The sequence below is a fragment of the Sinohyriopsis cumingii genome, unplaced genomic scaffold (assembly GCF_028554795.1).
Source record: "Sinohyriopsis cumingii isolate HCF-2022 unplaced genomic scaffold, ASM2855479v2 utg001505l, whole genome shotgun sequence".
Lineage (NCBI taxonomy): Eukaryota > Metazoa > Mollusca > Bivalvia > Unionida > Unionidae > Sinohyriopsis > Sinohyriopsis cumingii.
In genome coordinates, this window is record NW_028316006.1 from 368,582 (window position 1) to 429,529 (window position 60,948).

General features: G+C 36.0%; 1 protein-coding gene across 1 annotated transcript; it reads right to left on the reverse strand.

Annotated features, from left to right (window-relative positions):
* Positions 1-27,091: 27,091 nt before the first annotated feature.
* On the reverse strand, positions 27,092-51,995 carry LOC149772434 (uncharacterized). Its single transcript, XM_089947809.1, has 6 exons — positions 51,750-51,995; positions 50,688-50,943; positions 47,934-48,112; positions 33,259-33,336; positions 29,413-29,526; positions 27,092-27,315 (listed from the first exon to the last, which is right to left on the reverse strand). Exons 1-6 carry the CDS (start codon positions 51,893-51,895, stop codon positions 27,186-27,188), a joined length of 903 nt encoding a protein of 300 aa, XP_089803935.1. The 5' UTR covers positions 51,896-51,995; the 3' UTR covers positions 27,092-27,185.
* Positions 51,996-60,948: the final 8,953 nt, after the last annotated feature.

Below are 60,948 nucleotides of genomic sequence, written 5' to 3' on the forward strand. Positions count from 1 at the left end.
TCTTTTGAAAGTAAGTCCGGGTTCCCTTGGGCGGTCTCCGCTGCTGGTGCACCCCATTGGATCGTTTTCTGAGTTTCCGTCATGTTGAATCACTGTCGCATAGATTGACTGCACACAAGCGCTAGCAAATCTATATTGACTACGTGACGTCACAGACTGCTCTCTTCGGATTGGATGCGGCTTGCTGAATTTTGTAACGCGTGTTTGGATTGGTCAATGAACTCAATCCGTTTCAATCCTACCTCTGCCTATAAATAAGCGCAGTTCACTGCATTGATTCACCTGATCTCGGAGCCTCAAGATGTGGACCGACGTTCAATCTTCAACCCTTGTGTCAACAATGATGTTCAGGACGGACATGCTCATGTATGTCCGGTCCAAGTGGACTGTTGTTGATAGGACAGATACAAGTCTATGGATGAGGAGAGTTTATATAGAAAGACAAGGATGTCTCAAGAGGGTACTTGTGTATGGACCGGCAGTTAGAAGGAGTTTAAGAAGAAGAAGAAGATGTAACAGATGCCATCTATGTTAATATTAATATTAACATAAACCCAAAGGCCCTTTTCAGGGCCAGCCATATTTCTCGAAAAGAGATAGCCTTTCAATTGCCTACCCCTTTTTTATTTTGTTTTTTATTTTAAAAAAATAGAGACCCTCCCTGTTTCAATTTTACATAGACCCTATACAGTCCCAGGGGTTTTTGTCCATGTTAAATTTACATAGACCCTATATTGTCCCATGGGTTTTTGGCCATGTTAATTCCCATAGACCCTATATTGTCCCACGATTTTTGTCCATGTTAAATTTACATAGACCCTATATTGTCCCAGGGGTGTTTTTAATGATAAGTCCCATAGACCCTATACTATCCCTATTCACTACTCACGACACTACAACTCTTGCATTGGAATGACACTAAAATACACAAATAAATTTCAACGAAGTGGGAAAACGAACTCAATTACGTGGACATCATTTATCGTTCTCTAATGAATCACACTTACTCTCGCGAGGTCAGCCATATCTATTTTAGACTTAGCTTCTTTTTCCAAATAGAAATCACACAATGACAAACTTTCTGTTATTACATAAAGTCAGAAATGAAGTACTCTAAAAAGGGCAATGGCGGCAGAGGGAGAGTTTTCTTAATGTAGAAGAGTATCATAATAATACCAGTTTTGTATTATTTTACTGGTCTACGTTAAAACCTTTTACCACCCCACCCACCCCGATTTTGTCCTCACACCAGCGAACGTTATGAACAGGGAGCCATTGCAAGCAGAAAGTCATGTGGATTAGAAGATCAGTAACCAACAAGACCAACACCATCATACTACTCATTACACGGTCTACAAGGTCCACGACTACTGTCCACAAAGTCCACTGACCACTGTCCACGTCCGTTGAAGCGACGAGTAAATAGGCGGGTGCCGCTCGACTATATCCACTGTCCATGATCATGATTTGCGTCAATGCTCGCGTGGCCGCTATTATTTCAATTGTATTGTAGATACAGTGTTTGAACATCACCGCAGTTTCCATTCATCAGTGCACCCTTGTTTGCAGATCGATCAATATATACATTTAGTGTAAGCTCTGTGGTGTTTCTTAGTATAGCGGGGTTGACTCTTGTGTAAGGATGTAATAAGTTCTCTTTCCCGTTGAATTTTGAAAGAGAAAATAAACTTTATTAATAAATATAGTATGCTGCTGGAGTGCTAATCATCTCAAAGCGGAATTCTACATTCTTATATATATATATATATATATATATATATATATAGAGAGAGAGAGAGAGAGAGAGAGAGAGAGAGAGAGAGAGAGAGAAGTACCACTGCGGTTAAGATGGAAATTGTTCTCCGTCTGCAGTTGATTTAAAATCACAAATCCGAGTATTCGTAGCGATGCTCGTGTGATCCTGAACCACAAAGACATGTATATTATTAATGATAAGATCGACAAAACTTTTGCAAGGATTCTCGAGAGTTTGGAAAAATTCACAGTATGGACTGTTGATAGATGTACGGAAGATTAAGTGCACAATTCACCGTTATGGCCTATGGTTAAAGAAGCATCGGATGAGTATCAAAGTTGCCATAGATTTTCCTTGATGGAATCACTACTTAATTGTACGGACACTCGCCGATTCCAAACTAAATCTTCACGGTTGTTTTGTGTCCGACGGAACGACATGCTATTCCTCTAGTACAAATACTCTGCATGGTGGACGGGCCTCCCGTCATCCCATATTTGACCTGTGCTAAATGGCAATTTGCTGGCAGCCTCGGAGTCGCGAGATTATAAATACATCGACGGACCTACTGAGTACCACGACGTACTCCACCTTCTAAATAATCGATGTATTAAAGATAGTGCACAAATTTGTTTCCAATTGGGTCAAAAGATGTCTGCGAAATCATGTTTTATGTAACGGTGAGCCTTCTGGTGAATTGTTTAAGCGGGTTTAAAATCCAATCATGCATTTGGTTTCATTATTTAGTACATGTATGACTGATGAAAGTCATGTTACTCATTGGCATGATCGGGTCCGATGTCTCATCAGTAATTCCATCTCGTACTGATTTTTGACTAATCGTTCTGCAAGTGTGCGGTCAAATCGTTCTACACTAGCCTGGTTTGATAATATATTAATATGTGGAACACTATTCCACACCTTATGTTTGTTAGCAACTCAGCAACGGGTCAGATATATTTTTACCCGGGTCTACTTGCAATAGCGGTGGCGATGTTAGCGCTGAATTGCATAAATATGTTTTAATGCAATTGAGATACTTGCTAAATCTTTGGACGTAAACTGCTCCGCTTTGTTGTATCTGCTGCCAAAGTTTACAATAGTTAACGCTTACTCGTAATCTGCGATCATGTGAAAGATATAAAAGATCAGCCTTGTGAACTTCGTTCCGACATCAATCCATGGACAGGAAATATTCACTGGTGAGCGTAGGTGAATTCGCCAAGTCCTTGTTTAGCTAACTATTTTGGATCAACCCCTTTTCCGCGATTTGTTAATTTTCAAGTTACACTCTACCATTATGTGTCTGAACCCGCGTTTGATTTACTGTACGTGTTTTCATGCAGCATTAAAAACTATATGAAGACATGCTTGTGTCCTACAATAGTTGATAATTAACATGGAAGCACGAAAGAGAAAAACTTTTGCATTTACCGTCATTGACTTCTCTGCGCAGGCAAAGTTCAAACTTTCTAATAACGGTAAATTGTTTCCAGATTCAGTTTATATGTTGGTCATTGGTCGGGCCGAATCAGGGAAATAGTATTAAATAAAAACTTTGTGATAGTTATCTTGATATTTTGATTTTATATAAGTAAAAGATAATCTTGTCGTGTACGATTACATGGTGCTTGGACATTAAGACAATTTCAGGAGAATATTTTCCCCTGGCCGACACAAAAGAAACCAGACGTGATCTCTGTCACACGACGATGCACATGTGATTATCGAGTTATCCGTGGCAAGTGTAACATGGTAATATATTAGAGAAAACCAATGATGTATAACGTCAAAAATCCAAGACATTCCTCCCCCATTCCACGTGAGACATGGGTGGCCTATGATGCTAGATCACAGCACGAAAGAGTTTCAGTATTATTCCTTATCTGTAGGACCGCTCCGGTGGCCTAGTGGTTAGAGCGTCCGCCTCTGATGCGGGAGGTCGTGGGTTCAATTCCCGGCCGAGCCATACCAAAGACTTACAAAAATGGTACTAACAGCTGCTTCGCTTGGCGCTCAGCATTAAGAGGTTAGTATTAGGACTGATCGGCCTGGTGTCAGGATAATGTGACTGGGTGGACATCATGTTTCATGTCTGCGTCATGATGCCCCAGTGCTAGACATCACTATAAACTGTCACACTGCAAACATCTTAGCGATATGACTGAAAACTTGTTAAAGCTACGTTAAAACTCCAAATAACACACACACACACACACACACACACACACACACCTTACCTGTTAGGAACCTAAGACAATTAAAAAACAGAATTAAATGTACAGGACACGTATTACGGAGCCGATGCCAAGGTTGGATTTGCTAACAGTGGCATCAGGGCATTGTTTGACGATGCACATTATTCCATTGATGGAAAGGAAATCCAAGCAAATCTTGACAATGTTGCCATTACCATGACGATGATCCGACTCACCAGATACAGCGATGATTATGCGAGATATCTTGGCCCGTCTATAATGTTTTTATAAGGACTCATCCAATCATGCAGACCATAAACTGTATAATATTGGACGATCTCAACTACACGCCAACGCTATTTATGTACAATCTGTAGTCCAAGAACAACTTTAACTTTGGTTTCTTAAAGATTTTATCTCAGTCATATAAATGGTTATATTGGAACCAAACGCAATCATGTTAACTTGTAAAGATAGCCTGACGTTGAAATATGGCGTGCTGCTGTTGGTGTCGCTAATGGTAAAGTTGTGGTGTCAATATTAACGTTGTGGATGACTGACCACAGAATCACGTTTGTTGTCGTTTATGAGTTCTGGAACCGCTTCAACGCTCTCATGTTTCGTGCACACCACAGACTCGAAGCTAAACATTGTTCAGGGACAGTTTGCATGGTAAATAAGTATCCTTTAAGGCCTCGGTGCACCAAAACACCTGTTCGTGGAGTTTCAAAATGAAACTATGGCTGACCATGAGGAATGCCTAAAGTTTCTCTGAGGTTAAATGGTCACTAGGAAGCCACCGAAGAAGTTTCACTTAACTTCACAGACATTCAAGTCGAACGTGTAATTCACAAGCTGTTTTCTTACATGGTCAGGCATCAAAACATTGACACTTGTCTGCAGATTTCTAAGCACGCGTTGCATACGTTGTATCGAATTTATTACTTTTCATTCGAATAGCCGGAGTTGTTTAGAGAGTCCTTGGTCGACATGTACTTTCACGCACTTGTTAATGATCTGGCTTAGTTCCCGCCCCCAACTATTCGAAATTACAGATACATTGTTGTGATCCTCTTCGATAGCTTATGAAGTCTTAGGGCGCGTGTGGTCAAATGAGGGTCCTTGACGCCCTACAGACAATTCACTGAGTTTCCTCAAACTGGCAACATAATAATAAAAAATTTGCGTTTGCAGATAATAATGTTCTATGACGAAGTTAAGATTGGCCTTAGCCTAAAGCAGCTAGCGAAAATACAGAGCACAATACGAAACCATTGCGGAGTCACATTGAAACTTTCTCCGACAAAGTTAGCTGGAAATGTCCATGTGTGATTGACCTAACACAACTTAATCAGCTTAATGTGGCAAAACGAAATAACATTTCCGTTGTCCAAGTGAGAGACGATCGAATGCAAAAGACCGGTGGAATATTTTCATTCCTCTCAGCCATTCCAGTATTATTAGCGACTGAAGCTCCTACAGTGGCAAAAGCAGTTGCGTTAGTGTCTGTTGGATCTACATCTGGAATGGTTCCAACAACAAAAAAAGGTCAATGGAAAAGGTCTTCGACTATCCGGTACAACTCACAAAATGCCACGCCATTGAATAATCTTGACTTACTCACTAAGACAAAGTCAGTCAATCATTTCCGAGTTGTATGTATGCGTAATAAATTTTCATCGATAATTCCCTGCACAAGGGAAACTGGTACCGTTAATGTGGATTCATCAGCAGGACCTGAGACTCAGTGGACAGCATATGTGGGAGCGCTTAAACATTTTTTGTATTTTAACTGATACTAACTTGCACCGTCACTTAAAGTTATTGATTATTTAACTCGAGGCGGAGGATGGCCTTCATGTTTTATTCGACTCTGCAGTTGCAAATTCGGCTGGACGGGTCAGTATGGTCTTGTTGTTAAAGTGTTGCGTGCACTCGACTCGAACGTTCACCAGCACTACGCACACTTTATGATTTTACAATATCTCTGTAAAGTACACTTAATTGCATACGAAATAATTATCAATATTTATGGACGCTATCAGCCAGAAAAGGCGCTGATGTGGATCTGATTACCAGTCGGGTTGTTGTTGACGTATATCAGGGCACGTTTGTGATTTATGAAGATCGAACTGGAAAACTGTGAACAGTTAACGTAGAAATTCAAGATGCTGTTTGAAGTTGAGAGCTCCGTTGTAAAGAATCTGGCCGAAATAAATGATAGCGGGAGAATCGACTGCATTTATCAACAATTACACTGATGTAGCCGAGGATTCGGTGAAACAATATATGGATGCAAAGATCGTAGAGTTGTCACAAGCACGCGTAGTAACTTCATGGAACTAAATTCAAAGAATATTAGCCAGAGAAACAGAGGAAAAAGACCGACGCAGTAACTATAGCAATGGCCGACTTGTTTTCAGTTTTCTTGACAATGTTTTAGATAGATCGAATCCTCTAGACCTAATCATCTCATCTTAAAAGTGTATAAGTGATTAGCATTGGCTGACCCCAGATTCATCGAGCTGGCGAAATAGAAAACCACCGTCGACTCTGATTACAGATACGAAACCGGAGCATTAACGACTCTAATTTACATGCAGTTAAAATTGAGTAAAATGTTTACTTGTATGCAGCTAAATTATAGCAGACTCCATAATCATCACTCGTTTGATTTCGCAATCGATTGCTTGACAATAGTAGTATGATAATGAAGGTTTGGTTGGTTATTTCTCTAGATTGAAGTCTTCCACCCCGAATGACTTTCTTCTTGCAGGGGCACCTGTTGGTAATGATTGTGGGTTCGCATATGCAGGTGATGTGAACACAAAGTCATGGGGGGGGGGGTTAATAGGCTTTATTCTAAACCAGAAGAAAAAATGCAAAGGCGCTGTTATCATATAAATTTGGACTACAGAAGGGAAAACGGTTTGGTTTTGGTTTATTGCTATATGACACAGCATCACAAGTAGTTATTTAGTGTCAAAAATAAGTGCCTTGGCAAAATGAAAAACCACAGTAGCTGATTTGGGCTAATCCGACCATATGGTTCTAACTTTCACCCTTTCGGACGCGAGTCCGGTTTGCTGATCACTGAGCTAGTGCGATTCAAGACTGCCTCTTTACAGCATGCAGGAGTACGCATCGGGTCTATCTTACATTCCCAGACTCGTACGGGAAGGAGCGGAGAGAAAGAAACAAACAGTGGTGCAAGTAAGCCGGTATGGTTAGGTGCGCATATTGCCGGTACTAATGTACTAGAAAGACAAGGTCGGTTTGGGGGCGGTGGGCGGCTCTGCACCAGTAAGGGTTAAAATCTACCTTCTTCACTGGAAACAAACAAAAATCAACACCAAGAACATCAACATATAAAACAACAGCACATTTAAACAATAATTTCAAATTCAAACGAAAGTGTAAACTTGTACATGGTGAAATAGAATGGAAGTCGTTTGGAACTTTTGTCTCCAGCCACAAGAGGAAAGGGATGTGGAAAGGATGAGAAGGATAGTTTAGTTTTCGCTAAATGAGGAAATAGCCGGTGAAAACACTTGTACAATTTATTCCATATTATTTTATTAATCTTAAGTTAGTTATTCGATGTAATGTTTTATATTATGCTTGGTTTAATTTTTATTCGTGAGAATTTCATCTCGCAGAAAATTATCTTATGACTCTGATTACACACTCAGTACCCTCCGTCTCTCTCTCTCTCTCTCTCTCTCTCTCTCTCTCTCTCTCTCGTATTTACTTAATTCATAATGCTATGAGCTGCATTCTATGTTATTATGTGTTTTCTTTGTATGGGTAAGGGTTATTACTAAAACAGTAAACTCTTGTCGGTCGACCCATTTTGCACACTTTAGTCGACGGCGAATAGACAGAGGGATGACGAGTTGTTTGCCCTTGACTACCATTTATCTATTGTCAGCAATACACGTCTACATAAAGGTGATATAATCTCTTCTTGACACACACACATAAACGATAATGAAGGTAACGATAATAATGAAAATGGCAACGACCATGTAAACTAGCAACATCCACTGACTCATTGAAAGTATTCTACTCTTTATTTATCGTAAGTAAATTTATTCTTGGTGTGTCTTGGACGAAATATCGCAAGTAAGTTGTCTTGGACGAGATATCGCAAGTCGGCTGGAGGTCTACTCCAGATTTTTAGCATGAAACGTGATAGATGGTATTATACTAATCTTGTTTCCATTATAAGGTATTCATTCATGCCAGGAGATAGGAATTTTTATGTTGTTTTTCTTTGCTTTAATATATATTGCCTTGTCTTTCGGCATGTCTTCCGGTTCCATGATGTTTTAATATTTATCTGATCGTTAAAATGCAATAAATAGTTTATTAATGTTGTTTTGTTATTCAAATGGCATAATACCTGATGGGGTTTTCAGGAATTAGTGCCCAAAAATATCAATATCAGCAAATATGATTTTTCATGCTTTTGACGTGCAGCATATTTCGGGGATTTGTAATACTTTTCAAGCATTGCAATCATAAGAAGTGACTGCAATATCCGATTTTTAGATTGATTGTTGTAACTATATCACTAAATAAATACAGAGTAACTATGCCCTATATCACGAGGTTTGTATAATATAAAATCTTGATCATGTAAAAGTATATCTTGAAGAAAGTGCACTAAAATGTACAGAAAATCTGCAATACATTAAACGCTTGTCCATGGTGAATTTTTATAGAATCATGACGATGACAACAAATGATGATAATGACGATGACGACAATTACAAATGCGTAAAAAGGACAACAATAGATGACGAACTATGCTGCTGTACGTTACTTTAGTATTTAAGGCATCAGGCTATTCAGTGCCAAATTACATTAAAATGCCTACAATATTCTTTACTATTTTATGCTAGGCCGTGAATTACTGGATTTTCCAAGTAAAATAATTATGATAATTCACTGGAGTGAAATATGAATAATAACTTCACTGCCACGTTGATAAAAATATGGCCGAAAATTCGAATTTATTCTTAGATGCTTACGTGGCCAAGTGGCATTTGAAATGCAAAGAAATATATTTGTCCAAAATATTAGCGCTGCATTATCAGAAAAATCTAATACTATACTCACACTGATAGAATAAAATCCACTCGATACTGATTTGAATTTTCAAATGGAGAGTATTTGTAAATCATCACAGAAAATGAAAATAGATCAAAATGATATCAATAAAAGTAGTTTTTGAATTTCGATCAACAGGCAACAGTGGTATGATGCAGATTGTAAAGTAGCAAAATACCATGCACTTGATCCATTTAGAAACTTCAGAAATAATAATATGGCAGAGAGCATGGCTTGATGTAAGCAGTATAGAACTATGTACAAAAATACAATTAGACACAAAAGCAATCTATACAGAGAAAAGAAAAGGCAAATTTTGAAAAAGCACTTGCAGACAAAGACTCGAATCGCTTCTGAAACTTTGAAAATGTCCAAACATCGCGAATGAAAAAAATAAACATCATCGGATTTTAACAGTACTTTTCATAATTATTTAATATACAATACGAGATGAACTAAAATTTCAGATTAAACGAAACAACTAATATTCGGCATCAAAATCTAGGCTGTTAATTAAAAGATGTACAAGTGCACCATGCAACAAAAATATTAGGTCGGATAAATCAGATGTAGTTGATGATGTTTTGAGTGAATTTTTTTTCAAGGCAACTGGAAATACGATGGTACCTATCATAATACATTATTTGATTGTAGATACTTCCCGAAATGTTGCTGTTAAAGGGATTAGCTTTTACCAGTCCTCAGCAAAATATTTACCTCAGATTTAAACGAAAGACTAGCCAATTGGACCAAAGAAAATGATATTTTAGGCGAAGAACAATATGGTTTTAGAACTGGATAGTCCACTGTAGATAATATATTTACTCTAAGCACATTGATCTATAAATAGCTGAGGTAGGTTTTACGCCCTTTCTGTTGATAATAAAAAAAAGCCTTCGACCGTATTGACAGGAGCTTGCTTTATCATAAATTAGTAAATGAAAATATTAGTAGTAAAGTGCTAACGATACTAAAAGCCATATATTCAAATGTCAAATGCAAAATGGCTTGACAAAAATATTTAACTGCCCGACTGGAGAAAGGTAAGGTTATGTTTTGCTGCAACATCGGGAAACTAACGAAATTCCTAGAATACCCCACCCCCACCCCACCCACCCCCATTGTAGCTTTTCGAAAAGCGGGATATTTGAGAGGATATGAAAGTTGGTGTTTTGTTGATTGCATAATAGAGACAGTATTTTATTATAAATATCTTGGATGTGTATTCTTTTCTAAAAATTCATGATATATTTGTCAAAAATGTTAGCAGCAGAAGTGACAAAGGCGCTTTATAGTTTTGAGGTTTTTCTAATTTTCATGAAATTGTCACCACTTACTTGAAAAAGCAGTACCCACTAATATTTTGGCAAAGATAAACAAAATCCAGTTTTTAAAAAATAGTGACGCAACTTATGGAAGGAACATTTTCGCAAAATCCGAGAAGCAGCAGAGAGGGCGATCAGACCACTTAAGGGAGTGGTCACCCTCGTGTTTGGACCAAAAAAAACCAGTGACCCTTCATAGAGGTCAATACCACGTCTACGATTATTGTTTGTCCCAAACAGAATTGTAGACGAACCCTCTCTGCTGCTATTCATGTTGCAAAAGAAATTTTTACCACCATATCAAGTTTGATGAATATTTCTCAACGCGTTCTCCTCATCTGAATCCTGGGAATCTTCATCTGAATCCTGGGAATTTGTTCTATGTTTCAAGTAATATTCAAGTTCTGATGGTGGTTTTTCTATTTTTGGATTTATGTTCTTTCTTTTTCTGTAATATATCATCAAACTTCTGTATCGATCTCCACCGCAATTTTTGCAAATCTGATATAATCCCCTAACGCCGTTGTTACATCCAACACAACTTCGTGGACCAGCATGAGGATTTTTCTTTATAAGATAATTATGTTTTTTGCAATATTCTCCACAACATTTCTTATCACATTTGTTAGTGGTTCCTTGACGCAGCCACGCACAGTTGTTCATTATATGAATGATATCTTTTTAATTAAATTTAATTTTATCACCCAAATATTTTATCAAGACCCACACGATATCTTGTTCTTGGATCATGTAAATTTATTGTTATAAATCCGTGCGGAGTAGCTTGCGCTCGTGAAAAGAAATTTTTGAATTTAATTATATCCATGTCACCACCACACCAAGTTTGATGAATATTTCTAAGTGTGTGTGTGTGTGTCTACGCCATTAAACACAACTAAAATGTTGCAGTTGTCTCTAATCACCTTCGGAATTTGTGTGTATCGTTGAGTAACATAGATCACGTCTGTATTTTTATGTCTGCCGCGAGAAAATATTCTGGCTGGATTTGATTGTTTATCTAGCATCACATCGTCGTATAGAACTAAATTATTAATAAATCCGTCTAAAACATCTACAGATGGTGCTTCATCAATATCGGTTATAAACTCTATAACATCATTACCCTCATCCAGTAATCGCGCGTTTTCATTGAAATCTTTAAGTACGTCATAACATCGTTGATCATCAACGGATGGTGCTACTAAATACAATTTATCCCATTTCATCCATCTCATTATCAGATTAAGTAATAACTGCGTCTTACCCGATCCAGATGGTCCTATGATAATCATTCTGATGGAATTTGGTAACGCAGGGTGGTGTTTAACTGGCTCTCGTTTTCTTGTTGCTGAGAAATCAATTATATCCATATATATTATGTCATGAATTTATATTGCTTACGCTGTAGAGTTAAAACTCCAACTACTGATTTAGCTACGGTTACAACAAAAAATAAAAAATAGCGTATGGTGGAAAATGTTCTGTATGCGGTAGAAAGAAATTTTCGTTTTTACATAATAAGCGCGGTGGTGATATTGCTAATTTGATGTCAAAGTTTCCAGGTACTCCATGGGCTAAATACAGCGGAGAAAAACATCTACCGGGATATAATTATTGCGGTCCTGGTACCAGACTTGATATCAGGCTCGATAATCAAGATCAACCAAAACCAGGCGAGGAACCAATAAACGCTATTGATCGAGCTTGTCACGCTCATGATGTAGCTTATAAAAGTAAAAATCTACAAGATAGACATATTGCAGATGTGAAATTAATTCACGCGTTAAATTCCATAAAAAATAAAAATATTAGAGAATCATTAGCTAATTGGTTAGTAAAATCCGCGATGAAAGGTAAATTAGCGCTTGGGGCTGGTAATTAATAATGGAATCGATTTATTATTCACCAAGAGGATACTGGAGGGGCAAAGCAGCAATTGGTAAACTTGCTGATGCAGCAGCGGTTAAACATTCTACTGCTAAAACGTGGTTATCCAAACAAGCAATATGGCAAATTTATCTACCACCACCGAAACGAATTCAGTACGCGTATTTCGATGTCATTGTTCCTAATGAAGTTCATCAAGCTGATATTCTGTTTTTACCGCATGATACTGTGCGTAGAAAAACATACAAATACGCGTTAACCGTAGTTGATGTTGCAAGTAGATATAAGGAAGCAGAGCCGCTATCAGCGAAAACATCATCTGAAGTAGCCGATGCGTTTGAACGAATTTATCAACGAGGACCATTACGATGGCCACAGCTACTACAGGTTGATCCTGGTAAGGAATTTCTTGGTCCAGTATCATCGTTGATGAAACAACATAATACCAAAATACGACGAGGTCATACTGCAATTCACCGTGATCAGGCAATTGTTGAGCGATTTAATCGAACACTTGCTGAGCGGTTATTTGGATATCAATACGCGAGGGAATTTATTCAGGATAAAAGATCTCGTGAGTGGGTTGCAAGATTACCAAGCGTGATAGCTGCATTAAATAATGAGATTACACGAACAACCAACATGAAACCCATTAATGCAATTACAAAAAAAAATATACCAACACAACGAAAAGATGTTGAAAAACAGAAAATATTGGGTAATGTTACAGTTAGATATTTATATGAGCCTGGTGAACTTGAAGGTGGTAAAGCGAGAGCGACTGATCCTATTTGGAGTGTTACCACACACAAAATATCCACCGTGACAAGATCCTCAGGTAGACCTGCAATCTACAGATTAGATTCGGCTGCTCCTCAACGTGGATTTGTACGTGAACAACTACAAATAATCCCCGCGGATACACAACTACCACCGCGATCACTTAACTAGCACCCAAGGCGCTGGCGCCTCTACGTCGATTACACTCAAGACAGGTCAACATGGTATTTTCTCGTGTGTGACCGCGACTATTATCTTTTCTATCTACGGTAAATTGTCTTGAATCATTACTCGAATACCTCCATAGCATTATTCAATTGCAACTGGCGCAATGATTATTCTGCTGCTGTTTTAACTCAATACTAAATTCAACATCAAGATCAAAGTCACGTTTATTTTTTTTATCAGATTGTTTGTATCCGATTAATTTTTTTCTTATTATATCATCATCGATGATGTTAAATTTATCAACGATTTCAGGAATTATAATTCTCCGTAATTGAGATATTTTTCTGACCCTCGATACCGCTAAATAAGCTAAATTTGACCACTCGATGCGATCGTCTACAATCCAGACTCATTTATCTGAAATAGTTAATCCCTGAGACGAGTGGATCGTCATAGCGTATCCCAACACCCATGGAGATTTGTTAGCGCGTAATGCATCTTCGACCACACTGATATCAACGGCGACAATATCATTTAATACGAGATTCTGTTTTTCAGTCTGTCCTGGAATATCAACATTAATATTCTGTTTTCGTGTATCTGATGGTCTATAACACAATGGTATGGGTAATTCTGGGTATTTTTCTTTATGTAGTTGAAATAACTGTTGTTGTAAATCGTCTCTGATTATTTTTCTGCTTGCTACTATCAAATCGTTGGGTCTCCATAAATTTAAAAAATCACTCATTGAGGTCTCTGAGATTACTCCACGTATTATTTCACACTGAAATTTGTTTGATTGTAATCTGATTAATTTTTTAAACTCCTTTAAATTTGCATCGAGAGCTCTATGATCATCATCTATTTCTTCGTAATAATCAACGAAATTTTTTAACCAATCATGGGGAGATGGTCCAACAAAAGGCGGCGGTTGACCATGATCGCCACACATTATCATAGCGGTATTTTTCGTCAACAACCAATCAAGAAACGTTTTTAATGTATCCAATGACACCGCACATATCTCGTCCCAAATAATTATTTTAGGTATATATTTTTCTCCCATTCGTTCAGGAGTCCATGTATCCCCGCGCCACCGAAAGAAACTATGATACGTACACGATTGTACTTGCCGCTGTTTCATCTCGCGTGCAAGTCTATGTGTGGGTGTCAGCACGATCATATCTGAATTTCTAAAAACATTAATTGCTCGAGTCGTTTTGCCGCATCCACCAGGTCCATTGAGATATACTGACTTATATCTAGTTATTGGATCACTCAATGATGGCGCTTTCGACATTTCTGATATTTTATTACCCTTACGATAAAAATCTCTCATTGGAACATCTGCTGATTCTGTATAATTGTGTAATAATTCTTTTTTTATTCTCCACGAACTCCATCGTTCATCATTACTTGTAAATTTCATAACAGATTCTAAATATTTACTTGAGATATTAAACGAACCTGTTGAGACTCTGACTGCGGTCTCAGGAAATCTATTAATCATCGATAATAAATTTATGGAAACATAAGCCAACATGGAAGATCTTAGATGAGTATACTGTGGGGAGACATCATTTATGTAACTAACGATCGTACCCAATTTTGTTACGTCGGATAAATAAACACTTTCTCGATTTACAAATATATTTCTCGCTGTTGTATCAGCGATTAAAAAATCGTACTCGGCATCATCTAGAATTAATCGTGCGTGATGTCTTTTATGATCATATGCACCACCTTGAGTAAATTTACCTATAATTTTTCTACCGAGATCTTTTGCGGTTTTGAGTTTATTCTCGAGAATTTTAGGAATATCATCTTCGGAAACATCAGGATATTTTTCCTTAAACTCGCTAATAACTTCATCGAGATCGATAGAATCTGACATGGGCAACCAAACTTCGGTCTGTGCATGATATGATATAATTGCCTCACTGACCACCAACGATGTCAGTATCGCACAATCTAGTATACATCGTAATAAAACTATAGGTCCCCAACGTTTTTCACAAAAATGTCTGCCAAACCAAACATAACAAATCTTGTGAAGATTTTCGTTAAACTCGAATGATTCAATACAGGCGAATCCAGTCAGATCAAAATCAGGTAATGGTCCATTAATTGCCACTCGAGTCATCTCGTTTGTAGGGTGACCAAATCTTTTAAAGTATACAGAACAATCTCCGTATCCTAGAAAACTTCCCGGATAACATGCAACCATATCAACCGAAACAACATCATTGTAATTATATTTGGTATTCCATAATCCGCCATGTCCGTATTCGACGCAACTTGCGCGTACGTCCTCGAGTAAATCAAATCGTGTTGGTTTCCATGAATTTTTTTCTCTCGCGAAATGAGCCGCAACAGATGGAACGGTAAAACAATTAGTTAGTAATTTGTCAGTATTTTCCGCGTGCTTGCACTCTAAAAACTTCTCCGCGAGATTTTTCATCTCTTCATGGAGGGATTCTGTTCGATATATTTCACCATTTGGTCTGACAAACTGATCAAATTCACCTTCCTCATTACTTTTAAATAACCATACCGATACAGGATCGTTTTTACTTATTTCGTTAATAAAATCAAACATACTCATATCTGAGGGGTAAAATCTAATAATTCGATCACGTGGAAATATTGTTACTGCGCTAGTCCATGCATGCGCGTTATGATCAATAATATTTATTGGAGCTCCTTTCGATTTATATTTCGATTCGTACAGTACCTCTCCCGTTATTGTCGCTACGGTTATTGGAAATTTTAATAGTTTTCCTAACTCAGCAACATCTTTCATTGTAGCACCGGTATCCTTAACTGAATCAGCCCACGAGTTTATTTTTTCACGCCTTAAATCAGTTAATCCATTTCCACGCATCGCGTTTGTAAAGTGTTCTATTACTCGTTCGGCTACACAATTTAACCTTGAAAATTTCATTGGTGCCAGTTTATCAACGTTGGTTTTTTTTATTTATCTCATAGTTATTTATCTCATAGATTCCATAAATAACCGCTGTTACAGGATACGCTTGCTCATAATACGGTTTGTCAATACCCGTCAGCAGACCCGGTCTGGAATTTTTACTTAATATGACAGTTTTATTATTGCCAAGGACAGGATCATATTTGTCACGGATAATCCAACTACCTGTTTCTGTTAATACAATAAATTTTACTCTGAAGAAATATTTTTGATTGCCCTCGTATTCAGCGATGTAGTTAATGATAGTTGCCGCTCGTTTGTCATTCATTGTGGCGTCCGTGACAGTATTGCGTATAATCTTGAACGTTGACCATGTATGAGATGCACCAACCGTGTAAAATTCTTTCTTGGCGTCGTGAATTTTCGAGATCAAACTTTTATTTTTCGGATCAACCAAATCTCGCACTGGCAAGTGAGATAATCTGTCGAGGTTGAATTTATATTTAACATGCCTAGTTTGGGATAATCTCTCAAACTCATTCATATAATTAAAACAAATATTTAAATAAAGAAAATTATATATATACAATGTCTCAATGCAAATGGTTGATGATCGGCTCAGTAAATCGATGCAACAAATCCTGCAGAAAGGAATTTTGTTGGATGCACTCACAAAGCATACGACGAGGAAGTCTAGGACCAATACCATGCCTGCGGTGTGGTATTGAAGTGCGAGGAAAAACAGGATTATGTGGAAAGTGCGGTGGAAAACGGTTCAGAGACCTTAAAAGATATTATGACAAAAGAAAATAATAACGGTGAAAACGCTATAAAATCCGTGGAGGATTATATATCAAGATTTCAGACAAACAATGATTTAAACAAATAATATTATTGTATATATGGAGCAAAATAAATTTGTCCCACATCCCACAATAACAAACTATGAATCAGATATTAATGGTGTCATCAGACACTGCAGGTTGAAGAGACCAGTTGGTACTGTTGATAATAATGGCTCTCTTAGATTTACTGTTAGGAAGAAAAGATATCATTGTCATCGTTTCATCTACGAATGTTTCTTTGGAGTGATCAATGACGGTCTTGTTATTGATCATGTTGACGGGGATCCTCAAAATAATAGTTTATCCAACCTTCGAGTTGTCACACAAAGCGTGAACTCTGCATGTGGTAATACTGGAAGATGTAAGACAATCGGAAAGAGGGCGGTAAATTCTACAAACACAGAATCTGGTGAAAAAATAATATTTCGTTCAATATGTTCTGCTGCGAAATATTTTGATATTCACCCGCATTCAGTACAAAAAGTAGCAGAAAATATATTTAAAACCGCTTTCTCGAAAAGATATAAGCAGAAAATTATCTTCCGATATCAATAATTATCATTACCACCTCGAATTAATTTTTTTTAATTTATGTCACAGAATTTCCCCCATACACTACTTATTTTTGACTCATGAAAGGGAGGTAATTTTATGATCCTCGTATATGGTCATAATTATCTACGGTTTCTAACTTACAAAAATATGCAGTTCGTGTATTTTTCTGTTCTATTCGTGAAACATTTAGAACAACACAGCACATAGACAGCATATACATTACATCTAAACTACAGAAAACCGACATTTATATGCCAGCTTACTGAATGTAGAATCCAGCGTCTAGTATGTATCGATCGTGGCGGGTTAATTTTAGATCTACAGTACAGGGATCCTGCATGTATTTACTCGATTACAGAAATACGTGTATATAGTGTTTGGAATTAAAAATCAGTTGCATTTTCCTTGTTCAGAGCAAAATATATTTGTATACGTATGTGTGTGGGTATGTGTGATTATGTATTTGTGTGCGTATGTGTGGTTCCTTTTTTTTTATCGGGTAATATTAACAACTAAATACTCCCTTGACCATATATGTTCATGGATACAGATTTACGAATGGGAAATCTCGTAATATATATTTCTCCATAGAACAGATATAGAGAGGACTGAAAATCTCGTAATAGTCATAGGAAGGATGAAAACATCTAACAGTTATATTATAGGAAGGATGAAAACATCTAACAGTTAGATGATCTATCATAAATGGCGTGGTATAGTAAATAGGAAATTCCTTAATCCAGCTTTATAAATCTAACTTGTTTGGTGAAAACGTATTTCTTGAATTCAGAATTGTATTATTTGAAATTGGTTCCTTAGCTATATATTAACTTCCGAAACATATGTTTGTAACAAGATTCGATGGCTCAATCAGTATGGTATTGGACTGTGACGCTCGCGGTCCAGGATCGAATCCCCATGGCTGACAACTTGTCGGTGGTGCGCATAATTGCGATTTTTATAATAATGGGGGAACCGCAAAACACCCCGCTCAGCAAAATTCAACCACAATATTGACCTGTGGTTGATACATATTTTCGTATCACCCACTGGATTAATTATTGTGGGTGGGATTTTGCTGAGCGTATATGTTTGTACTGTCCTTCATTCATTGTATATATCCATTTCATTGTATATATACATTTCCTTAGTTAAGTTATATGTTTGTGCCGTCCAGTGCATAATCTGAGCTCGCTAATACACTCGATAGGGGCTCGTCATTCATAATCTGAGCTCGCTAATACATTTGATAGGGGCTCTTCATTCATTGTATATGTTGTACTGTCCTTTAAACATCCCGACGAACTCGCTAAAGACTCGATAGGGGTTCTATAGGGATAATTTTTTTTATTTTAAAGATTTATATATTACATAATGAACCATAAAAATATCAATGACATTATTTCTGCTATTAAAAAATTGAAAAAAGATGGAATTAATATATCCGATGAACTAAATCCTGAAAAAAATAGTTTCTGATTTTGAGATTTTACAAGAACGTAAAAACCAGGGAACACACACACTATCATCTGAATACAAGCTCATGAAACGGATTCAGGCGGCAATGTTTCAGTCGCTAGCTACCGTAGAAGATAATCAGGTGAAGGAATTCGTTCCTCTCTTTGCCGCAGTAGAAAGAATTAGATCGCTGTTATCCCACGAGTACGAGGCAAAGAAAACGATTAGTACTCGTATAAGACTATTAAGAAAAATTATGTTAGCGAGTAACCCCGTTACTGGTGAAACGATCCAAAGTAATAATTCTGGTGAAAATGAAAATGAAAGTTTTGGTAACTGGGGTCCCTGTCAACGCTGACCACGTGAAGATCTTTGATGGGCTAGAATTATGTAAAATGATCAAATTTTCAGAAAAAAAAAAACATATTTCTGAAATATTTTTTTGCAAGGCTGATTAATTTGTACCAATCACCATATTAGTAATAAAAAATTTTTTTATTTATTTTGAAATATTATTTTTTTTAAGTTGATCGAATTTAATACAGTAGTGAGTCTGATCTCTGTTACAAATGTTCTTCTAACTGTTAAGAAATCCTCGTGTCCGTGTTTTCAAGTGTATAGAAACCCTCACGTGTGGTACATTACATAATATTTAAGATTTCACATACAGATTTATCACAAGTTCTTCTCCACGTATGTCAATTAAGCGATTAAGGTGGTCTGTGAGTTTAAAATTTATTCGTGTTAACATATTATTGTGACACCGCAGATACACAGGATTAGTTGGTTCTTGCACGATTAAACTTCCGGGGGGAACTTGTGGTGTAAATGTGTATAAAATATATCCTTGTTGAGCCTGATTTGATCTTCCGAGATCTATTTGATAGCTGCCATCGATTACGTCACAAACCAGATTGACCACGATTGTCGATGTTATATTAACGATTCCCGGAGATACGTGTCTCCCGCCTCCATGTGGATCATTATCATATCTAAGAATAAACTCCGGTGGAGTTATTTTTTCCATGCACCGATTATTTTAGGAAAGTTTTCGTTGATAAGATCCTTGAGTGATTTTGTCAAGTCGTCGGTGGCAAATCCTGGTAGTATAAAATCTAATAAATCCGCTTCAGTTCTTTTATAATGATCAAGATAGGTTTGTCTAGTACTTTTACCCGTCTTAAGCGGAAGAATGCTTTCATTTATAACATCAATAAAATATCGATTAACGTATTTAAGATCTAATATAATTTGATTCAGATGTTGTATTTTTTCAATAATTTTTTCTTTCAGATTGTTATTAGGATACTCCAGGATATAATTTTTAAACAACTGTGTTAATGTCGTTAATGTATTTGTAAACTCGGCCTTAATTTCGTCGGATATAATCCTGACATATTCTTCACCAACAGTTGTGGTTGAAGCTGTCACATCAACAACAACAAAATGAGGAAATATTGGTGTAATAAGTTTTCCACCAGCAGCAGCAACAGAATCTCTCCATGCTGGATACTGGCGAGAAAATCGATATCCTGGAACTGTTATAAGTTTTGCTTCGTCCGTGAGAAATTCACCTAACTTCGGTTCTGATGGTCCTTCATACACTGGGGGGATTTCAGGCCAACCTAGTACGGATCTGATTGAAGATTGATAAATATCAACGACGTAATCGGGAGAATGTATTTCAACCGTCGAGGACAGGGTCGGTTCATGAACATTAATTGATATTTTTGCTTCTTTTCCGGTTATTGATTTTATTCTACGCTGAAATTCCTCATTGATTTGTTCGATCTCATAACTGCCAGTTGGTATTCCAACAACAACCCAGTCAGGTGTTCCATCGGGTTTATTTTTACTAGCAAATACAAGCGAATTATTTGCTGGTGTACCATGAAATGATTTTGATCTGATATTTGGCCAGCTGTAATATACCCGTAATTGCGCTAGTGCTATTTCTTTTACTGGAATTGCAGTAGGAAAATTAACACTAAATTCAGGATTAGACAAACTTACCGAGATCATCGTTATCTTTGGCGGAGTTGTGTTGGTCACGATCTGCTGGAGTAATTCTGTCATTATTAATATTTGTATCTTTAATACCGATACCTTCGTCGTATATTTTAGTCATCATTGAAAATTCGAAATCAGATATAATTCCATCACTAAGACTCGCTGATAACAACAAGGATAATTTCGAGTATGCTACCGTCGCTGTGTGTAATTTTATTATGTAATCGGATAATTTTTCGTTCGTGCAAGTACATATTTTTTTTGCGATGATATTAAGCACACCTGCAATAGTTGTTGCTGCTGAAATACAAATAGTTACAGCTGCTGGTGCCATCATTGTCAACGCTGATAATATGACACCGGTTCCAGCAACAACAGCGGATACTGAATAAACAATTACATCAACGATAACTAATCGTCGTCGATATTGTTTTACTTTTACTGTATATTGATCGACTTGATCTTTTAGCGCCGCCTGCCATTCACGAGCTTGATTGTACCTGTATTGTGCACCGTCCATATATATTTTTATGCAGTAACCAATTGAGGTGTTTCAGCTACAAATTCCAAACACCACCAGTAAGATGTTGCGATTAATTTCTCATCAGCTGCTTCCAGGATAAATATTTCTTCGGTTCCGCTATTTAATATAACAGATACAACCCCGGAAAACCTATCGGTTGAATGACGCCATGGAAACGTTGTAAATATTTCAAATTTTGCAGCACTGAACACAGACAGCCTGTACACGCCAGTTACTGTTGCGGTATATTTGATAGTTTTATTTTGCTGTGACCATGTTGCAAAAGCCGATGATACCGTGTATACGATGTTGGTAATATGTCCGGGAGTTATTCCAGCTGGAATTTTAATCAAATTGGTTTTGTTGACGATCTCAGGAATTCCCGCTACGATGTCTTGCTGTGTTCGTTTGATCGTGTCTAGGTTAGTTTTGATATCAGCGAGTTTTATATCAATGGCGTGCGGAGTGTCAAAGAATTTATCTATGGATTCGTCGGTTTTTTGAAAATTTCTGCGAAATCTTGCAAAAGCGCCCACGTGAACATCATACTCGGCCCGCAGCGTGGATAGTTTTCCATCCACGTTGTCGACGTATTTTTTTGTTGCTGCGTCTTCGTCAGATGTTGGATCTCTTAAAACTACTATTTTATTTCCGTTCATGCTGAGTTCACCCGTCATTGTGTCGCCGGTGCTTTTCACACGATTAGCAACGCTTCTTGCAATTTCATTTCTAATTGTTGCAAACGATATACTTGAATCTCTGATTCTACCACCGTCAGTAAACACGGGAATATTATCCGTAACTGCACCAAGTACTCGTCGAGCTATATCATTCCATCTGATATTGCTCGTTTTTAGTTTACCATATCGATCTTGAAAAATAACAACCTCATCTGGGTCAACTCCAGCCAGGTTCATGATATCAGCGAGGTCATCTTTAGTCGCATACTTCGACAGATCAACGTGGGATTTTATTTTCTTACTGGTAGAAGATCTTCCGTAAATATCAACCATTGTAATAAGACCTGTTGTTTAAAACGCTTTACGCGCAACGAATCGGTTACTTGTATAATCATGCACAACTTTATGTGGTGGTTTGGATGATTTTGATATAGCGTCGAGTACATTAATTACTTCACGGCCACATATTGGCGGATCTGTCATTGTTTGTGTGGGTAGTGTTGAATACCAAACTTTTTTATGAAGTGGTGCAACATACTTGATAAATTCAACGGGTGGAGCTAACCCGTACGAATCAAAATAAACGATTCCACGTGGATCAACCGCGTATGATACCCAATGAGTACCGGGTCCTGAATTCGAGTCTAGATTAATAATACCTGTTTCGAGTTTGTTTGGTTGTTTTGGTAATTGATCTCGCATAAAAACACCTCTAAAGGCTTTAATTTTTAATTTTTTAGCAGCATCAAGTAAATCAAAATTTGATGCTAGAACGTCTAACGTGGAAGCCTTAGGCCTCTTCCCCAACGAGATCCTGGCAATCTTAAGCCGCGTCCCTTTTTTTGTATCCATTTCCTGTTGCTTTCTTTAGAGCCATTCCAGCAGATGCTCCAACAGCACCTAACGCGGCTGCTTTTGCTACGGCTGGAGCAGCAGCAGCTATTAACGCTGGAATAGCCGCAAGAAGTGGAAATATACCACCTATTTTAACCATGTCTTTGATGGCGCTCGGGGAAAGATGAAATTGAACTCCAGTTTTTGATTCCAGGGCTTTATTGAAATGTTTAATCTGATTATTTGTCAACGATAATTTGTTTGGACCACCACTAATCTGATCTCGTTTTAGTGATATTTTAGTTCCGCATTTGTTGGCGGTTTTTGACTGAAGCTTTTTTACCTGACCAGGAGTCAGAGTAACATTAACATGACTATACGACATTTTATATATAAATAATATTTTTCTGAATAATTAAAGATTTTCCACTGGTGCATCAACGACTCTCATTCGACCACTACCACCTTCAAGTAACATGGCTTTATCGCTAAGTATGACCGCGATTGCTCTGTAATCAACATCACCTGTATTCAATGTTGCTTTAAGATGTATATCAACGACAGATTGTTTTGATAGATCAAGATGCTCCAATGAAAAATAATAAATCGGATATAAAGTTCTGAAATCATGTTGCGATATTTGCAATCCAGTATCCACGTTTTGATCACGTCCCATGAATGACATTAAGCGATGATATACACGTCCTATATGACTTTGTTCATAATTTAGTTGTATATTTTCTGTTGGTTCTTGTTGTCCGTTTATCCGTAAAGAAATATCTGTGACACCTAGTTTATCAAATATCATGTGAGTACGTTCTTGATTACCTAAACGATCGATAGTCTGAAACGCAATAAAAATATGTCGTGGTGCAGAAACACCCTGTTGTGATGCTATATGCCATGTAAACTGACCGTTAACGTTAGTTTGTATGCTATCCGTGCTTGTTGTTAACCATGACAACAAGAATTTACCACCAGTGTCCATGAAAGAAATCAACTTTTGTTCTTCTGCGATCGTTGGAGTCATTACCGGCATCCACAGTGAAAGTTTCGATAATACTATTTTACCAGCATCACCAGCGGGTCTCCACAGAGCATCATTATCATCACCTTTTCTCACAAGAACAACCGTGTGTCTAGCTCCAAAAATAACCTTTCTAACATTTCTACAAAATCCAAAAATATGCGATAGTGGAATTGTACATGAAAAACTTCTATTAGCTCCTAGCAACATATGTTTACGCATTGCAAATCCCAAGTTGAAATCTACGTTAGAACCATGAACTGCTGGCCACACATCAGCATCATTGTCATCGGCAAAATTTCTTGGTCGTCTCATATTATACGGATTATCGTTGGGGTGACCAGTATTATCTTTCACAAACATCATTGTAGGACCTGCTGATCTTGTATAATCATCAGAATATCTTGCTAATCCTATTATTGTTGTAGCAACGTCGACATCTTTCTGAATTGATTCAATATTTTTTCCATCGATCATGTAAGTGGCGCTATCAAACAGTGCCATGATCCCGTTGTTGACAAAACCAACTTTTATCGCATCTCCGTAATTAGCATTGTTTGCTCTTACAATTGTACCTTCTACCTCAAGAAAAGCATCAGCGGGGAAAAAGTATCTACTTGTGTCATGAACTTGTAGTTCAATTCTTCCACGTTGATCTGGTACTCGTGCGTCATAAGAATAAAACTGATAATCACGTACCGATTCATCCTTAAGGACGGGTGCTTCCATGTCAAATGCTGTGTCGGATACGCGCTTGAACATTTTATTATAATTATTTTCGTCTAACACGTTGATTACCGCGTTCGGGAAATTCCACTTCCGGATATCAAACTTGAGATATTATTTCCAGATTCACTGAGTCCTTGATCTGCTAACGCTGCTAGTTTTTGATTTGCAGCTTGATTTATTATTTTACTGACATCTGCATCCATCACCTCAGTACTTGGTAATTTTACTGGTGGTTGTCGTTTTCGTCGCAATAATCGTGCTAGTCTTTCTTTGATCGCCGAGAACGCCTTACCAGCAACATTGACAATTGCACCAGGAGCTTTATCACGAACAATATCAATAGCTTTCATCGATAATTGTTTTGCAACGGGTGCTACTTTTGGAGCTATCCTTGTAAATAATCCCTGAATAACATCACCAAGTCCATCTCCGTAAGTAGCTCTGTAGACTGGTAATCGTGAGTTTACCGCTCTGACCTGTACAGGTTTGGGATGATTATTATGTATTATCATCTTATTTTTATTTACCATTTATTTAACAACTAGTCATCAACAAGTTCATGGATAAGTTCTCGGTAAACGCCGATATCCATGATACCACCTTGAAATAATCGCCGACAAATATCAGCTGCTTCATTAATTATTTCTGGTGAATTATTTCCGGCTCGTTTTCCTCATATGAGAACTTCTAACCGTGACACGTCATTGATGATATTATCAGGGCATAAACCAGATCCTGTTTTAGGTTCATCTTGAGGTGTTTTAAATACTGGTGGTTGCATTACCGGAGTAAGTACTTTAGTGATGACCGGGGGTGTGTTAGGTGAGTCACTTCTTCGAAATCCATGTGGTGAATCTATCGGTGTAAATGTCATTTCCGGCGCAGGAATTATTTTACGTAAGGGTGGAGGAAGTTTCCGCCGGGAGGGTTGTTCTAGTCTCTCACTGCGAAGTATTTCTACTTCTTTATAAAGATTTTTATATTTCGAATCATCATTTCTAGCTTGTCCTTTATTTGCATGTATGCGATATATCCATTTAATAAAATTATCATCTTTTGTTTTTTCATGAAGGGGGTTTAAAACAGCAGATTTGTCAGATATATAATCTAATATTTTTTCGGGTAATTTTTCTATTTCAGTATTTCTAATTTCTTCAACAACCCCTTCCTTAAATTTTGCAATTAATTATATATTTTCCTTTACTGGCTTGAATTTAGGTGCATGTTCTTTTTGTACGTCGGCGAATTCAGTACGAAGTTTTCCAATTTCTTCAAGTATTTCCTCACCAACAGATGGAGGCTGAACCGCAGCTATTCCCCTGGCTATGCCAGGTGGAAGATCTCGTAAAATCTCCCCTGTCTGTCTAGTTCTTCTTGCTATCTCCTCAGTCTGCGCTGCAGTTTGTTTTGATACCGGAAGAAGATCTTCTTTGATGACAGTTGTAACTTTCTCAGTAGCTGCAGTGACGGGTTTAAACAGTTTTTTAGTGTCCTCTTCATACTCAACTTGTGCTTCTTGCTGCGCTTGCAGATTTTTTCTGAATGAGTCTCTGACAGGAAGAAATTTTTTAATTGCTTCTAATCGTTCTCGAGCTATTCTTGCAGTATGAGATTCCGAATGTACCATTTTATTATAACATAATGATTTAATTAATATCAGCAGAAGGGGTGTAAATTTAATTAAAAAGATATCATTCATATAATGAACAACTGTGCGTGGCTGCGTCAAGGAACCACTGACAAATGTGATAAAAAATGTCGTGGAGAATATTGCAAAGTACATAATTATCTTATAAAGAAAAATCCTCATGCTGGTCCACCAAGTTGTGTTGGATGTAACAACGGCGTTAGAGGATTATATCAGATTTGCAAAAATTGCGGTGGAGATCGATACAGAAGTTTGATGATATATTACAGAAAAAGAAAGAACATAAATCCAAAAATAGAAAAACCACCATCAGAACTTGAATATTACTTGAAACATAGAACAAATTCCCAGGATTCAAATGAAGACTCCCAGGATTCAGATGAGGAGGACGCGTTGAGAAATATTCATCAAACTTGATATGGTGGTAAAAATTTCTTTTGCAACATGAATAGCAGCAGAGAGGGTTCGTCTACAATTCTGTTTGGGACAAACAATAATCGTAGACGTGGTATTGACCTCTATGAAGGGTCACTGGGGTTTTTTTTGGTCCAAACACGAGGGTGACCACTCCCTTAAGTGGTCTGATCGCCCTCTCTGCTGCTCGAGAAGACACTGATTAAAACATTGTTTACTTTTAAACATTATTTTTTTATTTCATATGATAATTCCCAAAAGTGGCATTGTAAATACAAACTTGGACTCCGGCCAAGAATTTGGATTAACGTAGTTTTAACTTCATTTTGCAGCTGTTATTATAGGGGTTGAATGGATAAGTAACGGTGATGAGTTTGCTGAAAGGTGCTTGGCGACCAGCAGTCGGTCTCTGAAATAGCTCCGATGGAAACTCCCTGAAAGTAAATGTTAAAATTAATATATGGAATGGAATGAAACTCATTCACTAACTTCGACATATAGACCATGAAACACATTACCGTATATGTTGGCATATTATACTCAGACGACTGCGAAAATCCTAGACCAAGATCTACTAATTAAAAGGCTCCAGCAGATCAGGGTCTACGCTATTCGTTATTCCTATTGCTGTTAACAGCTTGATGCGCTTTACACAAAGACTAAAATGGAACATGAACTTGGCACAACATGTAAGGCAACGGTTTTGAAAATAAAATCAAATTGTAAGCAAAAATAAGCAGACTAAATGCAATTGATAGCAATTGCAAATCCTCTCGATGTTTTTTTTAATACTACATAATACTGATAAAGTAATGAAAAATGCTAGTAACAACACATCCAAAAGACTTTCTTAAAGCGACTCCATTCTGTTGAATTAGCTCCTTTTGACTTCAACAGTGACACAGATTGTAACCGTCTTCACTCGTGTATAATACGCGAAAACTTACACAACCTATCTGAGAGAAAGAGAGAGAGAGAGAGCACTACACAACGGAAAGTGCTGCACCTGGATTGTACAGGAGAATGTTTGATAATACTAGCCATAATTAATATTTAATACAAATGACAATATCATGCAGGATAGAGAATTTTTTACTCAACCGTGATTCGAATCCAGGTGCGCGGGTAAACGGCACCAGTCGCCTTGACTGCATGTACCAGTCCATATAACATAACGAATCTCCGAAGAGTACGAATTAAACATTCTCTAACCTGTATGATAAAACACAGTATTCTTTATTATAACACTATTTTTCAACTGCCTTGTTCAAAAATGTTTTCTTCCAGTGTGTATAACAAAAGTAATTTAAGATGATCATGACATCATCGAAAAAAAATCAGATTTGAACTGAATGAGGTTCAGGGTCCAGGAACGAAATCCAGCTAGTTGCCGGGAGCTGGATTGGAAATGCAAACCAAATTATGTTTTTCATTCATTTTCCGCAAGAAATTACAAAAAATAGTGTCACAAGCCAGGGGTCTTTACTTGACCGAGCGGTTGTCAAACCCTGTCGCGATTCCCACTAGAAGTCATAAGTTTACCCCAACTTTCCAAAGACTTCCATACAACTTCAGTTGTAAATTAGAAAGCCCGACGTGTCATTCCATCCTTCAATTTTGCTCATATTAATGCAAGACCACAAGCAATCTGCCAAATATCTATCAACCGCACATCTGTATGGTTTATCTTCATCAGGTTTCCGTAGCGCCAGCCGTTCACGCCGCAGAAACTATACGAGTATCCCCTAATACTGGGAATTATTTTAACCCCGCCATCGCAGGACAGTCACTGTATGCTTCCCAGGCGCATTTCGCCAATATAACTGCACCATATTTGCCACCATGGCGATACAAACGGTTCTGCCGAGTCCCATTTATTTATTCCTTTGTGTAATGTACTGGCTTCCTACCGTAAATATTGCCAATGCAGTCACACCACCAATGTACACCACTAGATTTTAATATGTACTATCTTATTCAGGGACATTCATTCGGTTTTGGCCTGAATTCAATACAAGTGAACCATGGTATCATGGAAACTCACAAACACTTCACTCCGTGACGTTTGCTCCTAGTAATTGGCTAATTATTTCGGGATAGGGATATTTGCATTGCGCCGAATTCCAATAATCACACAAGTAATCAAACAAATCTGAGAATTCCTTAAAACGGGGCGCTACAACCAAATGCGCATACTCCAACTTTACTACAATAGCTTGAATTAAAGAAAACCATTCTTCCACAAATATCTTTAAATCTACAACAAACAAGTTAAACTTGCTGATAGATTGTCTCGGTCATAAATGCATAGGAACATAATTACATGTACTGTCCTGACCCGATTTTATCTGGCTTTACTATCATTTCATTTATTTTTATTTTTTCACATGCGTTTACTATCCAGAACTGAACAAGTTTCAAGTTTTGGAATATGAGTTTTGTTCTCTCTTTCAATCTCAGTTAATTATTTGTAAAGAAGATAATAGAAATATTAAAAATATAGTCCTCAGTCGATTTCAAGTGTAGTGTACCTGAAGCTTGCCATCATGGTACTAATGAGATGTTCATTTTTCTTTCTCGGCTCAAGTTTAGTTTCTGGAAAACACGTTGGTATATACCCGGCATATCCTGGAAATTTCACTTTACTGGAAAAGGAAAAGACAGCATGTTTATATTCAAAGCATGCATGAAATATCCCCATCTCCTTTATAAGAGACGAATGACAACGGATAAGGCAGGGTATTCTGAGTATTTAAACACCGACAAAATATTCCCAGTACCTTTTTTTCACGAGCAAATGAATGGAAATAAAAACTCAGGAATGTTCATATACAACAGTAGAATTATTAATGTACGTCCTAGATCAGGATATAAAATGAAACAAAACCATATGTTTATTTTCATAGACTGACACCCGGCCCCGAACGAGCCAACACCGTTTTATAACCATCATAAATACAAATCAATACCAAATGTGTGGGTTTTTTTAATTTAACAGCAAGAAACAAGCAATAAAAAGAAAATTTAGACAGTAAAGATGAGGCCTCGACACGAAATCTACGAAGAGAAAAAAATCCCATAAATAGAAGAGGTTATAACCATTACTAAAGCAATTATAACGCATAGAACCGTCCTTGTGTCACGAGCGAAGTGAGTGATGCGGATTCCTACTTATCACTTTTACACTTAAACTTCTCCTTAGGTTTTAACCCATAATATAGAGCTAATCATTAATAGAGTATCTGCCACCAACTCCGAAGTTATAACATGGTTTGTAAAATGTTAAATGATTGTCTTACTGATTTCGAATTGCATGACGGCGAAGTGGGGGTGAGCGAGTCTCTGTATACCGTCTTACAGAGACATAGCAATAACTTATGTAGTGATGGTATATTCAAATTACACGATTCAGTAACCTATGTAGTGATGATATGTTCAAATTACACGATTCAGTAACCTATGTGGTGATGATATGTTCAAATTACACGATCCAATAACCTATGTAGTGATGATATGTTCAAATTACAAGATTCAATAACCTATGTAGTAATGATATGTTCAAATTGCACGATTCAATAGCCTATGTAGTGATGATGTGTTTACAACATTTTGATGACTTAAATGATTTTTGTGGATAACTTCGTGTGTAACAACAAACAAAAAACATTGCCAAAAAAATAAGTAATGAAATGCTTGACAAAATTAAACGCTGGGGTGGCTCAAAAGACTGGTACAGAAGCTGGTCAACTTATAGTATAAAAATAAATGTAGAATACTACGAGATTTCCTGTCACTAACAGATGATTGACCATTGTACCCTTTTCTTCGTCCTCAAGATTTTAGATTAACAACTACGCTTATAAAGTAAGTTATAGAACGTGTTAACCAGGATTACGAACTGGAATGTATTTGTCAAAGTACGAAACAAATTACTTCTGATACAATGACTAATTCTTTCAAGGAGAAGTTCATGAATATAATTACTTAATTATTTGAGTAATTCACAAAAGTGAGAATTATTGATGTCGCGGCTAATAATTCTTTAACAAGTTTCACACTTGATTAGCCAGTAATGAGTTTTAAATTATTCTCGATACTGCGTCCAAAGAATGCAAAAACTGATACTGAAAATTATTCCAATTTAGCAAGAGAAACACGTGATTATTGAGGAAGGATTATCAGACTTCTTGATGGCACGTGTATTTATGTTTTTATTGCTCATAATGTGTATTATGGTAATGTGTACAATTATTTACTCTCTGCATAATAATTTCAGTCACAATATAGAACAAAATGAATGTTTATGTAGTTTTTCAATTTAATTACAGAGCTATTGTCATGTGTTATATCTATTATGCTGTCTATTTTACTCATTATGCCATCACCATGTGTTACGTCCATTATGCTGTATATTTTACTGCATTATATCATTGCCATGTGTTACGTCCATTATGCTGTCTATTTGCCTTCATTAAGCCATTGCAATGTGCTACGTCTATTATGCTATCTATTTTACTGCATTATGCCATTGCCATGTGTTATGTCTATTATGCTGTCTATTTGCCTTCATTAAGCCATTGCAATGCGCTACGTCCTTTATGCTCTCTATTTTACTGCATTATGTCATTGCCATGTGTTACGTCCATTATGCTGCCTATTTTACTGAATTATGCCATTTTCATGTGTTACGTCTATTATGCTATCTATTTTACTGCATTATGCCATTGCCATGTGTTATGTCTATTATGCTATCTATTTTAATGCATTATGCCATTGCCATGTGTTATGTCTATTATGCTATCTATTTTGCTGCATTATGCCATTGCCATGTGTTACGTATAGTATTCTGCCTATTTTACTGCATTATGCCATTGCCATGTGTTACGTCTATTATGCTGTCTATTTTACTGCATTATGCCATTACCATGATGTCTATGCCATAGTCTATTATGCTGCCCATGTTACTGTATTATGCCATTGCCATGTTTTCTTATACAGATATTTTCAGAATAAAAATAGTTTAGACACTGCTTAAACAAACATTTATTTCGGTGTGTTTTTGATGACTTAAGATGGTATTAATTTTGAGCAAACTTTTCACAATAGTGACAAGTGTTTTCATACAACACTATTAGCAAATATACGTGACCATCTCGACCACTTTCTAACTGGTGGTACAAATTTGTTAACTGTTTCGCAAACTTTAACAAACTGATTAATATTAATTTAAAATTTTTTATGTCCTGTATATTTATTGGACATTTATTAAACGATATTTTTGTGGACTATGCAAACTTCTGCCTGGTGTTTTATAATAGATTCTATAGTATAAAAACAATGAAATAAGTCTAAACTGCTATATTGTCTGTATTTTTGCATATTTATACAGGCTTTTAAAAGCGTTGTATCCATTCTGGCAAGTCTATGACTTTCCTCTTATTGGTTGATATTTATCTCTATGTACTGTTAGATAGTTTTTATCCCTACAAAAGTTGCGATTTTCTCTTTTAGGTAAGAGAATGAGTTATTAGTGTCATTGATTATACCGAATGAATAATAGCCACCTGTTATATATATATATATATATATATATATATATATATATATATATATATATATATATATATATATGACGGAAATGATAATGATAATGCAAGGGTTCTAACATGTCAACATCATGCTACGAGTTTAGAGCCTATAGGATCAAATGAAAGGCAATTAGTACGAGTCGAGAAAAACTTATCTCATGAATAGGTCTAGTTATGGTTCCAGAGACTATCTGAGATCACGGGCGACTGGCATGAGCTAAAATAGCCAGAAATGACTAGTAGGTCAGATAGGTAGGAGTCTAAAGAATGAAGGGCAAACGTTTTACGGAGAGTCACGCATTTCGATAGTGTTCCTATGGAATAGGTCAATGCATGGTGCTGGAGCCAAGGTATCACAGGCACAAGCTGGAAGTTTATAAAATAGATTTGCTCAGCTAATATCAACATTTTGCAATTACGATCAGAGACAGATAATATCGTGTCAAATAAATTATGCTGTTCTATTGCCATGAGATTTTCCTACAAAAATCTTGTATATGTTTCCATTTCGATGGTGTCAGAAAAAAGAAAAAAGAAAAGAAAATACAAGAGAGAAAAAATTATCTCATATCATATAATCATTCTTCTTTTCTTTCTTTATTGTCCTTGATTAGTTCCTTCCTTGCAATGCAGAGTTTCAGTTTATGCCGCTGATGCAAAATATCTTGGGGAAATTATATCTACATCTTACCTATGCTTTGAAAGATGATGATGGCGATGACTATGATGGTGTGTGTGTGTGTGTGTGTGTGTGTGTGTGTGTTGCAGAGTATTTCATCAAAAACTTACAATACTTTCGGAAGCTTATCTTTCTCTAAAACTTCATCGGCAATCTCCTTGCTGCTATCGACGTCCTTAACTTTCGCCCTGAAAGAGATAGAAGATGAAGCATACAAATTAGTGTTTTCATATCATACAGGCCACTTACCTGAAAAAGCAGAAACACTACATTGAAATCTGATTGTCAGGGATCTCCTTTTGAAGTGTAAGTTAAAGGACTGGGCTTATGATAGCAGTCTATATCAATCAAAATACGAAATCTTTACTATTCAATCACGAGTCACTGAAGGAGATGTACACCATCTCAAAACTTTATGTACGGATCATAGTTAGTAGGTCTTCGGTCATAAAGTAATTGATGATAGTTCATACAGATTTCGAGATCCCTGTCTAACAGACCACAGAAAAAAATTCCTTTAGAACCTCATGAATTTTAAAAAAGTTTAGCTGATTTTTGTATCTATCGCCCCTGGTTAGGGACTTAAAAAAAAGAAAAAGAGCTGCCATGTCGTTTTCTTTTTACTTCTGTTTTAAAATAGCTTCGGCCAGTATTGAAACGAATAACAAAACCGACTCATGTGCAATACATATTCGTGAAGAGGTGTAGCAAGTTAAATCGATTGCAAAGGCATGCATTGTGCATTCCATTGCTATTATGTTTACATGTCTTAAGTTTATAGAATGTTCAAAGCACCAGCAAGACACAATGAGAACACTGTTCTTGGTAGCTAGATCATTTGCACGAAATGTCAGACGCTTTGGTGCCAGGTGAGGAAGGAAAATATGGAGGACGGATAATCATTTGCTTTTCGTCAATAATTGTTCCCTATTTTACGAAACCTCTGTCAGTATAACTCTAGTTACGGTAATTTAATATTCTAAATAGCGCATGACATCAAATGTCTAGATGTTTGTTGAAAAGCAATATGAATCACAGCGCAGACCCATTTCGTTTATAAAGCATTCATTATATATGTAATAGCAGTATAACACCGACAACTTTATTGAACATATGGAAGATTAGATTAACGTCTAAATTAGACTGAACTACACACACCAAAAACGTAAAATGTATAATAATCAATTACGGGTTGAATAATCACGGACTTTCTTGATTATAAAAAGAATTTGTATTCATGATATAAATTAATCTGTACAGAAATAATCAGGATTTTTTTTAATTCATATATTTTATCTTTTATCTAATAAGATTTTAGCATAAATAATCAAAATTTAACAGTGTCACTATAATCAGTTTTGTTCAGTCACACTAAATAAATGCAAGTCATGAAAAATGTATGCTCTTCAAAATAGCACACATATTAATATTTAGAAAACATCAATTTACTACCTGTGGAGATGTTTAAATTTATGATCAAGGTCTTCAAACCTTTAAATACAATAGCGGAGTTACACTGAACTGATTATTCAAATTTTAAGGAAACTTATTTTTCCTGTCCTCCAAAAAACCTAAAATAAATAAACAAAAAAAATAAATTTAATTAGGTAATTAACATTTTTCTGTTCAATTACTTTTAAAACCACGAGTTGACTTATACAGTCCAACTGCCCAAAACAGTAGGAAATGAATGACAGCACGAAGCCACTTGATAAATAGATTAATATTTTTAGCATGGTGACTTAAGCTTTTCAATGGCAAATTTGTACAGGGATCTGAAATCATTTGTACGTTTGGAAGGCTAAACAGAAATGTTGCAAATTATTGAAAATAAAAGTATCAGTTACTGATGGGTGTTATATTGGCTGAGCTTCATATATAGACCACAAAGAATTTTTAAAAATACTTTCTAAAATTTGACGAAGACGAACCGATAAAAAGTGTGACATTAAATTTTGCCAGAATCAAATTAACTGGGCAGTATGGATGGCAACATCTCGTTGAGACATTTCATAATGGCATTTGTAAAACAAAAGCATACACATGATGGTCAACTCGATATACAAATTTCACGTTTATTTTAAGCTGGGAAGCTTCTGTCTAAATGTAAGATATCTCTGTCTGATGATGATGCATTCAAATCGAACCAAGATAGGTATTACAAAAGATGCTAAATAATCTTCCGAGTAACAAATAAACTATACCAAAATATCTGAGAAGATTTTTAAACCGTCACAAAGATGGATTCTTAAATTAACTGCTTCATTGTATTTGCTTTTGGTTTTGATATGTACATCACACTTGTACTTGTAAAGATACTTTCCGCGTATTTGTTTTGTTACGACTCTAGGTCTTAAGATATGACACAGAAAGACGTAACAAAATTAAGTGAAATACACAATATATACACAATATAGGTTTACACAACAATTTAAACAGTCTACATCTACGATTTATCCTGAGTGTATCAAAAGTCAGTCAAGTTTTAATTTCAAGTTGTGTTTGTTTCATTGGTTGCAGCCTGGTATTTTCTTCTGGAAAACTATAACTAAAACGGCAAGCAAGATTTACAGGGTCATCATTTTTGTTAAGTTGTGGCTCTACCGTACAGAGCTCACCCAGTGCATATTCAAAATCTATAAATTCTTTGAGTTCAAAACATTTAGTCATATGTGGTAAATAAAAATAGCAATCAATCATATATGGCAAAGGATTGCAATTAACATGAAGTTAATATTTGCGATTTATGGAAGAAGTAAATAGATCCGTATATCGTGTACAAATATCTGGAACAGTACTTGAACATATCAATAGCAATTGCAACATACAAAGAGATAACCGGTAAAAATATAACTTAAAAGTGTTAAAAACAAGGAAGATAAACGAGTCAAAAAGTGTATGAAATATTAGTCGATGACAAAGCCGCTATGATCGCGCAACCATTTTGAAATTAATTTAGATTGTGACATCAATGATTAACAAGATTCATCCAATCAACAAACTGGACATTTTACAAAATGAATTGAAGTTTGGCTAAATGCAATTGAGAGGAATAACATGTTTCAGGGGATTTTTATTGTTTAATTTTAGTTTGCCTCTGTCTATCGTGACTGCTTGTTTGACTACGTGTAAGCGTGTAGATTTTAACAGCAAAACAGAAGGCAACGTGGAAATAAAAGAGAGGTCAATTTTTACAAGGAAAGTTGATTGACTGATTATGTCCAAAATCTCAGCAATGATTAATTGTCCGTCTTGAATGAATGCTAGGTATGTACCACCGTGATTAATCGTACAACTAACGTTTGTAATTATTCCGATTTGTGTTGAATGCTAGGCATGCATCACTGTGATTAATCGTACAACTAACTTTTGTAATTACTCCGATTTGTGTTGAATGCTAGGTATGTATCACTGTGATTAATCGTACAACTATCTTTTGTAATTACTCCGATTTGTGTTGAATGCTAGGTGTGTACCACTGTGATTAATCGTACAATATCTTTTGTAATTACTCCGATTTGTGTTGAATGCTAGGTATGTACCACTGTGATTAATCGTACAACTAACTTTTGTAATTACTCCGATTTATGTTGAATGCTAGGTATGTATCACTGTGATTAATCGTACAACTAACTTTTGTAATTACTCCGATTTGTGTTGAATGCTAGGTATGCATCACTGTGATTAATCGTACAACTAACTTTTGTAATTACTCCGATTTATGTTGAATGCTAGGTATGTATCACTGTGATTAATCGTACAACTAACTTTTGTAATTACTCCGATTTGTGTTGAATGCTAGGTATGTACCACTGTGAGTAATCGTCCAACTAACTTTTGTAATTACTCCATTTATGTTCATCTATCTACCAGATGACATTGTTAAGCCAAAGTAATAATATGGAAATAAGGTGAACAAAGAACAAGAGAACGTAACTCATAATTCCAAAAAGAACAAGTATCACGTCGAGTCAGACTTTGTAGGTAACTTGATAAATGTTCACAGGCATTGCAAAGAGCTAATTTTTAAAAAAAGAAACAAGATGTTGGAACGCTACTTGTAGCACAAAGTAAAATAACACAAAAGGAAAGAAAGTAAATGACCTATGAAAAAAATAATCTACTTGGTAGGTGTTGGTATAGCAATTTTAGGAATCTTCTTTATTTGTCAAGAACGTACAATTACTTCAATAATTCAACAAACAGTCGTAACAGATGTTGAAAATAACAACGATCAATCAAATAAAGAACACCCAATGCACATGGAAAAACCCAAACATGATCGCATTATACCATGCCATACTTGAAATGAGTTAACTCTATTTAGTACACTGCACTTAAATCCTCTATAATAGTTGCAAACATAATGCACTTAAGGAAGCTATTGCAATTTACAATTGGTCTATTATCAGCAATGGACATTGAACAAATTGTCTAATTGGTAACTCCATAGTCACTTAGTTCACAACTGATTACCTGACTCATAATTGACTTTAGTCGACATAACTGATAAAATAGTTATAATATAAATCAGACATATTCCCAAATAGTCGTTAAGTCTGTTCTCCGGTTGGTTAAACGTTTCACTACATAAATGACCACATATCTAAATTCCACCAAACATTAAACAAAGGCTAAAAGAAGTGATCAAAGCATCTTACCGTGACACATTATGCTCAGCATGCAACATATTTTTCGAAACGCTTTTGAAGTTCACAATTGCTCACCATCAATAGTAGATACTGAAGAATTATTCAAGCTGGTGATTTCAGTTTCTTTTCCCCAATTCAGAATACTCTGCTCTATAGTCATCAGTCACACAAAATATAGCTTTTCTTCTTCTATAAACGTCGTATGGAATGAGTGAAAATGCATCCCATTGAGACGTTAGAGACATACAGTTGAATTGGTCAAGGAGACAGCGACATGCAAATATTTAGAAATGGTCAGAAGAATGTATTTAGACAGTTTCAGCTGTTGTAGGAATTTCAACCTTATCTGGAATACCTACTGGTATATTTATTCTACTAACATGTACAGTCATAGACATTATTTCAAAGGCTATGTGTTTACTAATTAACTGTGTATTTCCCGGAGACTTTTCGTTTTGTCCAGTGTTTTCTTTTCATATTTTCTGCAATGTTTAATTCAGTCACAAACAATTATATAGGGGTAAAATTAATAGACTGCGCATAAAAGACGAAACTGGAAACCGTTAAGGTGTATTGTCCACGTAAAGTAAATATGCTGAATACCAAATATTTGGAGAAATATCACTTCGAGATCACAGTGAAAATCTACAGATTGAGACAAAAACAAGTGGAAAAGATACAACACTCGATCCAACGATTAAGAGTAACTTTGATCTCGGTTTACATGACCCTGAAGTCATGAATCATAATGTTTTGTTAACGTAAATATTGAATCATCAGTGTAACAAATTATGACTTAAGTTTGATTGTTATATTAAATGATCAACATTTTGTTTACTTACTTAGTGGCTAAAATACCTATTTTACAAAGCCGTGAAGAAGCACGTACTTTTGGTTTGGGAAAAAAGAACAATTGATAGATTTTAATCACAAGCAACTAAACGATTTATTCCTCAATCAGGATGTAAAATGATAAATTGCATACTGTATCTAATAGTTATACTCTTTAATAAAGCATAATAAATAGATACAGGGGCGTTATGATTGAAAGGATCAGTGGCATTTACAGGAAGCATCCATCTGAACCAGTTTTTGATCTTATGAAATCGACGAAAGAGGGATAGACACGGAAACCCATAAATGTTTTTAGAGAAAACTGAAGACTTCAATGACAAAGGGCAAAGACAATAGTCCACTTGAATGAAAGATTGCGAGAGCAAGGTTTGATCATTCCATACTTGTACAATCTGGATGATGTTTAATCTCTGGTATGACTGTCTACTCGTAGTAGTACTAATGGTAGGTATGTTTAAAAAGGTAAGACAAAACTTGAAAAACAAAGATGAGCTAACGTGAATGACCAGCCTTTAGATGATAAGTCAATAATGAATGTATTCGTATTGCATTTGTGGTGGTTGTTACAGGTTTATTTAAACGGCTTCAACATTTTTGTAGGCTCTAGTAGCACATTAAATAATGAAGAAAATGTCGATATACGGTAACATAAGAATCCTAACAAACAAGAGAAGATTCTTCAGAGAGTAAAACACAACTATCAAACGCATCCATGTATCACACACCTAACAGTATTAAACCATAGGAAACTTTACAAGTCTATATTCTCTGTGCCATGTGAGATTAAGGTGAAAGGGGATGCTAACAATTCAGTGGAAAATAATTTGGGACAAATACAAGAGAAAGACATTATCAAATCACACGGAAGCAATTACCTGTTCAAGCTAAATGTTTGCACCATTTTAACTATATACTAACAATTGCGGTTACGTGTATTGGCTATGACAAACAGCACTGTATAACGAGTAGATAATTGAGATAACAAACCAAGAGCTGGTTACGCGTAAAACACCTAACATATTATTTTCCATTGAATCAGTGAACTCTTCTTCAGGACTCTTTAAAGCGGCTGACGCGATAGAAGGTGGTAACCATGATTATGAACTGGGAATTATTTGTTTGCAGTTTGGCACTATTGCCTCTGTATCAAGTGCTGAATCGGCCAATGGCAAATATAGAAATGGATTTGCTTACTTCTACGACAACTTTACGAGAGAGAGAGAGAGAGAGACAGAGAGAGAGAGACAGAGACAGACAGAGACAGACATAGAGAGAATCATAGATATAGCAACCAAAAAACCTTTAAATAGCATCATATTTTATTATCCCATTGTGCGCTTGAAGGTGTTTGTTTTGTTAATGTACAGAAAGAATGGAGAAGATTTACAAATTGTCAATATAAAACATATAGGTGACGACAGAATGTCCGCCAAACATTGTTTCATCCCCTGGGTTTCAATGATGCAACAGTTTAGAGAAGCCACCAAGTGTTTCTTCGATGAGCAAGAACGTAAACAGCAATATAAACGTATACAATGCATTGACAGTCATTGCATCCGAAATGTATTTACGAGAACAAGATACATGATTGAGGTCTGAAATTAGCCAAAGAACCTAAAACTATTAATTTACAGATCAAGAGAATATATTACCAATCAGCTCAAATCAACTTTCATTTATAAATGTACTTGAATGAACCATAACACGATCGTTTCTGGAGTGACTAGTTGTGGTAAAACATTTTTTTGACTAAATGTGTTAGGGATCAATCACATAGTTATCATCTGTCCAACTTTTTTAACAGCAAGACCTACAATAGAAAGTATATATTCATAAATACAAATGTGATCATTATAATTTTAGTTCGATAAGCGGTCAATGTTGCTAGCTGATATGAATCAGGTAACCAATATTTGAAGAGTGATTACTGGAAATTGACAGAGTATTAAAGAAGGCTATTGTTAGCCAAGGTAGCTTTTAGTTCTAGAAATTCTGAAATATTTATAGGCGTCATTCTAATTGATGGTATCGATATGATTACAAGGTAATGTATTTAAGTTGTCAATCAAGCGCTTCTTGTCGTACATTGATAGCGCTACTTTGTTAATTGTGATGTTATACACCTAGTGACTTGAGCACATTCATAACTTAGTATGTAATCTGTCTACATCTCAAATTCTTTTTAGTTATTTCTTTGCATATTTTCTTACTTCATCTGTATCAGTCCTGTAAGAATAAGGCGTTGCACTTAAACTACAAAACTTTATGATTGGTGTGGTATTTAACTCGTTATTGAAAAGTGTAGCAAAATGTTTTCAACTTGGTGCAGTACAATGCATATAAACAGTCATTTGGATACTTAAAACACTATTTTGTTTTTGAGACCAAATAATATCAGGTCATCATCTCTTATTTTCCTCCTGGCAAACTATATAATTTAAATATCTGCTTTCATCGGGGCATATTTAAATTGGTGTACTTTTTCTGAGATGTTCAGTATGTTTCCCTAACACTGAAACATTCACCAAATCGAAGAATTCTTTTTAGAAACCATTGGCAGGTTTTGGTCTCAAGACGTTATGGAGCTTAATGAACAATTTCCACCAAGGTGTTTAATCACACCAGAAAACTCGGATAAACACTGAAGTTTCCTTAATGTGTCACAAGTTCTATTTATCAATGTACACAACAGTTTTTCTGCCAATGGTATATTACCTTACAATTATTTATCAATTTACAAAGGAGAAAAAGAGTAAGGGGGTAATCTTTGAAGCGGTCGTTTAAATGTGTTGATATCTCTAAATTAGCATCTAAGATCCACTCTGTGTTATTAACAAAAGTGAGGTTTAACAATGTTTATCTACCCAATATACAATGTATTCATGATTTCCCCACACGAAGTCTTTAATCAGTATATACTAACTCAATGCCGAATCATGTAAATTGCTAGAATTACGATTCATGATATATAACCTTGACTGGACTTTGTCTACAACATGTAATCAAGACCTTTCAATTGTTATCATGTCATCGTTAACATCGTTATTTATCTTGCTTATCTGTGTGAAATCATGCTGATACATCTTCAAACTTCACTCTCTGTCATCAGAAATATGTAATTGTCTGCCAGAAGTTCAAGTTCTACACTTGATATATTTAAACTCACATCATGAGCTATATCAGGTGCACTGTAATAGTGCGCTGGGTCAAGTTTGCAGTGTGTTATACATACATATCGAAACCTCTTGAAAATGTCGCACGAAATTGGTGTGACCTTTTTGCCGCAGGAGTCGTGTAGGTCATCCAGTGTGCTCATTTTGAAGCGTGACATAATATCACGAACATATTGGCAACCCTTTATCTATTATGTTAAATTCAGCCAAACGTGAGTAAAGCATTTCTTTTGGTGGTATCGATGTTTTATTTAATATCTCGAAACTTTCTCTGTATTCCACAATAATTTAGATTTTATAGCAATAAAATGTTTCATTGTTTCTACAAATCTGTCACCATTTACATTTTTAGCTAGCTGTTGTTAGGAATGCTCCATGAACCCACAAGCTATCTACAAAAAATAATCGTAACATAATGGTAGTTTTCTATTCAGTGACACAGAATCAACATGTCAATCTGCTTAGACATGGGTGTTTTATATTTATATCATCCTAGATTTTTTCATGTATTTATTTTCAAACCACTTCCTGTATCTTACCATACTGGATTTTGATGGTCAATATACTTTATATTTCTTCGCTGTATTTATCACACATGTAAATGCTTAGACACAATATCTGCCATTCTTGCTTTATTACGCATACTATTTTTTTACAGAGTCGGATTAATCTATATATCCAATACCTGTTCGAAAAAAAACGAGAGATGCCAAGTCAAAATTGAGTTGGGAGATTTGTGGAGGCATGCTAGAGTACTGTATCAGATGTTCCCTACGCAGTTATACTTATTGCGGACATCGATCATCAAAATGCAAACCAATTTTGTCACCAACCACAGTCTATGACTTTAAAAAAGTAGGATAACCATCAGGACTACGCCAAAGAGACTGGGATCCCGTATAATGAGTAGGTAGAGTTAAAATGAATTTCCAGTCAAGGATTGCCGTCTCTATTGTAAAATTGTCGATGCATATGAAGGGTCTCAACGAGTTTTATCGCAACAGAAGAATAAAACAGTCAACTGCCAAAAGCTAGACATTAATGGTAATCCAAGCATGTTTTTTTGACTCCACGGTAATTTTTTAAAATTTAAATTAATGTGTATGATAACACACACAATACAATGGAGAAAGTGGATGACGTTAGCTCAAATTCTAAAAGAAACCGGCATGAGAACGAAAGTTATTCGCAAGCAAAACAATCACAATATGAACGCCCTTGTGGCCCATTTCACGACTCATACGAGCGTTTTCATGGGCGCCAATAACTCATCTTATCTCAGCTTAGGTATTCAGATGTAACTGATTGGTGTGACCAATGTGAAAGATAAGACAGTTGATTTGGAAGAATTGATGCAGCTCAAGAAAGATCATTAATATTGGAAAGCAGAATCTGAGCTCCTGCATAAATATCAGGCAATAAAACTAAAATGTATGGACGTTTGTCGCATGAAAGCAATTACAGGAACAAGTGGAAAACTGGAAACTACTAAAGAAGATGAATGGAATGCTAGTGAATTTGCAACGGCTAAGAAGCGCAAATTAGCAGAGGATTTCGGTAAATAAACCAGACAAAGATGGTACAGGAAGTGACACAACAACAGCACTACTCCCGCAAAGAAACATAGCCGGATTTCTAACAGCGCTCACAGACGTACTGTTGAAGTAGCGCACAGAGTATAAGATTGAAGTGTATAATCCATTGTTAAAAGTCAGGATGAAATAGAGAATTGATAGGTTGGTGTGAAGAATACTGAAGTGATCAAATTCCATCCTCATTGCTGACACATCATCTCTTGTACCCGTGAGTTGCTGTGCAGAAAAGAATATACAAAAGGCTGGATATTTTATCTCCTAGAAATCAACCGTGCATACAAAAGCAACCTGCAATTACGTCAACCCCAAACAAGCTAAAACCGCTTAGTGGCATTATTCAATGTTCATACAGTATCTATATTGAACACAACGCTGTTCATTTCACTGCTCTGTTTTCGTCTTCTTTTGTAAATATTCCTTTTGTTATATATTTGATAATGAGATAGGGAAATATATCAGTGGGAGAAAAATTATATCGCCACAGTAACCCTACAAGTTTCACTGCCATAGTGGCGATATCACATCATTAACTGCTCTCATTTTCCATTTAGGAAGTACATCTACCCTGATATATCTTCTTCAGATCCGCATTTTCATTTCATTTCTTCTCTCTCTCTCTCTCTCTCTCTCTCTCTCTCCAGCAGGATGAATAGGTTGTTATGTATGTATGTGTATATATATATATATATATATATATATATATATATATATATATATATATATATATATATATATATATATATATTATGTATTTAATTTTTTTTTCATGATTGCATATTGTGTAAAAAAAGATATTAGGTAGCTTTTTGTCCATGATTGCAGATCATATTTTAAATAATGATGATATATGTTGTTTATTTGAGTTCGAGTTCTAGAACCAACCTTGATAATGAACCAGTTTACAATTTTAGGTAATTTTCCATTGGTATGAATGAGTATTGCAACATATTTCACCTGGGAATGAATTGCGCCTTAGAGTCGTAATAGAGTCATGGAGATGTATATAAAGTGAGAAGCAAACAATTGTTCTTATTCATATATTTTGTCTGTTCGTATTTTATTTTCAGTCTGCAGTAGTATTAATGTTGTGTTTAGATTTAGTTTGAGTGGAACATTTATGTAAATTCTTTATTGTTATCACAAAGTGTTCATACGACTGTTTGGATCAAAAATTACTTTGGGGATTATTGCGAATTCATACAAAGACGTTCTGAACAATGCCACTGTGATACATCAAGACTTGGCACTTCAGCATATTGAAGGCTATTGGTGCATCACCACATTCAAGACCTGGAATTCACCCGGAACACTATATTCTTTTGGACTTGTGATCGAGCTTTTGGAATTATTTTGGATTTAATTTACAGTACTGCAGGTTCCTCTTAAATTTCAATTTATAATTTATAAACTTAAATTATTTGTGAAGTTTTACAAATATTTTTGGGGCCCCGAGTAGCCGAGTGGTCTAAAGCGCTCTCCGTTACGGATCACTGCCATCTCACCTCTGTATGCAGCGGTTCGAGTCTCGGATTCAGCCAATGTGGGTATGTGAGAAAGCTTGACAGTAGCTTCTGGTGGGTCGGTGGTTCTTCCCAGGGTTTTCCCGGGTTTTTCCTCCACCATTAATACTGGCCGCTATGTATAGCCATCGTGTGCTAAAAAATGGCGTTAAGCCCCACAACAACAACAACAACAAATATTTTTGGTTTTGCTTCTCTCTGCTACTCAGTTTGGAACCATGGAATCGTGACAAGATATTAAAATGTGTTGAAACTTTTGACATTCTAGTATACATTTATGTAATCAATGCAAAGGCGCCGTCATGAATGCATGTAAATGTACCCCAACAGCAAAAAGCAGGGTTAAGTATTAACTTTTTATAATTAGTTTTCCACATGAATAATGCATATTTTCAGTGACTTATGCCGATAAATCAGCCCCACACCTATAATAATATTAACTGGCAGTTATGGGGCTGATACAGTCTATTTATCAAACCCTGCAAAAATCTGCAGCCACTCTTGTCTGCACACATCAGTTTATTTTTTATACACTTACTGGTATTTCTCGCAGCTGTTGAGCGTCCGTTGACAGAAGGGTTCTTTTGGCGATATGTACATACTATTTCCGGATCAAATCACATGTTTGGCAAGTTGTAAATCGACGTAAAATAACGCAACCCTTTGTCTTGCGGCTATTTTGAATTTAGCGGTGGATATGGCTGTTACCAAATAGCAGTACGTACCTTAACTGTACACGGGTGTGTTCAGGAAAGATTTGCATGCAGTAAAATTGCACATTTTAATAAACAGGTGACATCAGACACCCACATCTTTTGGGGGCTGATTTATCGGTCTATCAGTCACTGAACTTTCATGGCCTGTTGATATTCGATATACTGTGACATTGATTAGTCGACCGAAGTTAAGTGACGATTGGGTGTAGCCACTAATAACCGAAATAGACTGCAAACCTGTCAGCACACAAAATGTACGGCTGAATGCAGAAATAAACAAAAACAGCATCCAAAATCCTCACAAGTATACTCACAAAAATTCAAGTAGGATGTTTAATGAGGTTATGCCCTGAAGTCTGTTGGAGCGTTCCATCATACTGCCAAAATAATAACACCAGCAATGTTCACTGTATAAATTCTCTCTCAAACAATACCCCAAACAAACCAAACGTGTTAACGGAAATAAAAACATCTTCATATGCTCTATTTATATGTACCATCAGTTTGGATCAAGTTCATGAATTTCATTTCTTCGACAGAACTTACGGTACGATTCATTATTCATCTTTTCCACAATGCTCACCGATTTCCTTATCGAGCAAATGCATTACAATATATTTACGTCTTGTCAACAAAACGAGTTAATGATTGTAATTTCGTTATATGATTATGTAGACCTGACTGCAATATTGTATATTTGCCAACACATTTATGCCAATTTGTTGTCGTGTGTATATAATCATTTCAACAAATTGCTTTGTTGTTATTGTTGTTGGGTTTAACGCCATTTTTCAGCACACAATAGGCTATGCATGGCGGCCAGTAGTAATGGTAGAGGAAGAACCCGGGAAAACCCCGGGAAGAACCACCGACCCACGAGAAGCTACTGGCAAGCTTTCTCACATACCCACATTGGCCGAATCCCAGACTCAAACCCACGCAGACAGAGGTGAGATGGCAGTGATCCGTAACGGAGAGCGCTTTAGACCACTCGGCCACTCGGGGCCCCTCAACAAACTGCATTCGGTAACTCGTTTGTATTTTGTTGTTTTTTACGTAACAGAAGATGTCTTGATCAAAGATTATTGATTGGCAGATTAGAATTTCCATATACATGATATACAAAACCACATACGCCTTTGGTTCCGAGTTTGGATATCAGGTACGGAGCAATGTGGCCTACGATCACTGAAGCTGTTCATTCTGACCGGGTGTCGTTGGGTATACTGGAACTTTCATGCACACTGGCAGTCTTAGAAGACTTTAGTATACAGTGGATATAGTCTCATGAAAGACAAAAAGCAAGCTAACTCTGATTTGATAGAAAGTATACATATACAGGAAGCCCACATGGGAGAATTAACAAATGAAAACCTTCAAATTCAAGGGAAAAGAGATACAACGGTGTAACATGATGCTTGATTTGTATCATCTCGCATTGTCCCGTTGTTATCACCACAAAACACCAACTGGGCAAAGCGACAAAGCACCATAAAAGTGTGTCAAAACGATAGGGTCCGCCAATCCCCCGCTAAAAAATGTATACGCACACAAACATATATTCACTAGTTCCTTTAAATTTGACTAGTTTTATTCTTGCCAGTAGCGTACTAACGGGGGGAGGGGGCTGGCGGCAGTTGCCAAGGGCGCCAGAGGTCTTGGGAGATAAAACCACTTTGGGCCATCATCGTCGCCCCTGGCGCCATTTACCCTTAGTACGCCACTGATTATTGGGTAGTATGCACACTTTGAGTAAACAGACACATAACTTCTGCTTTGGTGCCCATTCGAGGAAAGTCATGGCCCTTTTGAAAATTTGGAAAAAGCAATCCCCCCCCCCCAACACTTGATCTGATCCAACACTGTCAAAAAAGGTGTCTAAGCGTCACCGTAACAAAGTTAGGGCGACGAAGCGTCCAAAACATGGCCACAAAGTAATTTGGTGGCTCTATATATTTATCACTTTTTTTTTCGCTTTTGTGAGTTATATTTTGGCCATTCAGATATTACAATTTAAAGTCTGAATTTGAGTGTGAGATATTTTGGAGTAATCGTGAGAGTGTTCTACTGCCACTCCCTCCTCTATACTCCCACCTGTCCCTGACATCTCATTTATATAATACGGTGCAAATATTTCCATAAAACTGTCGGATAAATCGTACTGCTGGACTAACCCATTGTGAATTAATTGCTGTAAGACGTTCGTGATTAAAATAAGACAGACGGGAAAAGCGAAGTAAGATTCATTCACTTAGATTATATTTAACTTATTACCGCCTTGTGAGCAGTTTTTCCCTTGTGTTTGGGGTTTCCGGCCGGTTGACAAAACCCCGAGGCTGGTACCTATCCCAGTCGACAACTTGTTGCCATTCGGCCGGCTGCGGGCTGTATTTCCGTACCTTCAAGCACACCATGTCTGCAGCTAGTTCTCGAGTGTCGGTCGGCTGCGGTACCTATACAAATCCCAGAACAACAAGCAACGAAAATCATGAACGGGACAATTTAAAGTTAGGTCGTACGTATAGCGTCATAACGTGACTATAGTTTACTGTAATTATATAGTTTCCTCGATTAATTGCGATTACTGCGTGACGGTAAATATATATATATATATATATATATATATATATATATATATATATATATATATAGAGAGAGAGAGAGAGAGAGAGAGAGAGAGAGAGAGAGAGAGAGAGAGAGATTAGTTAAGAATAAAACATAGATATTTATTTTTCTAATCTTCTGGTACATTAATTAATTTTTCTTTGTATTATCAGGCACATGGAGAGAATAATTTTTTCATATATATATATATATATATATATATATAGTTTCAACAATCAAACGAAAACGAATAAATAAAATATTCATTTTTAAGATTTAAAAATCAAGTTACCTTATCCCTGTCAAAAAGACTAATAGCATCTGGGTGGGGAGCCAAGATCCGTAAATGTGCAATTCAAAAGTTAGTGAAATTGGATTGCATTAAGAAGTATCATAATATTTAATACACCTGATATTATTTTTGTTTTTAAATACTTCTAATGCCACATTATGCACACAGCGTATCAAAAAATGAAAGGTTAAAAAGAAATACATAATACATTCACAGAGAAAGGCAGCAAGGTAATATACAATATTGTCATAGCAACATCAATATTTAAATTAGCAACAGTGATTAAATCAAATCAGGTGCACGAATACCACGCAGCTATACCTTCAGAATACATATACAAAAGTGATTTAAAGAACCGATTAAAAGTGTTAAAGCCTCCAGTTACAAACATTTCACAAGTTAACAGAGTATAATTGTATTAAATAATCTATAAACTTGTGTATTCATTTTGCAAGATATAATTACACACAACAAGAACGGGAATATCATCCAATTAAACCAACAGTACTAATTAACACTCACGATATAAATGGTAAATTACGTTTTTATATGATATGCACATTTAAGAGATAAGGTATAAAATTACATGAAGAATGGTTCTGACATGAAAATATAAAAGGATAAATAGTCTTCTATCTCTGTAAAGTCAGTTGTTTATCTTTAACATTTTAATGAGTTTGTTCTATCGCGAAGCATTACTCTGTCTGTCTTTTCTGTATTATGTTGTGTGCATATATCTTGCAAATGTTTCGATATTTTTATTTTTAAGGAATAATAGTTATTATATATATATATATATATATATATATATATATATATATATATATATATATATATATATATTCATGTATTATGAAAGGTTTAATACAAAGTTTGGACACATTTTACAAAAATGTCCTAGAAATAAAACCAGTTTATTTCAAAAATACATTTATTCAATCGATAACCAATAATTATTGCACAGCTATATTATGGTTGTATAATATCTGTGTATTGTATATTGGGCCTAGATTAAATAAACTGATGATTTTTGCTATGTTAAACATTAATATTTGTTATTCTTCTTGTCATATATTATTTGACCAATTTTCTTTTACTAAATTATGTAGTGAATATAGTTTATTGTCGCTTAGGTTATTTTGACAGTGACTGAACGATTCTGTTTTTTTTAATAATTAATATTAGAGTTCATGAACGCTTATATGCTTAAAAATAATGTCAAGAACTGGTTCAATTTCTACCATGCTATCACCCACCATGAGTAGAAATGGAATTACAGACTGGTCTTTTCCTAGTTTTGTACACCACAAAAATAATTCCTTTTTTTTTCAAAACATAGATCCGCGTCTCAAGGTTACAAAAACAGTCTGCTCAAAATCAGACTCAACCAACAAATCCAGTATCAGTCTATATATTCTTAAAACCTTTTTAAAGCAAGAAACTTCAACTCAAGTTCAAAAGCCAGAACTGTATATGATACTTGTGTGTATCATCGCATCAGCTAGTAGAGTAACCAAACGTAAGAAATCTCTACGAGCTCCAATATTCCAACCTTTATTTCTGTTGAAGGAGATAATCTTTTAATTTGGAGACTTTCACCTTGAGTTTGAGTTTCTTGCCCAAAATGTGTCGAGAATACGTGAACTGTCTCCGGTTTGACTGAACATTTGAAACCGTATTTTTGTACACCCTTTTTTCAAAACCAAAAGCTCATTCTGCATCTTTCCGCTTTCTCTGACGAAGCTCTCAGTATTGTTTGAAGTATCATAAGCATGGAATGTGAAATCTGAATGTGTTGGGTAATTTGGAGAATTTGGTTGCAATGTAGGCTCGATAGTCTGATGTCCGAACACTGATCATCCCGATGTTAGGATAACACCGGGCTGCGCGTGATCGTTGCCATAATTGATAATGTAAAATCTTCATCCACCAGCGATTAGCATAGACGCATGACTACTGTCACTTAATGCAATGGCAAACCTGCGTCTGCGTAATTCGTTCTGACGGTGATTTTGAGCGAAAAGCACATATATTCCTGATGTGCAGTGTCATCGTGGCAGCTTAGGTTGACACTGGTTGCAAGTGTGAGAGCATTAAATTGATATTTACGGCTTGGTTAGACGCTGAAATACCTGATAGACAGGCAGAGCATACTCTGCAGTCATCCTCTTGGTGTGTGACGTGTACCGGGAGTTGTGAACAATAGCGTCAATCATATCCTCGTCCATAGGACCGAACTTGGTTTGGAAGACACGCTTAGGTTTGGGCAACACTGGCTCTGTGTGTTTATATTTCTTCATTATGGCGCTTTTGGGGACATTTATTATGCGGCTTGGATGTGCTGAAAGCAGTCTTTTCTCGTTTGACTTGTGCTTTTCTTCGATGCTGCTATAAAAGAGACAGAATAAAGAATTTATTGGGATTCACGGCAAACGACGAACAGATAGTGGTTGGTATTGGATTTCGAACTGCAACTGCCACGCAGATACACGTGTTTATACAAATTTAACAACGAGGAGAATCTGTCTTTGGCGTTAATGTACAACCTGACTCACAGTAGTTTTGTTCAGTAAATGTAAGGAAGATTGGGTGAGAAGGTTTGAGTTCTCATGATGCATTACTATTGATGACAATATTTCATGTCTCAGGCACTACTACTACTACTGCTACTACTACTACTCAAAGCGTTGAGCACATTTAGTCATGTTTCTCTTTGTTCTTTTTTTTTTACCTTTCTTTTATTTTTTATTAATTGTTTTGGTGCATTTTCAAGCAAACTTTCACCATTATACAAAACTGGAAAGGAAAGGTGGTTAAAAAATGGCCAGAATGAAGTGAAAGTGGACAAATGTTGAATAATGGCAAAGAAATGTTAATTTTGACGAATGTAATGACGACTATGTTTAAGAATGTATTACCTTCATTTCTTATTTTATATACTTTTAATAAAAATTTTGACATAGTTACCTTGTATATCTTATCTTGCTGGACTTCATGTTTCTATTTATTTGGAGGGTCGTGTGCAATTCTTGATCATTACATGTTTATAAATTTTAATTTAATTCGCAATTTATGGCCATTATTATGCTTAGGTGTCGTTACGCGCCAATACCTACACGCAAACATGTTTTGTCTTCCAAACTGTAATATTATTTAACAGTAAATACATTACACAAGGAATTTAGCTCAATTACCCTTGTTGTGTGGTTGACTGCTGATACTGATACGTTCCTGCAAGTGACGGTAAGGTCTGGTATCCAATAGCATGATTGAGAAACGGTTTTGCACAATAGTGGTCCCTGTAACACGAACTATGTATGGAACTCGTGACTTCACACATTTTCTCCCGTTGTTTAACAGATTGTTTAAGACACTTCTTTTATGACAAAGAGAAATGTTGCTAAAAACACAGTTAGATATAATGGTCACGCAGCTATTCCTGTTTTATTATGTTGCGACGTCAGTGACGTAACGTATTTGTGATGTTACGGTTATAACACGTGGTTATCATAATGTGGCAGATTCCCTGCATGTTGTAACAAAACGCAGTTCAATTTCGTTTAAATGTTTTGACACAAGAAATAGTAGTAACAATAAAAATGATATTACGAATGGTACAACAGTGCAACTCGTAAAAATAGTCAGAACGAGTACAACTTGCGTCTCAGTGGTTAGCGTTCCGGACTCGCGAAGAAAATGGTGCTGGTTTGACTCCTACCATTGGATCAGCATGAGACGGCTACTGTGGTGTACCCAAGGAAAAGGCATTTACTCAAGTTGCCATGGCACTAATAACCTTCTTGTGTTGCTGTGCTGTTAAATACCTAATAAGTTGTCAAAAATGTAAATTTCAACTGAATCAGAAGGTAAAATTTAAGGTCAGAGGATGAGTGATGACGACGTACAACTAAATTAATCATTATCAAGTAAATGTATCGCTTTCTTCATTATTACTATTATATTTAAATGCCATCTAAAATGCTTGGATTAAAAAGTTGAACGAAGAACACAGTTTAGGTGCTCAAACGCGTGACTTAGACTGTGTCAGAACCGCTTTTTCATGAGAACTTTCAGTTTCAGAAGTTACTAAGCAACTATTCATACTTAAGCCACATTAGATCACATTTATGCAAGACATCTCAAATGTTCTTTCTAAAATTAGGACTTAATGAATTTTCTTGTAACTGCACGGTTTTTGTTTGATTTGACGATATAGTATTGGAACGGCAAATACCTGTGAGAAATACACTTAATAATCATAATAATAATAATAATAATAATTTGTTTATATGTAATACAGGCCACTGGCCCATGATCCATGCCTCAAGCGGTACAAAAAGATGTTACAGTGCGTAACAAAAGAACACCGTATCTATTGGAAGTAATATACATCAAAGTAATCATTATCACATTTTTAGAACTGGGTGAGATGCAAGTATATATGACACAGTAATCACCCAAACAAATTTAAAGAGAACCCTAAAGAATGAATGGAACAAGTTTTGTGATATTGATCTACAGTCTTATGTAGCTGGAGTAGATGATAACACATTTGCTCTAATCTTTAAGTTTTTTGTGCAAACATTGCTAAATTAGTCATCAGAATTTTGCTAGTATCATTTTGTATAAAAGACCTAAATTTGTCTAAAGTTGGATTTTTATATACAAAGGTGGGTAAATCATTTCTTCCTATTTCTCCATATATCGGACAATCAGTAATAAAATGGAATTATTTTCGATTGTAACGTTACAAATTTCACACAATATTTCCTCATAACAAATGTTTTCATATCTTCCCATGATACCTCTGATTGGCAAGTCCAACACTCTTAGCATAGTGATAATATATAAGAGAAAACGCTATCTCCAAACAATTCTAGATATCTTTGATAAGTGAATTATACTCCCAATGACCTTAGAAAAGCAGTCTTTCCATCTACTTAATCTCATCCTGCAGCTTTTGCCTAAAAATATCTGCACATCTCTGGTTGCACAATCTAAGAAATGTACTTTCATTATTTATACTCTGAGTACACAAAAGATTGCCAAATCCAAACGTAGATAAATGATTTTAACATTGTTAGTCCTGCAAACACAATTCCCCACCATCTTAACTATTAATTGTTGCACTGTTTAGGATCTCTGTCTTCTGGCATTTTTATAATTCTAAGCCAATATTTCATAGTACGAATGTATCTTATACACTGCATGCTAATTCTTCCTAATTTGTTATATACGAATGCACTTGGAGTAGACTTATATGTATCAAGAATATATTCACAAAATGATAAATTAACGTTTTCAATATCATTGGCATCGTAAGACCCCCAAACCTAAGCCCCATAGGTAACGATGGGAGCTATCTTTGTGTCAAACAGACGAAGCAATCCAGTTACGGGTAGTCTGCCAAATTTTGAAAGACTTTGCTTCAATATATGCATAGCATTTAGCACCTGCAAAGACAGATTTCTGGCACATATATCAAGAGTGTTTTGAAGAAAATATGCATCCTAAATACTTATATGATTCAATCTTTACTTCTTTATGGCCATAATACCACTTTTCGTAATGTCCGAGATTGCCACCTCCGCGAAATACAACCACTCTTGTTGTTTTAATTCCATATTCACTTTTAATTTCCACTTTATGCAATATGTATGCATCCTATTGAGCATATTTTGCAACTGGTGAGCAGTGTCAGCAAAGACAATTAAATCGTCTGCATACGACAGTAAACAAAAAGATTTATACCGACACTCCGATGTTTCCTTCAGCTAAAAAGGGTTTCAAATTGTTCAACAACTAAAAAGAAAGAAAAAATAGATAGGAAAAGAGTAAAGGTGATAAAAGACATCCTTGGCGTATGACCAAACGGCAATTAAGCACATCGGTAATAAGATTGTTAGATTTAATAATAATAATAATAATAATAATAATAATAATATTTTCAACATAATAACCACTATACCTAACTTTTATAAACTTTAACATTGTTGATTAAATTACTAAATAAGCGAGATAGGCATGGCATAAGCTGCTCTCGTATCCGTGTACAATCTTTACACTTATAGTAAAGTATATTGTAAAATTTCAGTTGAACACTTTCTTCATTATTATTTTTGCAATGACGAAACATGCTTTGTGCTTAAGCAGGCGAGATATGCAATACAAAAATTCCTAACCTAACAGCATAAAAACATGAGACCTATTTCAATACTATATGAATGTTTCAGGGATCCGCTGCGGTTCAGTGGATAGCATGCTGGACTCGTGACCTAAAGGGTGAGGGTTCGACTTCCACCATCGGATCTGTCCAGGTCGGCAACCGTGGTTTGTCCTTGGGCAATGCACTTTGTAAGAATTTCATCGGCACTAAATAATCAGAAACTGAAAGTCTTTTATTGGAGGATGCTTCTGTCAGAGCTGATCAAATTCTGTTAAGTGGACCGTTTTAGAAAACGTTATGTAAATCAAGTTGTTTGAATGGTCAGCATATTTAAGTAAACGTTGAATTTAGTTAAATTCTGTTTGGAGGCTTTTTTAGAAAAAGTTATTAAAGGCTTTAATAATTGCAAGACCTGAATGGTATTAATAGTGTAGTTTCCCATGCACAGTCTTCTATCCATTCAGTGTGTGATGATTATTTCATATTAAATGATAGCGTGTGAAATAATGCCTTATCTATGGTCCTGTAGCTGCGATTACCTCTTCTGTATTCATCACTGATAATGACTACCATGCGTAAATTGCTTTTGTCATTCCTGCTAAACATATCCCCCACTTCAAACCAATCACTGCCAAGCTTGCCATTTATATTTTCTGTGAATTTGTATTCTTTGCCTATACTAAGTACGAGTATTAAAACTTTGGTCATTGTGTATTACAAATGTTTTGTTAAGTATCTATGAACTCATTCGATAGCATAAATTCTACAAGTTATGGCAGGTCTACAATGAGCGGTTAGAAAAAATAATGTCTGGACTCCCATTTAAACAGAGATGTTGATCCCTAACTGGTGTATCCAATAAAGTTCTCTTTCATTTGAAAGTCACTTCTACCGAGCTCTGGATCAGATATGGTTATTTCTATTATATGATACTAAACACAGTTTACGTTGTGGGCATGTGGTTTGTAGTTTTAACGTCATTTTTCAGCACATGATAGACTTAAAATGTTTGCCAGTACTGGGCATGTTCCTAATTCAGTTATCGAAATCTAAACTGCTCATTGTGGTACTACATTGTGGATTAATTTGTAAACAATGTAATTTTTAAAAAAAATGAAGCTCATTTATATACGGAATCATTATATTTGAATTTGAAAGTCAAAACTTCACACCATTTATGGCCACATAAAATTATTCCGTGACAATTTATTTACGAGTATTACTTTTCGCTTACGTTGTTCTCTGTCATGGAGCTCACATTGTCTGACTTCTCGGATTCTGGGATAGTAAAAATTCGACAAGGTTTTTGTGTGTTTCGTTTAATTTTATAATTTTATTCAAAACAGAATACTATAATGTTGACTTCTGGCATTTAGACAAACAACTGTGAATTATTTTACTTTCAAAAGTTGATAGTGTCACGACAAGTACTGTCTTCAAATCAACTGATCTGAAATAAAACATCAACTGATGTTTAAAATTCCTATTTTCTTAGACACTTTTATAAACAGTGTTTCAAAGTTGTTAGACCAGGATAAAGTATTTTCGATGCAGATACCTACAATTTAGCACATTTAACAGTTTCAAATTTTGTACGATTTACTTCTAAGTACTTGCTGGTCCTTGTGATGAGTAGATATGAATTAAATGTATTTTCTGTCAATTTAAGCCAAGTGTATTGTTATCATCCATTTCATAGCACACTGTAAATAGTTTGCTCTCAACAATGCTATCATCTTTATCAAAAACATACTGTGATGTATTTTTCAAACATTTTTAATAATTACATATTATACGAAAAGAGAGGACCTAGAATTGATCCCTGTTGTATTCCAATGTAAATTTCCATAAAATCCGAGACAGGACCTCTCCAAATCAAAGCTTGTCATCTATTATTGGGAGAGGATGAAAACCAAAACAGTGGTTTTGCAACATTGCATTCTGATGGTTTACGTAGCAAAACGTTAGGATTAATAGTATCAAAAGCGGTATGTAGGTATAAAAATAAAGCTCTAGTTAATATGCGTCATCAGTATTCTTTAACTAGTAATCAATCAAACCACCCAGTGCTGTCTAATATGAGTGACTTGGACAGATACCTGGTAGACAAGAGGTAATAAGTTTAGTTTCTGATAAAAAGTCATAAATGAATTGAAGACAAATAGTCATAAAAATGAAGACAAATCTTTCTATAATTCTACTAACAATCGGTAGATACAGACCTGTAATTATTGACACTAGATTCGGCTCCTGATTTAAAAAGGCAACTAATTATATTTTTCTTCTAATAATCTACCAAAGCATTTGTGCATATGGACATATTAAACATGACGAGACAGTGGTTCAACGGTATAGTCTATTGACATTTGTAAGACATGTCAAGACAGTGGTTCAACAGTATAGTCTATTGACAGTTGTAAGACATGTCAAGACAGTGGTTCAACAGTATAGTCTATTGACAGTTGTAAGACATGTCAAGACAGTGGTTCAACGGTATAGTCTATTGACATTTGTAAGACATGTCAAGACAGTGGTTCAACAGTATAGTCTATTGACAGTTGTAAGAGCTTCACTGTCAAGCCATAGAGACTGCTAGCTTTTGAATTAGACATTTATAATTTCCTTTCTCCTCCACAATATCTGGTATCTAACGGAAAGTTTCCTTTGACATGTGTTCAGTATCCTGTACTGATAAATTCAAGTCCTTACCTGATACTACTGAAGAAATAGTTGTAACTATTTGCAATTTTAGTAAAGTCACTAATAACTTCACTGTCAACAGTATGAAAGTAAAACTTCAATCAAGAGTCATAGATTAAGAATTTCTGTCAACCAATTACAAAGGAAAATATTACTGAAAAGTCAGTTGAGATTGGAAGAGAGTGGAAATGTAACTGAAAGCTTTATGAACCCCCAAACCAGAAGAAATGGACTGAAGCATTTGCATCTCAAATAGTTACAATTCCTACATCAGTATCATCATCACAACAGTGTGTGTGTATGTGTGTGTGATTTAGATTTTTAATGTAGCTCAAACAATTTTTTAGTTATGTCATTATGATGTCTGCAGTGTGGCAGTTTATAATGATGTCTAGTACTGTGACATCACACTGCAGGCATGTGGCATCATGTCCCACCCAATCACATTATACTGACACCAGGACAACACTAACATCTTAATGCTGGGCGCAAAGTGAGGCAGCTGCTAGTACCATTTTTATAAGTCTTTGGTATGACTTGGCTGGGGTTCAAACCTGCAATCTCCCACATCTGAGGCAGATGCTCTAACCACTAGGCCACAAGATAAACTTTAATGTTACACATATATGGCCATACAATTCACATTAATGTTAAACATATATGGCCATACAATAAACTTTAATGTTACACATATATGGCCATACAATTTACTTTAATGTTACACATGTGGCCATCCAATTAGCTTACCCTAATCATGCACTCATGTGGCCATCCAATTAATCTACTATAATCTTACACATATATGGTCACTGAATTAGCTCACTTAAATCTCAATCATATATGGCTATCCAATTAGCTCACCTTAATTTTACACATATATGCCATCCAATTAGCTCACCTTAAGGAGCCCCGAGTGGCCGAGTGGTCTAAAGCACTCTCCGTTATGGATCACTGCCATCTCACCTCTGTCTGCGTGGGTTCCAGTCTCGGATTCAGCCAATGTGGGTATGTGAGAAAGCTTGACAGTAGCTTCTCGTGGGTCGGTGGTTCTTTCTGGGGTTTTCCCGGGTTCTTCCTCCATCATTAATACTGGCTGCCATGTATAGCCTATCGTGTGCTGAAAAATGGCATTAAACCCTACAACAACAACAAGAAGCTCATCGTAATTTTACACATATATGGCCATCCAATTAATCCACCATAATCTTATATATATATATATATATATATATATATATATATATGGTCCTTAAATTACCTCACCTTAATTTTACATATATATGGCCATCCAATTAGCTCATGTCAGTCTTACAGTCTTACACATATATCAGACATAATTTTGGTATTCCACGAAAAAAGCTGAAAATGTGAAAGGGAGGTTTGAGATCCTAGCTCTCCCAGTAGGGCCTCAAGGGGCAGCGCCCCTGATCCAGGGGTCCAGTCATAAAAAGCTGCTCCTGGTGTAACTTATGATCATAATATATAATAACCATTTGAAAAACTAATAATATTTATTGTCACATGAATTTGTTCTCCAATACTGATGCTTGAGTTATTTCATGTGCATGTCAGTCTTCACATCGTAATTAAGTCACAATAATTTCCCAATTTTTGCATCAAATATATTATACTTCTCTCTTTCTAAAACAAATCTGTAAAATAAACACCCAAGTACATCAACCATATACAAAAAATCACATACATTCACTTGTCTTTTTCTCCAATGGACACAACCTGTTGATATAACAGTCGAGCTCTTTTTGTGACTTTGACAAAGAATTCTTTAGTCTTCCTTTCTGAGTGACTATTTTGGCTCAATGTGCAAACCGTTTCTTTTCCTTCTCAATGAGAGCCTTTTTCCTTTTAAGCTGGTGCTTCTATTGGCGACATGCAGTGAGCATATTCTGACAGAGAGCTACATGTTCTCTCATGCAAGAAATCTTTCTTCCTGTAGTAATTAACTGCACTTTCCCTGATGACTTTTTGCTCCAGCCATTCCCATTTCCATACATATTTTAAACCTTTATCTAAACTTCTCATGTCATGGTCTCTTTCAACAACTCGGGATGCCATTTTTTTGCAAACACACTTCTTCTTTCCATTGCCATCAGTTTCCATTACACAAAGATTCACTGGATGAATTTAAACTTTTGACCAATCAAAATACTGTTCACAAGAGTCATGGGCTAACTAATATATGGGGGCCCCGAGTGGCCGAGTGGTCTAAAGTGCTCTCCATTACGGATCACTGCCATCTCACCTGTCTGCGTGGGTTCGAGTCTCGGATTCAGCCAATGTGGGTATATAAGAAAGCTTGCCAGTAGCTTCTTGTGGTCGGTGGTTCTTTCCAGTGATTTTCCCGGGTTCTTCCTCCACCATTAATACTGGCTGCCATGTATAGCCTATCATGTACTGAAAAATGGCGTTAAACCCTACAACAACAACAACAACTAATATATGCAATGAATACATTACAAGGATCATTGGTGAATGGGACTGAACAGACCATTTTTTTTTAAAATCTGGATTGGAGATGACAAAAAAAATGGTCTATATCAGGAAAAATTGGATTCAAGTCAGGAGAAAAGCAGAATTCCGCTTTAAAATGGAGAAAAATCATGTCTGATAATCCACTATAATCTTCGATATACAAGGTCCTTAAATCAGCTCACCTTAATCTTACACATATATGGACATCCAATTAGCTTACCTTAATCTTACACATATATGGCCATCCAAATATATGACCTTAATCTTACACACATATGGCCATCCAATTAGCTTACCTTAATCTTACACATATATAAATATATGGCCATCCAATTATCTCACCTTAATCTTACGCATATATGTCTATCCAATTAGTGCACCTTAATCTTACACACATATGGCCATCCAATTATCCCACCTTAATCTTACACATATATGTCCATCCCATTAGTGCACCTTAATCTTACACACATATGGCCATCCAATTATCTCACCTTAATCGTACACATATGTGGCCATCCAATTAGCTCACCTTAATCTTACACACATATGGCCATCCAATTAGCTCACTTTAATCTTACACAAATATGGCCATCCGATTATCTCACCTTAATCGTACACGTGGCCATCCAATTAGCTCACCTTAATCTTACACACATATGGCCATCCAATTAGCTTACCTTAATCTTATACATATATAAATATATGGCCATCCAATTATCTCACCTTAATCTTACACATATATGTCCATCCAATTAGTGCACCTTAATCTTACACACATATGGCCATCCAATTATCCCACCTTAATCTTACACATATATGTCCATCCAATTAGTGCACCTTAATCTTACACACATATGGCCATCCAATTATCTCACCTTAATCGTACACATATGTGGCCATCCAATTAGCTCACCTTAATCTTACACACATATGGCCATCCAATTAGCTCACTTTAATCTTACACAAATATGACCATCCAATTATCTCACCTTAATCGTACACATGTGGCCATCCAATTAGCTCACTTTAATCTT

Bases quoted from the DNA above. Each gene is read 5' to 3' on its own strand.
- LOC149772434 (XM_089947809.1), bottom strand. From the start codon at position 51,895: ATGTGTGAAGTCACGAGTTCCATACATAGTTCGTGTTACAGGGACCAC. The intron at 50,944-51,749 runs GTAATTGAGCTA...TCTCTTTTATAG, and splicing joins CAGTCAACCACACAACAAGG to CAGCATCGAAGAAAAGCACA. The intron at 27,316-29,412 runs GTACACTACACT...ATTTACTTTCAG, and splicing joins ACCATGATGGCAAGCTTCAG to GGAGTTTCCATCGGAGCTAT.